The sequence below is a fragment of the Erpetoichthys calabaricus genome, chromosome 1 (genome assembly GCF_900747795.2).
Source record: "Erpetoichthys calabaricus chromosome 1, fErpCal1.3, whole genome shotgun sequence".
In the NCBI taxonomy this organism is placed as follows: Eukaryota; Metazoa; Chordata; class Cladistia; order Polypteriformes; family Polypteridae; genus Erpetoichthys; species Erpetoichthys calabaricus.
The window spans coordinates 239,640,373-239,712,461 of record NC_041394.2 but is presented as its reverse complement, the minus strand read 5'-3'; the positions used below and the strand labels follow the sequence as shown (position 1 = coordinate 239,712,461).

General features: G+C 37.5%; 2 protein-coding genes across 10 annotated transcripts in view; both read right to left on the bottom strand.

The window, feature by feature from the left end:
* LOC114660381 (chloride anion exchanger-like) overlaps nucleotides 1–63 on the bottom strand; it is a 147,365-nt gene extending 147,302 nt beyond the window's left edge. For 3 of the 9 annotated variants that reach the window (XR_007933628.1, XM_051919772.1, XM_051919768.1), the window contains exon 1: nucleotides 1–59. This exon is cut by the window's left edge and continues 405 nt beyond it. The gene's annotated coding sequence lies outside the window, so the exon portion shown is untranslated. The other 6 variants (XM_051919785.1, XM_051919781.1, XM_051919776.1 and 3 more) reach the window with 3 other exon arrangements.
* Nucleotides 64–19,572: 19,509 nt separating this feature from the next.
* slc26a4 (solute carrier family 26 member 4) lies at nucleotides 19,573–67,183 on the bottom strand. Its single transcript, XM_028813042.2, has 21 exons — nucleotides 67,133–67,183; nucleotides 66,742–66,891; nucleotides 64,656–64,795; nucleotides 61,221–61,331; nucleotides 55,914–56,113; nucleotides 54,067–54,231; nucleotides 50,477–50,629; nucleotides 46,591–46,673; nucleotides 44,375–44,522; nucleotides 42,714–42,827; nucleotides 36,987–37,064; nucleotides 36,786–36,881; nucleotides 34,548–34,654; nucleotides 31,844–31,913; nucleotides 30,581–30,673; nucleotides 30,396–30,491; nucleotides 28,413–28,643; nucleotides 24,763–24,817; nucleotides 22,222–22,367; nucleotides 20,451–20,531; nucleotides 19,573–19,615 (listed from the first exon to the last, which is right to left on the bottom strand). Exons 2-21 carry the CDS (start codon nucleotides 66,873–66,875, stop codon nucleotides 19,592–19,594), a joined length of 2,325 nt encoding a protein of 774 aa, XP_028668875.1. The 5' UTR covers nucleotides 66,876–66,891; nucleotides 67,133–67,183; the 3' UTR covers nucleotides 19,573–19,591.
* Nucleotides 67,184–72,089: the final 4,906 nt, after the last annotated feature.

The window sequence follows — 72,089 nt, the reverse complement described above, 5'->3', positions numbered from 1 at the left end:
ATAAAAATGGAAGTCACTATTATACTCATTAAATTCCTGCTCCCAAACATACCAGCGTTCATGTTTGCTACTGAAGGTAAGGAGCAGAGAGACATTCTCTCTTCACAGGAGTAGCTTTAACATTCCCCCTGGGCATTTTGCCAGGACTCATCCATGCAAGTCGAAAGCCTTGCTATGACATTTCTGACCATCTTTTCTTTTACAAACTCAACTGCAACTCCTTTGTTAAGTACTTTAAACCCATGCGATTAATGGAATTTGATTTGAAGAGCTTAGGATGAAGCATTTTTCTGGTAGATTTTTCTAGAGCTTGTGTAGCATATGCAGTCTCAAAACAAAGGACATCCTCTGACCTTTAAAGTTTTGAAAGCTCTGTTGGTAAACCTGTTGAATCTGAAGTTTTTTCCAAAATCTGTTTGTTTGCTTGGGTAAGTTTAGTGGCAATCAATTTATTGATGTTGTAGAAGTAAATCAGAGTATTTCAGGTTCAGTTTCTGTCCAAATCACTGTTATCTTTAAACAGGTTACTTAATTATGTCTGTATTCTAGTTGCAATAAAATAAATGAAAACAAAATGTTAGATTTGGTTGTCTATTACTTTATACAAGTTTCTTTACCTGTGTGCTTTCTAACTGTAAATAAATATATATGTATACAATTGTATTGTAGTCTAACACTTGTAGGGTGCTTTGATACAGAATAATCACACTATAAATAAAGATTGTTGTTGACCCTCAGGAAGTCCTTAAAAATGATTGCACAGTTGTATAAAATAAAAAAAAACTTTACAAACAGAATGGTGTTCACTATAGAAATGCCCAATATGAAATAAACATTGGCAGTTATTTCCCTAAGTAAATCACTTGACCTTCCTGTACTGTAATTGCAAAGGGTATATGTGAAAAATAATATGAGAGTCCTGTATTGGGAATGGATTTTTGATTTGAGAGGCAGAGTAGCATAGTGGCAGTAGCAATGGACATAGTTTACATGGCTGTTGGTTCAGTCACCTCCATTGCCTCATTGTATTACTCTGCGCTCTTTCTGAAAAAAAAGGTGTGCTAATTGTGATCAGTATTAAAAGGTGCTATATCAAAATGGTAAACAGAAAAAAGTACAGCTGGCATTGTGGTAACCGCCTCAAAAAGTGTGAACATGAAATAATGTATATATTTATGTGCAAAGCTAAATACTAGTCAGTTGGAGACTCATGGAGGCTCAGTGCAGCTCCTCTTTATCCCTGGCTAATCACCGGTGCCATTGGACTAATTAGTATTAACTTTTATTTTGACCTACAGCAGAGTTCTCCCAGACCACTGGCTGTTTACTAGGAGTGTAACTGTTGGACACATTGAGGATTTTAGTGTAGTAAAAACCCATGCCACTAAAGATAATGAGGTTAAGTTAATTGGCAATTGAAAATGTGGATTTATGGATAGAAATTGAGAAAAAGAACAATTGCACTGGACATGAATTCTGTTCAAAAAGGTAGCTCCAACATTTTCCCTTCCAAACAGATGAATTCCATTAAAATTAAAGTTATACTTGTGTGGTATTTTGTATGCATGAGAGATGAAGCTTCCCCCCAATGTCATGCGTTTGAGGGATGAAAGGTCCTACTATCAGATTGTGGAGTCATTGATCCTTATTCATACTGCAAGATTCAATAAACATCTACTGTTTGGGAGCAGCTATATCTAACACTGTGTATATCCTGCCACCTACAGAAGATAGGAAAAGTAGTAGAGCAATATCTCATTGAGGAAGACTTCTGCAACTGCAAGATTTTATTGCACAGCACACCTTAATCAGACATTTCCCTCACCTTTCAGTACAAACCATCATGTCTTATTTAGAATTTGAAGCAACATAGCCCGATAACTACATAAAGGTGTTTGAAACTTTAAGATAGGTTCTTGATAGTTCAATATTAATGAGTACTATAAAAACAGGCCATATAGAACTAGAATTTTTCAAATGTTTCTTTAAAATTTTGGGATAAAGGTAAAGATGGAGAAATGACCATCCTTTCAGGGTGGAGTAACATGTTAAATGCTGGCATCATCACTAATTCTGTTTTGTTTTTGTGAATCTCAGTAACTTAATTTTCACTTGGAGGGAACATTCCTGCCAAAATATAAAAAACTGAAATCTTTTATTAGCACAGAATGTTTCTGTATTTTTTGCTTCAAATCAAATCGCTTTAATTGAGGGAACACTTAGGAGAATTATTGTTTTCTCTCCTGCATTTTGAAAGTCCAGTGTGTTATGTTTCTGTTGACTTGTTCATTTAGTAATTTGTGCTTTCTAATGGGCTGATGAGTAGTCGGTTAAAGCAGTTTCTGGCATTGACAGTGTCTTTCAGTTTTTGGATATACAGACCGTAATTTCCTGTAATAGTAAGCTATTAAGCAGTTTTAAAAATAAATGGATGACATTTTGTTTAGTTTTAAATATTTTGGCTTCAAATGAATTGGAAAAGATCATGATGCGTTTTTAGTTTTGACCAGACTAATTGGTCCATCTTAAACTCCATATTATTCAGCTATACAGCTAGCAGGATACACAAACCATTGCAGTGATCACAACAAAGAGCTGTGGAGACAGATTATGCATTTATGTAAATAAACGCTAGTGGACTGGTGTACAAATACTACAAATACTACTTTAGGCAAGCACTGCTCACCTGACCTGGAGTTGACAATATTGATATGCAGACCATTTTACCGCCTGCAGGAGTTTTCTGTTGTGATTGTGACTGCTATATATATTCTACCAGACGCCAACGCTAATGCAGCGTTCAGCTGCATGTTAATGGCTATAAACAAACAACAGAGAGCCTACCCCAATACGGTCCTTATTTTGTCAGGAGATTTTAACCATGTTGATTTGAAGGCTGTGATTCCTAAATTTGACCAACACATTAAATGTGCAACCCAAGGGAAAATTTGATTGGACTGTGTCCATTCAAATATTAGGAAATAATACAGAGCCTCGCCCCTCTCAACTGTGGGACAATCAGATCATTTATCACTATTCTTAACTCCAGCCTACAGACCCCTTATTCAGAGAGTAAAAGCTGGTACAAAAACTGTTAAAATGTAGCCTGAAGGAGCATCTCTGTAATTGTAGGACTACTTTCAATGTACTAACTGGGAGTTGTTCTTTGATCAGGATGTTGACATTTACACTTCAACCGTTCTCTGCTACATTCATAGAAAACCATGGATGACAAAAGCTTTTTAAAACCTACTAAAGGAATGGAATGCAGGCTTCAGATCTGGGGATAAAGTACGGTATATTGCTACCAGAAGAATACTGAAAAAAGGAATTAAAGTTTGCAAAGACTGCATATAGGAAAATGATTGAGGATCCCTTTACCAATGGGGTATGACAGGGCATTGGGCATCTCACAAATTACATAATTTTTCTTCAGTCCTGATCCTCAGTACCTGTGTGCCACAAGGCTTCCATATACCTTGTATACATATGATGTTGTCTGCATACATTCTACAAATACAATCATCAGATTTGCAGATGATACAACAGTGGATGGTCTGATTTCAGGCTGAGACGAGATGGCATAAAGAGATAAAGTTGCTAAATTGATAGAGTGGTGTTCAGTAAATAACTTATCATTGAACACCAAAAAAAATAAAAAAAAATAATTCTCAATTTTCTGAGACAATGTGAGGATCACCCTCCTTTAAAATATCATAGGAGAAGAAGCAGAAAGGGCTTCCAGTTTCAAGTTTTTGGGGGCCTGTATAACAGATGACGTCAAATGGACAATCAACTCCACTGATCTAGTTAAAAAGGCTCAGCAACAGCTGTGTTATTTAAAGATAATTAAGAAGATCAACTTGGTTGCAGAGCTGCTCGTGTCCTTTTACCACTGTTCTGTTGACAATGTTTTGACAAACTGTGTATGCCAACTGCTCAGCAGCAGACAGGAGGGATTTACAGTGAGTTATTAATATAGCTCAAAAGATTATTAGACTTCCTCTACCCACACTGGGGAATATCTTGAAGACTCGCTGTCTCTGCAGAGCTAGCAACATCTTGTGGGATACAACTCACCTCTTGCAATCACCTCTTTTCCTTGCTACTATCAGGTAGGTAGGACCCTAAAGACCTGCACTAAAAGGCTCAAAACCATCTTTTTTTAATCCTGTTCAGATCAGAATCATATGTCTTGTATGTCTTAGTGTAAATTTTTAACTTTTACCTTGTGTAAATGTATTCTGGCGTAAATTGTAATGGATCTTTGGATGACTAAATATATGTACATCCTAGGGACTGCACTGGAAATTTAATTGTTGAAATGTGCAATGACAATAAAGGTATTCATATTCATATTATTCAAAGTAATCAACTTCAATACCGCAGTTCAACAACATCCTTTTTATTTAATCCTGTTTCCTTCATGGTCCAGCAGTAACAGCCATACAGTGTTCTTGTGAAAGGTATTGCTATAACTGTAGTCATTGATATCAAAAACAACAAGATCTGTTTTGCAGCAACCAGACAATATTTTATGTGAACCCATGAAAGATAATCAGTGAAGTTATACAAAGCTTTCAAAATGTTTTTTTTTTTACTAAGCTTTTATGTCAAAGGGTAGATAGTAGCAGGACAAGGAAAAGGAGTGCTTGATATCAAGTCTTCATTTAAAACAAAGAACTAAAGCATTAACATCCCATTTATAAATAACTCTAGATCATTCCAAGTAATTTCCTGATATAGCAATTCTAATTGTATGTAATGCTGTTTAGCTCCTGTTCACACTGCCATTGGAAAACAGCTGTTGTGGGCTTGCCATTTGTTTTCTGAATGTTAATAAATTTGTGCATAAATAAGAAACTGGAAGGTACTCAAAGACCCAAGTTCTGATCTTATTTTTTGCAGACATTGAAAAAGAAACGTCAGTTTTAAGCATATGGCTGGAAGACACAGAATGAAGGTACAGATTACTTTAATGTTTTCATTAAGTTATTTAAATCATGACAAAGGATGACAGAAGCTATGACAGGCATGATCACTCACAGAGAGTAAATACATACATTCTGTTTGCAAAACATAATTCATGCATTTTGCTTATAATGTACTGGTTTCTATGTTCAAACTATTAGTTTCTGTGCATTTACTACTGGATGGCATGCAGCATACACTGTTGGTTGTGTGTAGGTGATAAATCTTTTTGCATAGGGATATGGGTGTACAAGTGCACATTCACGATGGTACAAAGTGCATTTTGAACTTCCAGAACTAGGCAGACTTACATTGAAACAATGGGGAAACGACACATGTTATTATGGGATAGAAAGGGCCCTGGAGACAGGGAGGCCAAGATGTACAACATTAGGACACATGTGGTGGAAATAAAGTGGCAGGCAGCCTTTGTGAAAACATCAGTGTTCTCATAGGATGCTAGCAGGCAGATAACCAAAAGGTGACTGAATCTGACTTTTGACAGAAGACAACTAAAGATCTCCTGGCTGACAGAAGGCAGCATAAGGGTGCTAGCTGTGGGAGCAATGACCAGAGGACACATTAAGAAAAAGTTAAGGGTAGGTTAAGAGTAGGCCAAGAGTAGGTCCTTTCTAACTCTTTACTTAAAGGAGAAGGAGCAAATGGCCCCTTTGGGAATTGACAGGCTGCCTTTAAGGGATGCGGAACTCTTTCACAAGGACAGACACCAGGACCTGCTAGCAGAAGTTTTAACCTAGTGTCACTGTAGGCAAATTAGGGAAGCATTTGACCCTAGAAATATTTCTGATGCTTGACCATAAATGTCTATGAGAGGGGCTAAAAGGTGCCACATGACAGAAGAGATGTTGAATCAGGAAAAGATTTTAGGACAGATGTTTACTGAAGGAAGGAAGAAGTCAGGGTCATAACAGATAGACAAGGGTAAGTGTCTCTTGGTGTTTTGAAATTTTGCAAATGGGAGACCCCCTGCTTAAACCTGCCCCCCAAAACTGTGAACAGGGAACAGGGAAGTTCAAGCTTCAGATCAAACTTCTGTCAAGTTTAATGTTCAAACTCTGGAATGTTCAAAGTTAGAATCATTTGAAATATGAGGCACCAATGTATGTTTATATAATAAAAGGTGTATTGTGTTGACAAGTATTCTGGAGCTTTAGAACAAAGAACCTTATTAGTGTGCAGCAAAGTTTTAAGACTATTCAATATTGGATGAGAAACCAGTGTTGATAAGATGACTGAGGGATCAGTTGTTCAGAGCATTTGGTTTGAGTCAAAACTTGCCAAATTTGGTGTAACAAGTAAACTATTAAAAGAGAATTGCAGTATGCAAACAAAGAAGCAATAAAGTAATGGGAGAATTTCATTATGCAGTTTGGAGATGAAATCGGGCAATGATTTGTATGTAATATAATGAATAATTCAATAATGAATAATGAATAATTCAAGAATGAGATCAGAAAGAGACAATCTAATTAAGTAAGGAGGTTAATTAAAAGTAGAAATGGAACACTGCTTATGAAATGGAAAAGAACATGGAATCAGTGTAAACAAAGGATAGAAAAACAAGTAATGGTCATTTTGGAGCTCAGTGCTTGTTGCTTGCTACAGGCAGCATTATGGCTCAGTGGTTATTCCCTTCTTCCTCCATAGTGAAATTATGGGACATATTATTAGAGATATGTAATTTCCCTTCACATACAAAACTTGCGTTGGAATCAAATAAAATAGTGTGATAAATACACATGGAGGAAAAAATAATAATGATATAATTTTATTTATTTGAAGGTTTTTGTTTTCCTTTCTTTTATCATTATGTACCCTTAGACTCATACTTAGTAATACTATTTAATTATATCACCAATAACAGGAACCTGAGGAAACTAATTTAATAAACATACTGCATCTTCATAATTTACTGAACTGGAAATCCCACTTTACAGTCCAGGAATATGATGGCCCTGGGTCTGCCATCACTGGTGCAAATGAGAAACAGCTCCAGCAAAAGTTCCAGTCCATTGCAGAGCCCACTCACACAAGCATGCACACCTACAGTGCATCCGGAAAGTATTCACAGCGCATCACTTTTTCCACATTTTGTTATGTTACAGCCTTATTCGAAACTGGATTAAATTCATTTTTTTTCCTCAGAATTCTACACACAACACCCCATAATGACAACGTGAAAAAGGTTTATTTGAGGTTTTTGCAAATGTATTAAAAATAAAAAAATTGAGAAAGCACATGTACATACTGTAAGTATTCACAGCCTTTGCCATGAAGCTCAAAATTGAGCTCAGGTGCATCCTGTTTCCCTTGATCATTCTTGAGATGTTTCTGCAGCTTAATTGGAGTCCACCTGTGGTAAATTCAGTTGATTGGACATGATTTGGAAAGGCACACACCTGTCTATATAAGGTCCCACAGTTGACAGTTCATGTCAGAGCACAAACCAAGCATGAAGTCAAAGAAATTGTCTGTAGACCTCTGAGACAGGATTGTCTCGAGGCACAAATCTGGGGAAGGTTACAGAAAAACCAGGACTCTTCCTAGAGCTGGCCGGCCATCTAAACTGAGCGATCGGGGGAGAAGGGTCTTAGTCAGGGAGGTGACCAAGAACCCAATGGTCACTCTGTCAGAACTCCAGAGGTCCTCTGTGGAGAGAGGAGAACTTTCCAGAAGGACAACCATCTCTGCAGCAATCTACCAATCAGGCCTGTATGGTAGAGTGGCCAGACGGAAGCCACTCCTTAGTAAAAGGCACATGGCAGCCCGCCTGGAGTTTGCCAAAAGGCACCTGAAGGACTCTCAGACCATGAGAAAGAAAAGATTGAACTCTTTGGTGTGAATGCCAGGCGTCACATTTGGAGGAAGCCAGGCACTGCTCATCACCAGGCCAATACCATCCTTACAGTGAAGCATGGTGGTGGCAGCATCATGCTGTGGGATGTTTTTCAGCGGCAGGAACTGGGAGACTAGTCAGGATAAAGGGAAATATGACTGCGGCAATGTACAGAGACATCCTGGATGAATACCTGCTCCAAAGCGCTCTTGACCTCAGACTGGGGCGACGGTTCATCTTTCAGCAGGACAACGACCCTAAGCACACAGCCAAGATATCAAAGGAGTGGCTTCAGGACAACTCTGTGAATGTCCTTGAGTGGCCCAGCCAGAGCCCAGACTTGAATCCGATTGAACATCTCTGGAGAGATCTTAAAATGGCTGTGTACCGACACTTCCCATCCAGCCTGATGGAGTCTGAGAGGTGCTGCAAAGAGGAAAGGGCGAAACTGGCCAAGGATAGGTGTGCCAAGCTTGTGGCATCGTATTCAAAAAGACTTGAGGCTGTAATTGCTGCCAAAGGTGCATCGACAAAGTATTGAGCAAAGGCTGTGAATACTTATGTACATGGGATTTCAGTTTTTTTATTTTTACTAAATTTGCAAAAACCTCAAGTAAACTTTTTTCATGTTGTCATTATGGGGTGTTGTTTGTAGAATTCTGAGGAAAAAAATGAATTTAATTCATTTTGGAATAAGGCTGTAACATAACAAAATGTGGAAAAAAGTGATGCGCTGTGAATACTTTCCGGATGCACTGTATATTCACACTGGATTTGATTGAATTTCAAGTTTTAAGTTAATTTTCAATATAGTGTGTGTTAAGAACTCTGGAGTTCTTATTCATGTTTGGTCTCTCAGTAACAGTGAAAATATAGCAGCCTTAACACACAAAAATACATTAGAACAAAAACTGTATATCATAAAATGCATTATAAAATATTGTGAAAAATGTGTGTTGTTGATATATCTCCATGGAAAAGCATTCTTTTATGCAGTCTCAGTGTCAAGGCTAGGTCATGGAGTAGTAAGTTCAGTTTATAGGGTATATACTCTGTTTGATCATTCATAACACATAAAATGACATTTCATAAACATGCTTTATCCAGTTCAGTGTTGTGGAGGTTATTCAACATATCTTGGCAACATCGAGCACAAAGCATATCACAGGACCCACTCACACATTACTGCATACACCCATTGGTGCAATATAGAATGACCAATTAACCTAACTGGCACATCTATGTGGATGTGTTTTTAAAACCAGAGTACCCAGAGTAATGTGTATATACAGTACAGTATATATAAATTATTAACATTATTTAACATCCACAAGCATAAATGTTTGTAATTTTTAAGATACTGTACAACTGGTTTTCATATAGCTTGTTAAAAATAATTGCTCATAAACACCCCGCAAATCCAGCATGATTATGATAAAAATTATATTAGCCATGTTTATAATGAGTTATACAGTGTATTTTGACAGCATTCCTTCATAATGCAAGTCCGTTAGCAATATTAAATAAAGAGTCAAGACAAAACTACCAGACAAATTATTTTTCTCTGAAAAAATGGACCTGAGTAACTGAGGTCTTAAGTGAGCACCAAAGAGTTAATACAGCTTTCATAGTTAAGCGTGCAGTAATGATAAATCCCGTGAACGTCTGAATGCAGAAATATTTAAACAATAAGATTGATTAATATCAGAGTTTTCCAGAATGGTTATTTGTGAAGCCATTATCTAGAACATTTTAAATTGAGGTTAAATTGTGAAGGTTTATTCACAACCAAAAATGACATGATATATATTTTTTGTATCTACTACAGTGAAAAGCCTCATCTCTTCATCTTGGATGCGAACTGAATTAATTACATTGACAGATTGCCGGCTCCTTTTGAAGTAAAATGAAGAGGGTGGTCCCTTATTTTTTGTATGTAGAGTACTTAAAAATGCCAAATTATTAAAAGCGGTCATTTTTTAATCTTCAGGGCTTGATGCGCCAAGCAGTGATATGCATTGGATCTTTGAAAGAGGAGAAAATGAGTGTTTCCAGAGAGAAATACTGTACTTAAACAGCAGGATGGGCAAGCATATGTGCATGATGACATAGTTTCAAATAAAATAGCTGAAAGCCTCTGCAATGTTATGCTCACAAATTCTTATCAGACATTTATCTTCATAACTGCTGAGTTCTTTTTTATTTAACAGTGTTTATGACTTCAGAAGAACTTTACACACTGCTGGCTTTTATTGCAGGTTTAAGCAAGGGTAATAACTAGTATATGGAATGCCATCATGTCCAGTATAAAATATATGTCATAGTAGGACCTCATTGCTTTGCATGGTTGCAATGTTCACTGCATTCCTTTTCACCAGATGACAGTGTAAGTGATCATAATTTATCAGTCAGTCTTTTCATTATACAGCTTCTCCTAATGCAACATTACTAGTTGCTTCCCAAGAAGAATGCTGGACAAATAAGGTTTGTCTCAAATAGCACCTTGCATATTAGCTCAACCAGTGAATCAAGTGACTTACTTCATGCTTTACCACCAGAGTCACATTCCCAACCTCACCCAGTCAAGAGCTCTTTGAACAAAATGATGAGATTGCAGACGCAAGTTGTCTACACAGAGTTGCAAGGCCTCTAGGGCAGAGTAGAACTGTTGCTACTTCAGTTTGTAAGAAACTAATTGACATAGTTGTAAACTATAGTAAGGCTGCATCCTTGGCACCTCCCACATGAAAACTGCCCACTGGGAGGGAGGCACAACCAAGACACCCTGAAGGAATTATAGCTCTCAGCTAAACTGGGAGTTCCAGACAGTTCTTTGTGATTTGCTGAACACTGTTACTTGAATAAGGTAACCTGGAACATTCAGTTCTGTATGTGGCCACAGTGATCCTCATCAGAATTGAGAGTGAAGTGAAGCTTTCCATAGTAAACACCTTTCCAAAGCACTGGTATTTATCTTGCAATCCATCCATCCATTATCCAACCCGCTATATCCCAACACAGGGTCACTGGGGTCTGCTGGAGCCAATCCCAGCCAACACAGGGCGCAAGGCAGGAACAAATCCCGGACAGGGCGCCAGCCCACTGTAGGAAGCAAACACATAACACACCCACACACCAAGCACACACTAGGGACAATTTAGGATCGTCAATGCACCTAACCTGCATGTCTTTGGACTGTGGGAGGAAACCAGGGCACCCGGAGGAAACCCATATTCTCAAATCCCATGTTCAATTCCAGGGCTGAATATTACACCCATGCATGGAAGAGCACACTCACACCATTGGCATTTACAATTTCCACTGTTTCCAGTTAACCTTACTTGAATGTATTTGGTATATGGAAGGGCACCAATATACCCAAATAAACACCACACAGACATGAACAGAATAGACATGCACCTCAGAAACAAAAACTAGGGTAAAATTTGAAGTCAGGTTTTTGGATCTTTGGATCAGCTACACAAATCACCTCGCCACCAAGCCAACCTTCCTCACAGAAATGGGGGCATGGGCATGTAAAGCACATGTAACTTTTGTAAAAATGAATGAGTGGTACCAAATGCATTTAACTTGCAGATTATTGTTGTGCAATCGAATAGTGTAGTCCATTAGGTCACATTGACTGTGTTGATTTATTGTATATGGAGCTTTACATTTACAATTGACAGGCTGAACAGGGAAAATGGAGTGCAAAGGCTTACAAGTTTTCAGACAGACCCCTTGGTGACTCTGCCACTCTACCACTGTAGGATGAATTATTATCTGGTGAAAATGAAATGAACTTCTTATTTTTCCTGCATTACAAATCTGTAACAAACCCTCATATTTTTAACCTTAAACTAAATGGTATTAGTCTTAATGTATAAGTGAGGTTTTATTACTTTTTTGCATTTTTTGCTCTGCACGTACATACTTTATGGAAGCTCTTAACAAATGTCACGAAATACTTAGATTCCCTTTAGACTGGCCCTCCCGGAAGCTGGCAAATCAAGCTACAAAACAACTTTCCACAAATGTCAAATGTAAGGGGTCCATACCAAGCTTTTGTGACCAGTAGGGGGTGTTACAGAACCCCAAAGCTCAGATACCACCACATAAACACAAGTCCCGTGAACAAATAAGTAATTTATTAACAATAATACTTTAACAAGGCATCTTCCAACATGCACATTTCCTCTTTGTTTCTGTTTTTCCTTTCCTTCACACCTCCAGGCAAGCTTTGTCCTCCATCCATCCAACTCCAACTCACCTGGATGAAGTTAAGTAGCTCCTTCTATCTTGGACCCGGAAGTACTTCCAGTGGCAGGGCATAGCCCAATGGAAGTGCTTCTGGGTCAATCAGAAGTTCCAAAAACTAAGGAGCATATCTTCTCATAGCAGCCCCTGGCAGTACCCAGAAACCCCAAAAAGTGCTGCTTTATGGCACTACAACTCCCAGCATGCCCTTCACATGTCCCCTGGTGTACCTGACTCCAGGGTTGCTGCTGACTAGCAGTTCGGGGAAGCATGTAGCTTGAACATTTCACCTCCCCCTGTCCTTCCTTCAAGCTGGCCTCCTGAACAGGTAATGTTCCTACATTTAATCCTGCCAGGATGTCAACATACCCATTCATCCTCCTATGCCTAGATCCTTGTGTAGGCAGGGAACCTGCTGTTTCTTTTCATACTTATTTGTTACCTGGGCCTCCCGGCTTGGCACGGGAAGGGAGTACATACTGGCACTGATGCCAGTCCCTGCCTGCCATACTGTACATTACACTTTATTGTTTGTGCTGAAACTCAATTAGCAGCTCCTGTTGTTGATGAATATTGTAGTCCTTGTTGCATCAGAGAAGCTTGAAGTCTGATACAATAATTCTTAAGAGCCATCAAGTCGGTAAAAAGGTCCTTATTAATAAGACAGATTAGTAAGGAAAGACAAAATCAAATGATTTATTTCAAAATTAAAGAATTAAACATGTAATCTTGTTTCATGTTTAAATAAATTAAAATGTAATGGATTTTTCTCAGAATTTTTATTATACTTTGCTTAATGTTTCATTAAAGTTAGGAGTTCTGAGGATGTTTTGAGAATTTAAATGATTATCCTTATGTGAGCTGCTTTGTTTTTCTCAAGTATTCACCCACATTTAACAGCCACAAAAAAGGAACAGTATTTTCACAACTTAAATCAACTTACAAAAGTATAGATCAATAACCTTTCACTTCTATTACTGTGATTAATCACAAATGTGTTTTTGTGTTTTAACATAAGTAGATAAGATAAATAGGGTAGATAAGATAAATTGTTTAATACAATTTTTGGTTTGCGTCATGGCTGGCCATAGCCAGATTAAGACCCTCAGGCCCCTGGGTGACTTAGTGAATAAAAGCTGTTATCAGTGAGTTAATATTACTTATTCCAATTCATTTCTGGTCATAGTTGTTTCAGGGTAGGGAAAGGGTGGTGACCCATTGGTGAATTTTGGGTGAGTGGACACTCGACCAGTGTGTTGAGTTGGGGTTTGACTTGATTACAAGATGAAAAAGCCCATTGCCACCAAGGAACATGTTGGACTGGGCGTACACCCATAATGCCCTGATGGTAAATCCTCCCCTGTGGCTGGTGCATATCCTGTTATTAAGGCAGCAACCAACCCTGGACAGGAAACCAGTCCATCCCATGGCACATTCATTCATACCAGGCCATCACAGAGTCACCAATTAACCAACCTCTGTAAATTTTTGGGATATGGAAGGAAAGTTAAGAGTACCTGGTGAAAACCCCACAGAGACACAGGCAGGGGCTGGGCTAGGTAACTTACCCAGCCTCCTGGACCTGTGATGCAGTGGTGCTAAGTACTGGGACACTCAAATGTACCATTATTTTATGTACATACATTTAAAATTAAATTGTAAAATCTTTATGGAAAAAAATAAAACCGTTAGTATGAGTTTATTGTGATAGGGAAGGAGAAGTGGTTATGGGCATTCCTCACATTTATAAAATTGGGATTAGTAAATAGATCTGGTTCCTACAAATCTGTGTTGGTTTGATCCAGTTTAACCTTCAGCAAGTATGGTGTTCCCATCTCTCTTGCCAAGTTAGAAAATCATGTTCAGAATTTACAGAAGAAAGTACAAAATCATATTAACTTAAAGGGAAGAAAACTAAGAACTAAGCATTTGCAGTAAAGGCTATGCTATGCACTTCAGCCTTTGCATCCTAAAATTAAAGATGCTTCAGGTTAAAAATTGCACTATTTTGAAAAAATTAAGCAAGACTTGCATAGATGGTCTACTCTTCCTCTCACTTTAGCTGGAAGAATTAACACTATCAAGATGAATATCCTTCCTAAGCTTCTTTTACTATTTCAAAACATTCAACCTGCGAACATGGCAATCAAGCTCAGGCTTCACTGGGTCACATGTTTTGGGTGTGTACAAAATTATCATCATTTTAGACCAAAATCTTTAAATGCTTTTCAGACAGCCTTGGTGTCACAATCCCTCCTAATCCAATAACAGCTGTGTTTAAGTTGGGCTTAAAGTGGAGAAGGACAAACAAACTGTAATTGCCTTTACCTCACTATTAGCATGTAGACTTATCTTGCTTAACTGGAAGAATCCATTTTTAAGTCAGTGGGTAACTGATGTTACTGTATATACTATTTGAAATTGGAAAAAATCTAATTCTCACTTTGAGGATCTTTACAAAACTTTTTTAAAACCTGGCAGGATCTCATCATTAATATTTTAGAATAAGCATTTAAATCGAGGAAGCAGATTCTCTTCCCGTTTTTATTCTATTTATATTTATTTATTTATTTTTCCTACTATTAAAGTTTTACTTTTTTGGCCTAGTTCTCTTTCTTATATTTGGGGGTTGATTTGATTTGAACCTAGTTTAGTAAAACGTGACTTGCTTGTATGGAATGTTTTTTGATTTTAAATAAATTCAATAAAATGTTACAAAAAACTGCACTATATTTCATGAGAGCACATAATCATATTAATGTACAATAAATGTTTATAATGTACCCCCGGCTTTTTTTAAGAAAAGTACTCTATAATAATACATTTCAGTTGAATAGTTTCTTTAGGTTACTCCCATCATGCTCAAACAGCATGCACGTCCAGTTTAATACTTTAGTCTCTAAGGTGCTCTATTAAAGCAGACAACATAGCAAATAATTTAAGACATGGTGAATGAAGACTGGGCCCATTTATTTCTACCCATCACTCAACAAAAGGTGACTGTGGAAATGAAAACCGTAGTAACTCACTCATGTAAAGCCAGATTCTTCCCCAGCCTGGTCCTAAAAGACATCTCTTAACTTGTTCAGAGCAAACATGTAAGGAGTTATGTCATCAAATTATTTTATGCCACTTAAAATGTATCAGTATCAGCAGCAGAGCACTTGAGGACTTGGTTAGTCCAAATCAAAAGCAGAATGGGAAGGTATAAAATAATACATGTTTGAGAAATGTGTACAAGAAGTAAGGATACAGGGTTATCAAGAGCCATTAGAGTATTTTACCTTGGTGTCCCTGGTACATACTGTAAGTAGGACTATACTTGAATCTTTATGATTTAGAAAGTGGTTTAAAGAGGCATATTGAGTTTTTGAGTCTGGGGGAGAGTTTAGGGCAGAGGACCAACTGGCAGCAGAAAGATGTTATAGTCAGGAGAGAAGGAAAATGATAAAAATAACTACTTTCTGGTAGTTTTGAAGTAGGCCATTGGGTTAGTGTTAAAGGTCTGTATAGCAAGGTGGAAGGCCTGGAGTGGTAGCAGGATTTATTATCTGCTTATTTAGTACTTTGTGTCCACACTGCATTCATTCTTCCCTTGTATTTATTTTGTCAAAAAAAGTAGAAGTTGTGTACATCAGGCCTGTTTAGGCTTATTGCAGATGCAGGTGTCTACTACAAAGGCCTCCTCCTATTACAACATTAGTTTTTGACTTTTCATACACATTGCCAAAAGTATTACTTTGGGAAGTGTGATTCTCTGTACTTGAAAATAACTTAAACTAACCAATGGCTCTCCTTGATACTGTGGACAGGATTTGTAGTAGACATTGTAAGTGGTCTGGATAATAGTTTGTGCTCTGCCTCAAAGAGACAGTAAGGATTTTAAGGACAGGATCCAGAGAGAAGGCATTGACAAAGCCAAGACATTATCTTACTGTAAATGAAGAGTTAAGTCTATCTTTCATCAAAATAAAAGGGTGAACCAAAATTCTTACTCAGAAAGGACGAAGATAAAAGTCTTAAACCTGAAGCACATCAAAAAAACATTACTAGAAAATTTGCAGTTTTTATCCCATCTTAGATACCAGGAAGTGGCTATAGCTGACCTTTATAGACTTGATGCCTTAATGACATGCACAGCGTGACCCTGGATGTCATCCATATGCCATAATAATGGCTACAACAGAAGACAAAAAATGTCAGTGCTTATGAAAAAAAATGGCATTACAGCAGGGGTGTTTTGAAATAAAAAGCAAGCTCCAAAATTAGATTCCTTAAGTCTATAATTCTCTAAGAATAGACACCAAAAACATTGAGCCTATGTTTTCATATTGTATATTTGTATTGTTTTATTGTGCCATTTTTGTAATTTTATGGGAAGATTATTTTTTTTGGAGGAGTTGCACATTGAATTTCATTATACTGTGTACAATGACAATAAAGGAATTCAATTCAAAGAGGACAAAAAAATAATCCTTCATTAGATTACAATACTTCATTTCATTAAATTGAGTCCTTGTTAGTAGATAAATGTGCTGACAAATTGCAAAAAATAAGATATACAAATTTGTATTTAGAAGAATATATTATTTTTAGGTACATAGTTTAACATTTTACATAAAAGCAGTAATAAAAATGCATTATTTTCCAAGTAAAACAAAGCAACAATAATGAATTTCAATACATGTTAAACTGACTGTCAGGTTAATAAATACAGTACTGTATATTATAATAAAGTATATTTTTGCAGAATTTCCTAATCATCTGTATTATTTCTACCAATGAAAAGTAAATGCAAAGTATTTTTTATTGTGAAAATCAAACAGTGTTGATCCGTACGTCACAATAAAGCATACCAGACACCTTTCATAGTTTTTCTTGGCAATACATCTCTATTTAGATTAAGATTGCAAAAATACATGTGAAGGAGTGAAAAACCACATTAGACCTTGAGTCTAGTAGAATGTAGTTATGTGGACAAATGTACCATGAGCTAGTCATGTTCTGTACAAAGAAATTGTATTAATACAGGGTAATTGCATAAACTAGCAGGCACATATAAATGGTGGCATTTCAACACTCCACCTAATATCATTTCTGTGTTCAAATCTGGACGGAGCTGTGCAATAAGAGGGGTAATGCCAAATGAGAAGACTGAAAAAGTTAAAAAATAGGCGGCTGGCAACCATGACTTCTAAAATGTTTTGAAATAGGGGAGAGAGAGCCAAAGTGTGTGTGGAGGGGGAGTATGGTACAAATATGAAACTTTTCCAATAATGTCAAAACTCCTTTTTAAAAATAATGTGAAATTGCTGTAGGTATTGACTTGCTATGATAAGTCGACTCTCCATTTTACATTAATAAGTGGGTTAAGGAAACAGTCAGTCAGTCATTACCCTACCCGCTATATCCTAACACAGGGTCACAGGGGTCTGCTGGAGCCAATCCCAGCCAACACAGGGCGCAAGGCTTAAGGAAACAGATGTGAAACAATTAAATTTACAAAGTAAAAAGCTCATTCGTTATGTAACTGTAGTGGTTCATTTATTGTTTAAAGTGGCCATATATTGCTATCCAGGTGGTAATTTGAATGCTTGTCTTTACACCTGGTATTAACATGCGTTTTGAATCTGCATCATATCTGGATATAATTTAGGCAGATTACCCTTGCCCTTAAAATGTTTCTCCATTGTCCGTATCCTGTTTAGATAGACAGATAGATAGATACTTTATTAATCCCAGGGGGAAATTCACATACTCCAGCAGCAAAAAATATTAAATTAAAGAGTAATAAAAAATGCAGGTAAAAAACAGACAATAACTTGAATAATGTTCAACGTTTACCCTCTCTGGTGGAATTGAAGAGTCGCATAGTTTGGGGGAGGAATGATCTTCTCAGTCTGTCAGTGGAGCAGGACAGTGACAGCAGTCTGTCGCTGAAACTGCTCCTCTGTCTGGAGATGACACTGTTTAATGGATGTAGTGGATTCTCCATAATTGATAGGAGCCTGCTGAGTGCCCGTTGCTCTGCTACGGATGTCAAACCGTCCAGCTCTATGCCAACAATAGAGCCTGCCTTCCTCACCAGTTTACAAGTGCCTAATGTCACCTTCTCCACACAAAATTCAAATCAGATTCTGCTTATGTTTTATGCAGATAGGAAATGTATTTATGTTTACATTTGTGGTTGCTGCCCATTCCTCATCATCTCAAAATCTGGCTTGAGTGATCTAATCACACGTGCATTTATACCTGGATTTTAATGTGATAAAGTGTTATATGATCGAGATTGGTTCACTAAAAATGTTTCTTATTACCAGGTGTGAAGAACACCAGTGAGTCTTTAAAAGAAGATCATGCATTCATCCATTATTTGAGCCAAATTTTTTCCAACACAGGGTCCCTGTCACAACAACATTGATTTTAAGGGAGAAGCATTTTCCCAAATGGGACTAAGTAGTGACCAACTTACTGGAGTCAAAAAGTGTTGATAAAAAGTGTGAGGAAAGCCAAAAGAGCAAGAGGATATGAAAATGTATTCGAAATCACTTTATTTTCAGAAGGCATAGTGTTTTAGCCAGTTGAGCCACTTTGATAAGTTTTCTATTGAAAATATATTGCAGTCTTTTATAAGAAGAACCCAAGATCGATAATGATTCCTTTCTTTTAAATCTAACAGCGCACTTTCCATATCTGTCTGCTTTTCCTAAAATCTCTTCTTCAGCTCAGTCACAGTCTCTAGCATATCTGCCTTTTTGGCACTATGTGTGAGGGCTTGTGAGTGTTTGATAGTTTTCACCATCAACCAGGATATCTCCCACAGCTCCATTCTAAATAGTATAAACACTCCATCTACATTCAATCTTGGTTTGATCAAACATATGACTGTCCAATTGATGTAAGTTGAAAATCTCTTACAGTAAATACAAATAAGAGTGTTTAATAATTGTTAGATTGCCCTCTTTGCTTTCACTAGTATTAATTAAGGACATATTAAATATTTGTTATATACCACAAAAATGCTAGTATAATGTTAAGAGCTATAAACTGGAAAAGAATTTATGACAAAAAAATTACAAGAACACTTAAATATGATTTCAAACACCCGTATAAAGTACTTTGCCTTTCCAGTCCAAATCCCATGATCTTTTCAAGGCCTTGGTTTGCACTTATTATGGTAAATGTTTCATCAGGATGTTATCTGAGCTAGAAGACTCACTGAACAAAGCAAATCCTTTGACAAATTTGGATACATAACAGCTGGATTACCTTGGACATCCTGTGGGATCCCTATCAGATTCTGGTAAATTGAAAGGGAAAAAAATGTAACAAAGACGCTTTGTGGAATTCAAACCAAAACAGCTTCCTGGGAGGTGGGGGAGCTTGCAGTTTCTGAGCTTCTCTGCAAAAGCTGCCTTATCAAGACAATAGGGCAGTTTTGAGGGTGAGAATAATTAGTTATCTTTTTATGCAAAAAAAAAACCAAAAAAACAATGATTTTCTTGCTTAGAAGGCTAGTCCATGTATCGCCTGTAAGTAAAAAAATAAATTGTTTGAATCAAAAAGGAATTACCCATTTATCTTTGTTATCAATAGATACATAGTGATCATTTATATTAATGTAACTTTAAGTATGGCTATCTGTACTTGTACTAAATAGATGCTAATATTATTATGTCAAAGCATTATAATCTTACTAAGTAATCACTACGCTATTTATCAAAGCAAAAGCCCCGATGGAAATACTGGTCAATTTGTTTTGTAAGAAAGATATGTTATCTATTGAAATAAAGCAAGACTTTGAAAGTGCAGTTATCAAGATGTGATAACACCTCCCTGTACTCCTGAATCAGCCCTCACATTTATTGTCAAAGTGATTACGTTGTCTAGTTTTGTTACTTTATTGAGATACAGAAATAGCTGATAACTAGTCTTTTTTTATACAGCTGAATATACAACAAAACACACTGATGTGACAACACAAAGTGCTCTTAGTCATTAACAGTATATTTTACCAGATATTTGATCAATTCCCATAAATTACAGCATATGTAAATGAAAAAGAAAAATTCTTTCTTTCTTTCTTATTTGAGTACTGTAGTGCAAAAATGTGATCTTTATTCATTTTGCGATATGACACTTTAAGTGCATTATACAAGCTGCTATAGAAATGATATTTGACACTGCCTTCACATTTTCACATATTTAATAAAAATTAATTAAAAACATTTCACATTTCTGTCAGATACTTAATTGTTTTCATTTTGTTCCTGTGTATAGAGAGTTATAACTTCCTGTTGCAGTTTCCAATAAAAATTGATTTGCAAGAAGAAAAAAAGTTCTTAAGATGAAAAGTATTACTTACCCGATACTGATTGTCATAGGTTTCTTCTGGTTCTTCAGGTTCAGTGTACATAGGCTCTTTAGAATCCTGCATTAATGAAATCTGAAAGCACAGATATCGTTATCAGTCTTTAGAATTAATTAATTAATTTTCAGTCTATAAAAATTGAGTCATAGGATAATGGAGTGGTAAAAACGGGCATGCCCGCATGAGTACTGAGAAAAGCGCTATATAAATGTAATGAAATGAATTATATACTTCTTATGCTTTCAAAATCATGCTGAAAAACATTAGGCAACTAGGATTTTTATAATGCCATGGAATACATGTAATCCTAAAATGTAATTAAAATTTAGTCATTCTATAATTAAAAGAACTTTTTAAAACTGTTATAGCAAATAAAGAGCTGCTTTTCACTCACAAGAATTATAATGAATTTACCGCAGAATTATATGTACTTTTATTTTTAATGGTCAGACCATAAATATATATTATCAAAATAATACAAAACAGAAGGCAAGACTCTAAACAATGGGCCCTTTTATGGGGAATTAGCTAAAGAGTACACAATGCAAGTTCACTAAGCAGTCCTGTGATTAACAGCTGTGACAGGGCGGGGCATAAAGTTATTCCTGAAGGACATGTGAGTAACACTGTCTCATAAGGTCAGCATAACAAAAAACTGACCATACACCTAAAGTGGGTCAGCCTTTTATACACATTAATGGAGTTGATGTGGAAAGACTGGTAGCTAGAATTCTTTTGGGCTCCACATCCCTGATTATCTCTCATGGTTCCTTAATTACCCTTTTCCTGTTAAAAAGGATCCACAACATTTTCACTTTTACAGGAGCATTATCAATTTCATTCTTTTACTTTAGATCACTAACTTCAGCAGAACCACAGAGGAGAGCATACTGATAAGCAGTCTGACATGGTCTGACATGGGATCTGTGCTCTGACAGGCTGCAAAGCCTTGTGGTGGTTGGTTAAAATAGCTCAGTTCTCAACTAATGCAGAAAGAAAGTACTTAACATCCTCCTAGACCCACCAACAAACTATTTGTCCCTCATCCCTCCAGAAGTCAATATTTTAACATTTAGTGCCATGCCATCAGAATTTCATCATGACAATTAAGTTACTAGCTTGCAGTCATTTGCTTGACTTATGACCAGCAATACACTGTGCAAGTACCTGCACTACCAACCTGTTGACACCAGTGTTACTGTCCATTCTGAAGCTCAGTTATTATATTGTCTGTCTTTTATTTGTTTTGTTTGGTGCATATAATATATTTATGTCTCAGATTTATATTTTTAATTTGATATAGTTGTATGGGTTTCCCCAAATGCTCTGGTTTCCTCCCACAGTACACAGGTAAGCAGGTTAGGTGCACTGGCATTGCTAAACTGGCACCTGATGTGTGTGTATTCACCCTGCATTGAACTGATGCCCTGTCCAGGGACTATTTCTGCCTTACATTATTTGCTTGCTGGGGTAGGCTCCAGCTTCCCCACGACCCTGCCCTGGGATAGTGGTTAGGGTTAAATATTTATTGCTGTTGTTTAGTGCCAGTGCTTTGATTTGTGATCTGTGTCCTTTGTACTGTGGGCCTCTGCCATGTACTAAATTGCCTCTGCATATTGATATGTTTGGGCCAGGTGCAACAGCAACAATACTTCTCATGGCATTGTAACCTGTAACAACAGTAAACTGAATAGAAGTTAATTTAACAAGTTTTCAAAATCTCTATTATAATACATTCGCATTTGTTGACCGCTGGTACGCTTACCTTTTCAAATATTGGATCCTGAGTGTTGCCATATGCTACTTGCATCTTTACAAAGAGGACGGCATCATGCACAGTCATGAAGACAATATCTTTCTTAACAGACTCATCAAAGAAGCCACATGTTTCCATCTTATGAATAACTTCATCTGAAACAAGAAACAAATTAATGCCAATTTATTAAAAGTAAATTCCACAGAGCTGCTGATCTGTTCATTACAATAGTGACCCTGTAAACCTATAAACAATAAAAATGTCCTCCTCTCAATGCCACACAGGTACATTTAATTAACTTATGTACAACACTATTCATTGAGGAAGGCTCAGAGTGTTTACAGTATATACAGTATGTAATATACAATACAATCTATACATATATATGGCAAAGTTGACTAATACTGACTAAGTGACAGACCCACTCATTCATCACCAAAAACACTATTTACAGTTTAGTTTAAAAGCTGAAATTTGGCCAGATGGTCTATCTAGGGCTTTAGGTGTCTGCTAAGAAATGTCATTTCAACACATTAATAGTTAGGGCTAAAAACACACTACCAACAACATAAAAATGAAATACTCCAAAATCTCAAAAACAATTGATTTTAATCTGACTAAACTGAAACTTGTTGATGTTATAGAAAAAAGAACATTAGCCGATACATGTTTCTATATTTGTCGAAACGTATCTGTAATAATGTTGTAGTGAGTGGGCTTTTCCTAGGCACCATATTCTTTCTCCATCTCAGTGCAGAGAAATGGGGTTTGCAGTTCATAAAAATGAATGCCACCAGCAGGCTGAGGTTGTAATTACACAGAGAAATGGAGCTGCTGCTTTATGCAAATGAATGCCACTACCAGAAGTGGAAGAAAGATCAGTCAAGTTCTTAGAAGACATGCTTAACAAGTTGCATCATTGGGTACATACAGTATTTCCTTTTCTGTTGGTGTTATCTTACTTTTTATGAAGAAGTATAAAAATACATACAAATTCATGGTGGAATGGATTGTTCAGCATGCTTATATACATATGCTTCAAATAACGGGGTGGGGCACAACAGGCCCTTGGTTGTGAAATACATGCCATATTGTGGAGAACTAGGGTGTCCCCTTGGAGGTCAGACCATAATGTGTCACTACACTCCAGTTGACAAAAGCAGAAACAGTGAATTGCTAGTATGCCTACCAGCCTACTTCAAGCCAGAAGTGCGGGCATGTCTTCTTAAGCGTAAATGGTTGGAAACTTAGTAAAGGAGTCCCACACACACAGAGCAGAGATGAGGAGGATATTGATTATAGTTCACAATATTATTTCTTTTCACCCGGTCTTTTCTGTACAATGCCTCAGTTCATTCCATTGGCCAGATAAATGTGCAGGCTGTAAACATCAATTCTGTATGTAATAATGAGTTAAATTAAACCATGATTCAGTGTATATTGCTTTTTATCTAAACCCACCAAACCTTTGTAATGGTACAATATAAAAGATCAAGGCATTGCATTCAAATCTGTTACCATCTTTACAGGATGTACTACAGGGTGAAATTATAGTTATACCCCAAATTCCCATTAATTCTACTAATCAACTGCTTCAATTAGAATACAGTAAAATTGTTTTTTCCAGTTAGTCAGTAAGAAAAGCACAAATTGATTTACGGCACAAATGTTTTATTGATGGGCAATTATATGTAGCATGTTCAAGAGTAAGATACTCTAGTGAAGTAATAATAATAGCCCCTGGTATAAAAAAAAAATCATGCACAGTTACATATTATTTCTGATGGCATGAAACTCAAAGTACCATTCTCTTAGGAAATTTTCCGAGTGAAACCGGGTAACACGGGTAGTACATAATGTAATACGATAAAAGTAAAGTACCTGTATAAAAATTTACATACATTACTTGCACATTTAACCACACATAGTAATGGTGTTAATATAATAAAGAGTTTCAACAAGCAGATGACAAATGAGAGAAAAACAAAAGCTAGAGTTAACAGCATTCCAGGAGAAAATAAACCTGGGTGGTTTGAGATTGGTTATAAAAGACAGTCACAATTCTGATGACCAATGCCATTGGTCACCCTCCACCTCCTGGGCATGCTGAAATTCAATATTTTAAAAACTGAAGTAAAATAAGGTCTGGTCAAAATGCACTAAAGTGCCTTATGGAGCCAGTTTTAAATTTACAAAACCCTCACAAATGGTGCAGAGCTCTTTACACATTTATTAGTCCTCTTTGCTTCTTTCTTGTCTTCTCCTGCCTGTAAATTCCACAATTCTGTTTGTATAGAGTATATATTTTGCAGAAGAAAGGTGTTGAGATAACACAGTCATTGGGCACTCCAAAGCCTAGATTTTAATTATTTTAATTTCACTTAAAATTAAAAAATTTTAAGTTGGAATTTCTGATCAGCTGTATGAAGAAAATCTGCTTTTTGCTTATGAAATTCTTTTTTTTCTGATGTGCACAGTCATTAAAATAAAACATTTATGCAGGTACATCACATCCAAAGTAACCTTGGGTATTAAACAGTGGACACTTACCGTCACATCCAGCAATATAAACACTGACACTAATTCTCTGGAATTCCTTAAGGATCTGAAATAAAAATGACACAGTTATAATCAAAATTTAGAAGTGTATCCTACACACAGCACAGAATAGCAGCTTTGTTGTCTTTTCCAGCTTAAATGTCAAAGGTACTGTATTAATTCAATAATGCTCTCTACAAAAGACTCACTATAAAAACAACATTGTTGCTTTCAAGATAGTGGGAAAGTCACAACATCAGGGATGAGAGTTTTGGAATAGATAATAAAAGCAGAATATGTCAGACAAGGCCATCTGCCATTTTTAAGAGTTATTGTCCAAATCCATTATAGACCAGCCAAATGTGCATCTAAAGGTAATGAAGACTACATAAAAAGTCTGAAAAATGCTAAGAAAAAATGATCAAGTATAGATAATCTATTGATATACAGACTATGATGAGTTGTAGAGGTCATTACAATTGAACCTACAAGTTTACTGCTTCAGTCCATTCCCGAGCAAAAGAAATAACTTGCCTTTGCTCAAAGCATCAACTATATTTGGAAACTTTGACTAATAGGTACCAAGCCAAGTCAGAAAGTAGTAGAAGGATTAACATCAAGAATGCAACCAGACATAAAACAAGTATTAAAACCAAATAGGATAAGTCATCAAAAGAAGGTGGATCAAGATAGGATTAAAGTGTCGCCTAGAAGTAATGTTTAATGGGAACCCCCTGTTCTTGTCACAACTATGAAAGGTATTACTTAAAGCATTTGATAAGTGATGCTATATAAGCTAGCTTAAACCAGAAATAAGATGAAATGATGACATAGAACATCAGATCAATGGCAGGTTGTAAAAGGGAGTTAGAAAATATTTTGATGAGGAAAGGATAACAAGTGGCATGTGTATGTTCATCAGACCAAGTGAAAAGGCAATAAGTGCAAGGACAGTGGAGAAAGATATCAACTCTATTAGTATGGGACAGAAGGAAAGAGAAATGGTATAAGACATAAGGAACTACTGGACAAGGTTGTGGGGTGTGGAAAAATAAAGTGACAGGATGATGAAAGTTAGCATCAGTATTAGTAGTAGTAGTGGTATTGCCATTGTGTACATACAGTGAAATTCTTACAGTCATTCTCCAGATGTTAGTGCTTGATGACAAATTGGTAAATGTTGTGAGTGCTTATGCCCTCCGATGTGGGTACACAGTGAATGAGAAGGGCTAGTTTTAGGAAGAGGTGTAACTAGAGATCCAGCATAGAACAAACAAGAATAGTGGTAATTGGTGGTAATTTTAATGAGCATGTTGGAAACATGGGTAGTAGAGACACATATGGTAGATATGGATGAGGGACTTTATTAAAGAAAGGTGAACATATTATTGATTTTGAAAGGGTTTTCAACTTGATTATTCCGTACAAATCTGGTGGAAGAGCAAACCAGATTGACTACTTCTTAATGAAAAGAAGTGATGAAAGCATAGTGAAAAATGTAAAGAACTGTAACTCCCCATCCAAAAGAGACCAGATAATAGAAGTGTAGTGACAAGGAGAAGTGGTGTTGCAAAAGCAATGTACAGGATAAAATTAGTTGAAAATTCAAACAGTAGGAAAAGTCAAGAAAAAAGCAAAGCATCCTGTGGCCAAGGCCAAGCATGTGGCATTTGAAAACCTCTACAAGGAGATGAAGATCTAGAAGATGAGAGCACCTTTAGTCTAGTTCACAAACTGAGCAAGTAATCAAAAGACATGACAATAGTTAAGTTTATGAAGACAAGAATAGTGAGGTTTTGACCAGAAATATAGACATCAACTAAACAAACAAAAGAAACACAGGGAACTGCCCAAGAGTAAACCCCAACACACACAGATACACTGACTCTGTGTTGCTGAGACCAAATATGTGCTGTAAGCTATGAATTAGTGCAAAGCACTGGGACTGGATGGAATATGGATTAAGATATGGAAGGCACTTGGTAAAAAGTTAATAACACTCATGAAAGTAGAGAACATCCTAGAATTATGGAGAACTGTTTTACGTTCAATGTATAAGAAGAAGAAATGAGATACAACTCATGTGTCATATTGTGAAGATTTAGAATAGACTCATAGAAAACTGGTTAAGACCATAGGTATGGGTGAATGAGCTGCAACTTGGGTATACACCCAGAAAATCTACTATCAATCTTATCTTTGCAGTAAGAAAACTAATGGAAAGTTATAGAGAGAAGAGAAAAAACATGTACATAATATTCATTGATTTTGAAAAGTTTAGAATAAGGTACTTCTTTGGTGCCCTAGAAAATGACAAGTGTCTGAGATATATGTGAGAGTGATGCACAAGGTATAAAAACAACAGTGAGAAATATATGTGAAGAAACAGATTAGTTCAGCATCAGAGTGGCAGCGCACCGGGGATCAGCACTAAGCTCCTTTTTGTCTGCAGTGGTTTTCAACACTATCATCATACAAGTTGGAGAAAAATCTCTTTATATCCAAGAGTATGTGGATGATGTTATAAATAAGCAATAAATGAAGATGAGCACAACAAAAACAGAACTGATGTGTTGCATTTCTTCTTCATGGAACGAAAAGGAAACTCGAGTAAACGTGTGTAGACATCAACTTACACCCTTATCATCTTTCGCCTACTTGAGTTCCGTATTGCTACACAACAGAGAAGCAAGCAGTGAAATGAGTAAAAGAATCAGGAAAGCACGAGGGAATTAGAAGGAAGTAAGTGGAGTTATGTGAGACAGAAAGATGAATCTTAAACTGAAATCAACAATCTACAGTGCTGTTGTCAGAACTGTTTTGATGTTCAGAATTGAATGTTGTGTTATAAAGAAGGTAGAAGTCCATCAGTTGTGTGTGGATGAGATGCAAATGAATGTATGGGGTCAGTGGTAAAGATAAAGAAAGAAGATGTAAGAAGTAGAGTTAAAGTTAAATTGATTGAAAAGAATATGTGAAAAGTACTTCTTAGAATTCTTTGGCAATGTTCAGAGAATAGAGGATAAATACACTATGAAGGGAATTATGATAATTAAAAATTCTGATGTTTTTTGGTAGCTAGATACTGGTATACATATTTCAATATATATTTTTCTCAATGAACATGTTTTTGATGGTGCACACAAGCACCTTTTCTATCTGTTAAAATGCTTGCTATTGCTCTGCTACTCATATTCAGCAGTAGGTATTCACCTCTCCAGCTTGAACCTATGAAAGTGCATTTTTTGATGACAATTTTGTCTAGTCCATCTCCTGCTCCTTTATCAATTTATTTTTCTCTCATTTACTAGCTAGGCTTAACTATAATAATAGCTTAGCCTGATTTTCCTTACTGCTGAACTTGTCAGTCAGCTGTTCAGGATAATAACCATAAAGTTGCTTTACCCCACAGCTTACAATTAAATAGCAATACTCAAATCTGAACCTAAATTTAAGTCTTTTTTGTATCATGATCCCTCTTTTAGTAGTAGATACTTCATCTAATGTAAATCTCACAAAATATAAATCAGTGGTATGATGTGAAACCTGAGGCCCCTGTAAAGATTTACTGTTTTACTGCCACAAAGTGACAAAAAGTAAATTATATTCTGTTGACATTCTTGCTTAATCATTAGTACATACAAAAGAGGAGTGATGCATACCAATTTCAAGGATTTCACTGATACAACATCTAAGAATGATATGGCTCCAAAATCAAAGATGACGCTGTGGATGTTAACTTTTGGTACTCCAACTTTTACTGGGAGCTCTTTACTCCAGTCCACTTGGATATCAACTTCTTTCGTAGGTATATCGATTTCTTCTGGCTGCTCAGGGTCTTCCTCCATTTCAAATGCATCATTGTCAACACCACCTCCATTCACAACTCCATTCTGTGCATTGAAATATGTAAGGACAGTGTCAAAGAAAGAAAATATACAGTCTCATTTTTTAACTACTATATAAGATGGGTTTATATCATGCACATTGTAAGGTGAATCACTAAGACAAGCAAATTAGGGTTTCCCTACTAAATGCTACATAAGACATGTCATGCAAAAAAAAAAAATCTTTCCATTAAAGGCTTGCAGATTCCATGATTCATTACTCTATTAATTTAGAGTATTTGCAACATACACAAATACATGTATACTCTAGATATTTGCATAACTATTCATTCAATTTTAGGTGACAGGTTTAAAAAAATATCAGTATCGCTTGATCTTTGGCCTTTTTTTATTTATCTTGCACTGTCAATCTTTTGGCTACCAACATACGTTGGTTAGGTGGGTATGTTAAAACAGTGCCAATGCACACAGTTTGTAACAAATAATAGTATCACAGCAGAACCAGGCACAATGCAAACTACTACTATCCACACTCCGACATTTATTCATATAGAGTCCATTCAGAGTTACATACTGTACACCACCAGTTTTGAGAATTGAGGGTAAAAGAGAATGTGTTTTTCAGATCTTCAAATATAGAATTGGAAATATATACTGTATATATTTTGTCTTTAAAAAAGAATAATAAGACATACTGTAGATATAAAGAAAAAGAAATATTTGTTTAATTTTGAGAAAATCTTTTGAGGTTTAACAGAGGACTAAAAATCTGAGCAGTAGTCACAAATTGGATCCTTGGTTTAATTTTACTTTAGTTGTTTTGTTTTGAGTCTGCTGACTCAAGAGGACAGCATCTATCCCATCTGCCATTAGTGAGACAGCTTTCTAAAATGTCCAGGCAGCTGACCTAATAAGACATAAATAAAAATGTGTAACACTGATAGAAATTTACCTAAGGAGATTGACAACTATATATAGTGTCAAAGGTTGACCTAATTTAGAATTAAGTCTAGATTTTGTTTCATTTTTACATTAACTTTGTATTGATGTGTGGTAGTAAATCTCAGTTAAATACATCATGGTTCTAAGCTGTAACACATTAAAATGTGAAGAAGTTCAGGTGGGTGTATATTTTTATATCCATTTTGTTTCCAAAGGTTTTTTAATTTAAACTTTTAAAATGTGGTTGCTATCATTTTGTTTAAACAACTGCTCATCAGTGCAGCGTTAATACGGCCCACTGTGAGTTCTATTTTCTGTGCCTCTTCGTATAGTCATTAGGGGAATATATAAAGTAGATGAATATTATTTATTTGCTGCAAAAGTTGATGTAACATATCCATTTTTACTATAGGAAAATGTTTATGCCTTTGAAGTTCTGCAATAACTACTGTAGATGCTTTCATATAATGTAATGTGAAATTGCATATCCCAGGTTACAATTTATGTAAAAAGCTAGTGTGACATTGGTCTTTGGAGTTCATTATTGGCTGTGTGGATCCATGTAGAACAATGGCTTATAAAAATCAAAATCAAAATACAGTAAAACAAAAATGCAAATACAGACTCCATGTTTTCAATCCAGTATCATTTTTTTATTATTTTAATAAGCTGAAAATCTAAAGCTCTGCAGAATCAGCCATCTTTAAGTATCTCAAAACAAATGTATCAGAGAAGTTGACAGGGTAACTTCTAAGCCTAAACTAGTGAGGATGGTTCCTAGGTGTCCAAATTTTAAAAATTAGTGTGGAGGTGACACAAAGTATTTTCAAAAGATGAAAATGTTTTTTTCATTACCTTTGTGGGTTTTAGCTGTCCCTTTTTAATAAGATTGTGGATTTGCCTCAGGGCTTTATTTCTCTTGTTGAATACTCGGACAGGATCAAATCCCACCTAAGGAAATTATTTTACAGAATGAGACGCTGGTTGCCAAAGTTTCTTAAAGAACACTAATAATTGGCCAGTTAGCAATTAAAACATACCACTGCCATCAGTCTGTCCTTGAAATAATCCATGTTGGCAAAATAAAGAGGTGAACTGCATCTGAAAATCTTTATTCCTGGTACTTCTGGAATCTGGAAATCACAAATTTCAAATGTAAATGTACTTCAAAGCAACAAATGTAACATGTTGTCTACATAATACATTTATACTTAGATAAACAGGATCCCTGTCTGGTTAATTATCTTCCTTGCTCTTGATGCTGTTTGGATTACATATGGCCCTCTGTGACTGTATATTGGATTTGAGAATGTTATTTATGTTATAGAACATATTATAAATTATATTTGTCCTTCATTTACTAAATGACTTATACAGTTCAGAATCATTTTTATGTGAGACTACTGATGCCTAAATTAGGCTTTAGTTTTCCTACATACTCTAACCAGGATGAATATGGTAACAAAAAGATCTATAATATCATATTATGCATCCGTTTTGTGCTCGCTTTTTCTATTACTTGGTCACATAGAGTCTGTCATGACATGAACCAACCCTGGCTGGAATTTCTGTCCATTATAAGGCATGACATTCACGTATAACTGGTCAATTTACATTTTCCATTTAGCCTAACATACACATCTTTGGGATGGGGAAAAAAACCAGAATAAATTACTTGGACGAGACTGATAAAGAAAGAGAGAATTGGGGGGAAAATATTAGATTTTATTGTATTATAGAAATGGGCTGCTTAATGACGCACTTGTTAGCCCTGCTGCCTCACATCTTCCAAGAGGTTTGGGTTGAAGCCTGGTGAAGTAAGTTTGTCAGGTTGATTTTTGGATTGTATGTAATGCTTCTGGGATAAGCTCTGGCTTTTGACAACACTGAATACAGTCAAGTCATTATCCAACCCACCTGAATTGGATCTTGGGGCACTCATGATCACTGACTTTTATTTTAAGACAATTTCTGGATATTGAAACAATTTACAGCTACAAGAGTATGACCGAACCTGCATACAGTTAGAAATTGATAGTCTCACACATGCTTTTGTTGTCGAAGAGTCCTGTTGCTTTTGGGAACTGTTATGTATGATGTGGCCATGAAAGACAAGAGCAAAATCATTTAGCATTGAACAGCCTGGGTGGCACAGCTTACAAAACTTATAGGACAATCAAAAAGATTTTACAAATGTTTACATTATGCTGATCAGTGCATCATAGAAATATGGCTGTGGATCCTCAGTTAATATTATAATAAATTACAGGAAAATGAAAAAGAATAAATAATACTTGTCTTACATTCTTGTAGTCCTTTATGTTCTTGTATAATTCTGTGCCTGGTAGGTTTCCAAGAGCTTCACAAGTTGGGCTAAAGAACAGAGAGAAAAATCTTTAACACTGATATAAATAAGAAATTAAGACATTAGCATACTGATAAACTGCTAACACAGAGTAACATAATTTATAAGAGATGAATGGCTTTTTCTCCTTAATCAGAATGCATTCTGTCATATTTCCGTAATATTTACCCAGTAGGAGTTTGAGTACAGTCATTCAAGTAGAACTGACAAAGGAGGACTGATGCGCATAGATGGAGAAAGGGCAGAGGCTATTAAATCCAGAGCTATTCAAGTATGAATACACTTATTGTTACACAAAGTTTTGATCTATAAATGACAGTCAGCAAGAACCTTTAAAGCCTGTGTTATTGCTACAGGCACATATTTTCAACTAAAGTTGTCATTAGACTGCCTGAACTGGACCATGGCAGATGGAGGTCAGCACTGTATTATGCTTACAGCTTCAACAGACACTCATTAGCTTGTTGGCAGGACGTATCTTTAGTGCAATAATGTACTTTATGTTTTCATGACTATCGCCTCAGTGCAGTGTTTGTAGTTTCACATGAATTAAACTGTTCCTGCATGCTCTTTGCTTAGAAAAGCACAATAGCTAAATAATGCAATCTTTCAGTTTTAGTTTTAAAATTTTTTATCATATAATGGGTAATACTCTTTTTTTGAGTTCTGGTGTATTAATCTTCATCTTTTTTTGGTTTAAGAGTTCACATAATACAAAATATTTATACTGTGTATAGGGTTTGTAAACATGTGTTCAGGTTTTAAAAAAATAAAGCTAACTCATAATTTGCGTTACTTTTTGGTGTTTAAGGAAGCAAATCATTTTGACAGGTATCAAAATTATCAAAGTGATTCCTGTTAACATCCAGAGTGTTGGTGGCAGTGAATAAATTGTAGCCAAAATTCATCAAGGTCATGTTACTTACAAAAACACAGCCAAGTTGGAACTGTTTTTAATTGACACTAATCCATTTTTACAGGTCACTATCAATTGTTTTTCCACTAAAATATATGTATAGCTCTTTTTTCCAGGCCTATGTTTGTATTACAGCATCATCAGCCTAGAGTATAAGGCAGAAACAAACTCTGGACAGGTAAGTTCTCCGTCATGGGGCACATTCACACACATTTCTCCCACTCATATAAAGTTAGTTTTGATTCAATTTTTCAGTCTACCTGCATATACTGTATTTTAGGCATGTCAGACAGATGGAATGTCAGGATTCAGGACAAAACCCACACAGAGACTGGGAGAGGTTACAAAGATCACGCAGAGTGTGACCACGCTAGTAGCCTATTGTCTTGAGCTGTGAGGCAGTGGCCTTAACTACAGTGTCACATACCGCTGTCATGAATTTCTCATTCAGTTTTTTATTACTGTATGTATCTGTTGTTAAGACTGCTGTGTTCAGCTTTACTTAATTAATAAAAAAATAAAATGTGTAAAGAATGGCAATGAAAAAGCATCAAAGTACTTTTCACCACTTATCTATGTTAACCCACTTGCAGAACTGAGTCACTTACAACCTGGGATGTCTTCAAACCCATTTCAGCATTTTCAGTTCCATACTCTTTTAATTGACAACCATGAATTAAACTAAATGGATTTGAGAATGTTTTGTTATTTTTTCTTTTATAATGCCCTTCTTAGAAGACAGAATCCAACGAGAATGCAGAGATTTGAAACATAAACAAAGGAAATGCCACCCAAAGCTTGTATGTTTGTATATATGAAACTATCATTACCACTTAATTCAGTTCAAGGTCAAATAAGACTTGAGCCTGTCCCAGCAGCACTGGGTGTAAGGCAAGAACCAAAGTTGGACAGGTTGCCAGACAGTGAAGGGATTACTTCCTCACACACCCACATTTACTCACTCAGGGCCAGTTTAGAGTCATTCATCCATCTAGCTAACCTGCTTGTATTTGGGATAAGGGAGAAAAAGCATAGCACCTAGGGAAAAGATCACATGGATATCAAGAGAATATGTAAACTCTACATAGACAATAGCCAGACATGAGAGTCAAACCCAGTATCCAAGATAGACAGATAGATAGATAGATAGATAGATAGATAGATAGATAGATAGATAGATAGATAGATAGATAGATAGATAGATAGATAGATAGATAGATAGATAGATAGATAGATAGATAGATAGATAGATAGATAGATAGATAGATAGATAGATACTTTATTAATCCCAAGGGGAAAAGAGGTATGAGTTAACAGGACTAACCACTCTGGCACCATGTTAAAAGTGTTCCTATTTAATTTATCCAAAGTAGGGGAGAAAGTAAGCTGACAAAGTAAGCTGACAAAAGATGACTTATTGCTTAGAATTAGACAAAATAAACAGGACAAAATAACAGAAAAGCACATAATCACACACCCTCCTGCATCCTTCCCATGAAAGAGTGTTAATAGATAACATCCTTCCCATGAAAGAGTGTTAATAGATAACAATAAAAATAGACACAAAATACAAAACATGTTAAATTAGTGTTATTAAAAGTGAGAATGCATTCTTTGGTATTTACTATGAAAATATCCATACATTTTAAGCCTGTTGTTATCAGACATATTTTGACAGAAACCACGACAAAACCTTTATTTATTTATTAGGTAAATATGTACTTACAACTGTGTTCGCACAACAACGGTGGCCAGTTCAAACACAACGCCTGTAAGAAGACCAATATCTAGGCCCAGGATAATACATGCAATGCATGTAAAAACCCAGATGACCTAGAGGCAAACATATTAAGTCTATTAATGTTACATTCCTATGGAGAGATTTTAAAAAGGCCATAAGCAAACATTTTATATAATGTGTGTTTTGTAGTGAAAAAATGGTGTTGTATACTAAATCACTTAAAGAAGGAGACTTATTTAAAAACACATGAGTCCAATTATCTTAAATTTTAACATAATTATTTTCTAAAAGTTCCTACAAGCAATTTCTGAAATGTGTGTACACTTGAATAAACATCCCTAAATCATTCCCACTCATGGCCCGTTTATACTGTAAATTCAAAATCATCATAAATTTGTGAGCACGTTATTGAGCAGCAAGTTATCTCTATCCAAAGAATGCACCATATGGTTTGATATAATACTATATTAATGGTAAGTTTAACTGTTTGTTCATTCATTGAAGGTGCTCGAATGGCAACATGAGTACAATCTATTGCATAGATCATGGGAATTCCATCTTCTGCTTAAATCCCATCTTAATAGAACTTGAGGGGAAACGCAAATGATAACCTTCAGAACAGCAGGCAAGTCTTAACTAAGATACTCCTGATCTGTGTGCAGGTTTTCTCTGGATGGTCACTGTTGCATTGAACCCAAGCAGAAATAGTACTTGCACCTTTGCTAGAATAGTGTGAATCATGTAGTGGAGCTCTCAAGGGTGAACTGCAGCTGTTGGAAAGGTTTAATAACGATAGCTCTTAATTGACAATAACTGCCCATGAGCTACTCATTATCATGAACAAAAGTCTAACCTATCACCGAAAATGTTGTCTAAGTATAACTTACCATTGGGAAGGTCCTCAAGTTAAGCAAGTGCATTCACGGCTCCCTACTCTGCCACATACACAGAGTATCCTAATATTTGAAATCATGAGACAGAAACAGCTGGTGTTTCACTATAGTCCACAGCAAAAGCAACTCAAACGCATTTTAGTATTGCATTGCTTTTATTTGAATAGAATTAGACAGTCCATCTTTTGTTTGCTGCCTATAGTTATTCATGTCACCATTCTGTATATATATAGTAAATCAATCTGTTCATGTGATTAGCATTTTCATTGTGCCATTTTGGTTGTTTGGTTTGTCCTTACATTTTATCATACTTGGTGTCAGCTGAACATTGTGTACTTGTGGAAGAGAGGTGAAAAAGAGAGTGCAGCCAGGGTGGAATGGGTGGAGAAGAGTGTCAGGAGTGATTTGTGACAGATGGATATCAGCTATGTTATATGGGTTGGAGACGGTGGCACTGACCAGAAAGCAGGAGACAGATCTGCTGGGTGTGATGAGGATGGACAGGATTAGAAATGAGCACATTAGAGGGTCAGCTCAAGTTGGACGGTTGGGAGACAAAGTCAGAGAGGCGAGATTGCGTTGGTTTGGACATGTGCAGAGGAGAGATGCTGAGTATATTGGGAGAAGGATGCTAAGGCTAGAACTGTTAGGCAAGAGAAAAAGAGGAAGGCCTAAGAGAAGGTTTATGGATGTGGTGAGAGAGGACATGCAGGTGATGGGTGTAACAGAGCAAGATGCAGAGGACAGAAAGATATGGAAGAAGATGATCTGCTGTGGCAACCCCTAACGGGAGCAGCCGAAAGAAGAAGAAGAAGAACGTGTCAGCTGAAAATTATGTATTTTTTGTTTGTTATTGCCTTTGTATACATCTCGCACAGTCTGGAGTAAGTCTGCCAAATGGCAAAACAAAGTGAGCAAGCTGTAGTTTATCAGTGCACATACTGTATAGGAACATTTTAGTGTCAATTTTAGTTTTAGAAATTCCACTTTGTATGTAAATTTTCACTTAAGAATGAGGCCCCAGCTTAATAATTTCTGTTTATATGAACAGGTACAGTTAGTACAACACATTTTCTGACTTGGTCTCTTGTCATAAAGGGCATTATATATTATTTACTCTTTCCTGCAGTGTTGTCACAGCCAAGGTTCCTATTTCAAAGCAGTGTTACGTTCTTTTGTTTTTTATCACTTTCGCAAAACAAAAAAAAATTAAATAATTTCCTGTTAGAGCTAGCCAAACATTGACTGTAGAGTGGCCTAAAATTAATAACCAGGTTTTAAAATGTCACAGTGTAATATAAGTTAATAATTGTGTCTTGTCTTGACTTACTGAGTCAATTTTATTCTGCCGCCAAAGAACAGGGATATCAAAGACCTGCATGAACATTCCTTTCAGGTTGGCAATGACGATGGCTGCCAGAACAGACTGCAAAATAGTTTGTAAAAAATGTCAAAGAGAAGGTTGCAGTAAGATTTTATTTTCTGCTGAACAAGTAATTAGCTGATAAAGAGACCATAAAAACAACAGTACCTTCTGTAATGGCTGCAGCAAAGGACCCAAAGCAAAAATGACAATCATCACTATAAATGCAGAGATAATTCCTGCAACCTACAAAAGAACAGTAGATTTGTACAATGAAATCTCAAGGTCATAAGCAAACATTTTACATGCGTAATGGGTCTTTTGTAGTAACGAAGTTGAAAAATGGTATCACATATTAATTTGTTGAAGCAGGAAAGATACAGGAGTCTAATTGTTCTAAATTTGAATAGTTATTTTCTAAAAGTTTCTATAAACAATTTATAAAATGTCTGTACACTTGAATACACATTCAATTATTCTTCCCACTTATGGCCTGTTTATAAATTCAAACTTATTGTAAATTTATGAGCATGTCAATGAGCAGCATGTTATCTCTGTCCAAAGAATGCCTCATATAGTAGTACATAAAAAGTTCCCAAAGCAAAAATTAAATCATCACTATAAATGCTAACATGAATCACTATGAATAAGATAATTCCTGCAATCTACAAAAGAACAGATTTGTACAATGAAATCTAAAATTGTGTTCATAAGAATTACTTATAAACAATTTGAAATCACATGAGTTTTTTTTGTCAGCCACCTCCTAAATCACTTGTATGAGAAAAGCCTCACATATGATACACTTTTCGACTCTTCCTGATGTCTAGTAATACAAGATGTCAAGCTTTTTGGGGTTCACTTCTATTTTGGCCTTCTAGACCCAACAAAGCCATTTTGAACTCTATTTTTGTATAGGATATTACACCTTATGATAAAGAGTAAACCAATAGGTGTCTTTCAGCAAAAATAATCATTAGGACCTTTAACTTGTGCCACAGGGGATTCACCCCTTAATGCAGGGGTGTCAAACTCCAGTCCTGGAGGGCCACAGTGGCTGCAGGTTTTCATTCTAACCCTTTTCCTAATCAGTGACCAGTTTTCACTGCTAATTAACTCCTTTTCCCTTCCTTTTAACAGCCCTGCTTTTAAGGATTCAGTCCTCTGATTTGATTTTTTTCTTTATTAAATGGCAGTCAAACAGAAATAAGATGTGAAACAAGCGAACAGCTGCTAATTAAGGAAAAAAAGAAAACTAAGGGGTCTGAGTCAAGTTAATTGAAACTAAGGCAAAAGAAGTAAATTAGCAGCAAAATCAGGTCACTAATGACGAAGATGGTTAGAGTGAAAACCTGCAGCCACTGCAGCCCTCCAGGACTGGAGTTCGACATCCATGCCTTAATGGGATACGAAGGGTCAAAATTTCAGAAAACTTCAAAAAAATGGGGATTGGTATTATAAGCACATGGAGTGTTGTTTAATGCTATTTCGAGATTGCTGATAATATAGAAGGTGTGTGATATCATTTTAGACTGTTTCAAGGTCAGTGATTATGAATATGATGTTATTTGTGATCCTTTACTGGAAATATAGCCCTCTATGGACCTCGGTTGGGGGTGAAAAATGACAAATTCCTATTACAGCTGAAAGTATTGAGACTTTAAACATTTAAATGGAAGCACACATTTTAGTTTTTCAGATACTTCTACCTCATGATGTACTGTAAATTAGTGGTTTTCAACATTTTTGCACTTGGGAACCATTGAAAATAGGAGAATTTTTTGTGGACCACTAAGGCAGAAATAAAAAACATTATTTATATAGTATTTTGTGTATATTAGTTTTTAAATATAATTAAATGAATATTCTCTAAAATAACCAGAAACTGAGCAGTAAAAAAAGAAAAGAATTGAAAATTGAAATTGAATATAATAGAATATTTTTAGAGAGCAATATTTAATTCAAATAAAGCTAGTGTGAAATCTGTTGTTGCTTCTTTGCAAGACTATAGTACTTGGTAAGTGTGGCAGCAGTACTGCTTCGGAGAAGTGAAGCGCTGCATTGACATCCATTCGGTTTCTCTGTTTGGTTTTTATCAGTGATAGGGCTGAAAACATCTTATCACACAAATAGCTAGTAGAGAATATGACTAACAATTTTTTTTTTTTTTTTTTTTTTTTTTTATACAAACAGATCCATTTATAACCCAACAAATTTGAAAACAAATCAAACCCCATCCCTGAGAAGGAGAGCTTAGCTAAAGGAAAATTTCTTTAAGCTTTTTAATAAGGCAACATTAGACAAAAGAAGGGGAGAAGTAAATATCTATATAAATAAGAGATGGAGAAGGGAGTTAAATACAATAATAGTTAATTCTCTTATTCTAAAATAATATTGATTAAATCCTGCCAAGTTTTGAAAAAATTTTGTACAGATCCTCTAACTGAAAATTTGATTTTTTCCAATTTCAAATAATATAAAACATCAGTTTCCCACTGACTTATAAGAGGAGAATTAGGATTCTTCCAATTTAACAAAATAAGTCTGCGTGCCAAGAGTGTAGTGAATGCAATCACCGTTTGTTTGTCCTTCTCCAATTCAAGTCCATCTGGAAGGACACCAAACACAGCTGTTAGTGGGTTAGGAGGGATTGTGATACTAAGGCTGTCTGAGAGGCACTTAAAAATTTTTGTCCAAAATGATGTTAGTTTGGTGCAGGCCCAGAACATGTGACCCAGTGAGGCAGGAGCTTGGTTGCAGCGCTCGCAGGTTGGATCCTGGCCTGGAAACATTTTGGACAGTTTTAAGCGAGACAGATGAGCTCGATATATAATTTTTAGTTGAATAATTCTATGCTTTGCGCATATAGAACTCGAGTGAATTCTCTGCTTTGCTACCTTCCACTCCTTTTCTGATATATTGATTAAGAGATCTTCTTCCCAATGTCCTCTTGGATCTTTGAAAGGTAGGGACTCTAATAAGATTTTATATATTGCGGAAATAGTGTTTGTTTCCTCGGAATTGAGCAGTATTTTTTCCAGCATTGTGGAGGGTGCAAGGTGGGGGAAATCGGGCAATTTCTGTTTAACAAAATTTCTAATTTGAAGATAGTAAAAGAAATGTGTAGCTGGGAGGTTAAATTTTGAACGTAATTGTTCAAAAGATGTAAATATGTTGTCTATATAAAGATCTCTGAGCATTTTAATCCCAAAACTTTTCCAGGTATTAAAAACTGGATATACTTGCGAAGGTTGAAAGAGGTGGTTCCCTTGCAAAGGTGCCACTGATAAAAGATTTTCCATCTTAAAATGCTTCCTAATTTGGTTCCATATTCTGAGTGAGTAAAGCACAATTGGGTTATTAGTATATTTGCGATAACTTTCATTTATTGGAGAGCAAAGCAGGGAATATAAAGAAGTACTACAGGATTTTACTTCTATTGCAGACCAAGCCTGTGTATGTGCATTTATTTGTGTCCAGGTTTTTATGGCTTGTATGTTTGCTGCCCAGTAATAAAACTGAAAATTAGGTAAAGCCATGCCACCTTCTGCCTGAGGTCTTTGTAGGGTCGCTCTTCGGATACGTGGGTGTTTTGAGTTCCAAATGAATGAGGTTATTATTGAATCTAACTGTTTAAAAAACGATTTATTGATATATATTGAAATGACTAACAATTTAATAGACGTGGCAATAGTTCACTGCCAGGGGCTACTGTGAAACTAAGCTTTAAGTACTTCTTAACGAAAAGCCTAACAAGGTTTCCTTTCCTTTTTTTGTTTTTTGTCGCACATTCCAAGGTATCAACACATTTCATTTTCACAGTTTTTAAACTTTAAGCACTTGTACTTGGCTTAATTTCTGTTTCATCACTATTTTTCTTCTGACTATTGTTTTCACTTTTAAAGAAGGTTTAAAGGTTGTGTTATTTTTTCTTTCTATTTTGTAGGGTTTAAAATTTTATAGCACAATGACACTCCACTACATGATCCAGGCATATAAGCAGCAATAACTCTTTCACAGACTGGCAGGAAATTTCTGCTGGAATGGTCCTGGTGGTTGAAAAATCCTGAGGTAAATCGTTAAATTTCTTATAAACACCACAAATCAGGATAGCTTATGTTAATTCATGTTTTATCTTTGAAAAATAAAGTACCTTCATTTTAAGGAATTGTCTGGAGACTAGGTACAGTGGTTAGTGCCACTGCATCACAGATGCAACATCCAGGGTTTAAGTATCACATCCAGTTCTCTTTGTGTCTGCAGTGGTTTTCCTCCAAATTCTCCATTTTGATATCCATATTGCCAAAGAAGGGGCAGGTTAGATTGATTCGTGACTCAGATTTGGCACAAATGTGGATGCATACATTTGTGTTGCCTGTGACAAACTAACACCCCATTCAGGGTAGTTTCTTTCCTTGTAGCCAATGCAGTTGGGATAAGCCCTACAACTCTACAACAAGGATGTATTTATTTATGATTGAAGCCTGGATTGCATGATGGATTACTGATTAGCAGTACTTCGTTAGAGATCCAGGTCCCTGGGTTTGAATCTTAGACCAAGTAACATGTGGGGAAAAAAAAACTGAAAACATATTAAAGATTTATTTTGTCAACAGTAAACACTGGTGCAAAGTTGGCAGAGGCTGGGATGTTTGTTCTCATCAACAGAAGTGCAACAAAAAAGGATAATACAAATAGGATAGGTCGTTGATTTGAAGGTGATGACAAAATGAGAGAAGCAGTACATAACTGGCTTCAGAATCAATGAAACAATGCATTCAGAAATAAAAACTCTGTAACTTGAAAAAGTTAGAAAAACATCTTGTGGAAGCTAAGAAAACTCATAATAAATAACCCATGAATAACGATGAGTGTTGAACTGTTAAAGGTGCAGATCTGGTAGTACAGGATGATCTCTCTGGTAAAAAGCTAATAATCACTTTCTCTGTAGATATAACACGTTTGTTTTCTCTCATTTCCAAGCTTTAAGCCAATCCAGACATTTTGAACAAAATACATGCAAAATACAGAGTGCTTGCAATACTGTGTGTTGTTTCCTTTCTAGCTAGTGATTCTCAATAAGATGATGCCTTTTAACCACATTGTGTCCACAGATAGTTCACACACTAGCAGCAGTATCTAAGCCAACGTTTCATTCTACTTACCTTTGCTAAAACATTGTATTACACATACGTTCCCAGTGTCTCTTTTAGCATCCTGTGCTAATGACCATTTAGCTGATTTTTGGTGACAGTTTGCCTCATGATTTTGATATTCATGTGCCAACCTCAGCCTTTTCTTTACTACACTCATGAACTAATGGCATTTTCCATTTTTGCTCTGTTTTTATACAAAAGCAGATATTGTTTTACCATTTCATATTCAGTGACACAAGTAAGCCATTAAACCTTACTATATATACTGTACATCATACACACAATCTTATACCTATTCTTAAGATTCGAAAGGCTTTTGGAGCGGCACAATGTTACTATACCCAAATGCTTATTTACATCTTTCAAAGTGTCATAACATTAGTGTGGCAACATCATTAAATTGTAAACCATGTTCAGTGTATGACCTTGAGCAAACCTTTTAACCCACATGCAGAAACACAATTATTCTGCCGTGCAGTTTTTATTCATCTTTTTGTCTACTAAATACATAAATTAATAATTTAATGACACAGATTCTTACTACAAATTTCACTATAACGTTTTAAGTAGTTTACGCCAGTATAAAACAAATATGAGGATGGGCCAGTGAAGAGAGCTATAGCAAAATGAAAAGATTTTGAAAGTTTCTGGAACCCAATGTCTACTGGGAACTTCAAAACATCTAAGAAAGAATAGTAAAGTTAGGTTTATTTTTGATGGTCCATTGAAATAAACTCACTTGAGTCTTTCCACCTGTGCTCTCCTGGACAGCAGTCCGTGATAGTGATGTTGTGGCAATAAAACAAGAGAACGCACCAGAAAATATATTGCTGATCCCAAATGCAATAAGTTCCTGTTAAAAAATAAATTAAAAATTAAAAACCATACAATCACTTGGACATAGTAGTGATAAACACATTAAGCTTCTTTGTATCCTTTTAACCAATCTAAGTTATCCACTGCCCATGTCAAGAAAATTATGTGAATTTTGTTTTTTTTGTTTTTATGTTATCTCTATAAATGTTGTTGATCCTTTTCCACCCTGTAACAGGAGGTAACAGTCAGTGGCAAACTAATGCCTATAGCTAACAATGCTCTGCAACTATGAAACAATATAATGCTGAATTTGTGCAGTACCTCACCCAAATGTGAAATTCAGTAAGAGAGAAGTTATACTTTGCCTGCTATCTGTCGAGAATGTGTATGGACATTCCAGTCCTGTAGATGGTACTAAGCATCAAAAGCATCAACATCAACAACAGTGTTTTTTTTGTAATGCCCAAAATCACACAAGAAATCCATCAAAGGGCTTTAACAGGCTCTCTTTTATAGCCCTCCAGCCTTGACTCTCTAAGAAGACAAGAAAAAAACTCCCAAAAAATCTGGAAGAAATCTTGGGAAATGTAATTTAGAGAGAGACCCAATTCGAAGGTAGATTAGGCATGCAATGGGTTTAAAAAGTTGGGATAAATACGTCACAATAAGTGGTGATGCTCTTGAACATGAACCACTGATTATTACAATAGCAACAATCATACTGTATGTCCATATTAATTAAAGTGGGAATCATAAAAAAGAACTTGCATTTTTACTTCATCCAGACAAAAAAATCATTAAAAAAACAGCTAAAATGACAATTTCAAAATCTAAAAAAAATACATTTACGTCAATTGTAGTCAGTCAAGAAGTTAGGTAAGGCTTTCTGCCTGTTGCTTATGAATCGTAAATGGATTTTTATGGGTTCACTCACTCACTGATTTATTGACCAATAAAGTCTTATCTTTTGTACAGTTCTTATATACACAATATTGCAAAAGGACACAATGCATATGCAGTACTTCATGCTTACACACTTCTAAGCAGATCTTAATTCTCACAAAATAAGAGATGTTTATTACAGATGTAAACATTTGTCTCAATCAGCGTTAGTTTCACTTCCTTGGAAAAGAAAGGATAATTACAGACCTGATCACCTGTTTACAGTATTCATTATGTAATTTCCTTTGCCTTTCTCACCTGTCTACATCAGCATCCTGACATCCTGCCTTTAATACCTGTATACCCAAATTTCTTGTCTTCCTGGATGAAAAATATGCAAGGCTCCAAGAATGCTTTGATGGGCATCTTTGCTGTTGTCCTGAAAAGGTACAGGAGCCTTTCAAATAGGATTCAATGGACATGTGCCTACATTTGCTCTTTGGCTGGCGGATATTACAAGCTCTTGCCCAATATACAGAGGATGAACACCCTGCCTCCCTCTCTCTGTCTTTGGTCATGAGCCTCCATGATTGGCAAAATGTATATTGTGGTGATAGAGTATGTAAATATGCTGGACTTCTTTATTTTTAATTACCTTTTATGAAATATTCTTTTAAATTTCTGTAGTTAAACAGCACTCACCTGATTGCCATTGATTTTATAGCCATGTTTTGCTGCATACACTTTGGCCACTGAAACAGAAACGGCATACCCCACGATACCAATTGAAAAGGCAGAGGTTGCAACCTGTGACATCATGCTAGTATTGGGAGGTTTAGGAGGCACAAACCTATAATAAAGAAATAATTTCATTAAACATAATACATAATATAACCCAGTGTTTAGGGCTTGCTGTTTTGGTTCACTTACAGGCCTTTTCAACTGTCGGTAGGTTTTCTCCAGACACTCTATGCACAGCAACTTTCTGTAGCCTAATTCTTCAGCAAGCTTCAGTTTCTCAATACCTCATTAGATCTTATAAGCTCCTTAGATTTGTTTAGTTGTGCAGAGTAAGTTATTATTATGGATTAAATTGTTAAGAAAATCATGTTTAAGTTTACACAGAACAGTGAAAATGTATAATGTGGGGATAACAAGTATTAAATAAAAAAGATTGTACATTGGTAGTGTTACAATAAATCTGAAAATCTTACTGTATGTGCCTATATTCATATTGCTTACAAGAAACAAGCTTGATCCTGAACCAATTAAATTTGTGCATTCCATCGTGGCAGCATCAGGAACAAAAGCAACAAACCTCAAATTGGCTGCAATCATTTCACATAGCCATACCCGCAAATACTTGTTCAGTCAGCTTCACATAAGCGTTTTTGGATTGTGGGAGGAATCCTGAGTAGCCATGGAAAAATCTGTGTGTACATGGGAAGAGCATGTACACTGCACACCACCGTCACCAGGCCAGAACTGACTCTGGAGTTCTGTCTGCTGTAAGAAACTGTTCTTGATATTTACTTGTCCTTTTTGATATTCTACAAAACATAAAATCTTGTACTGAATTAAAAATTGACTAGCAGTTTCTGTGGATCACTTAATATAGATAAGTAAAGTAAAGTAATTATCTTTAATACCTGTACTTGAAAAGTCATTAAAATGACAACTTTTTTGCAGATACAATACATTCCCAGAAGATGGTGCTACAGCTGTAGAAAAGCCCAGACAACACAGAGGTACGAATTAGAATATGCTTAGCATGGGGAACAGATGTAACGTGATTTTTGTACTCGTATATCTTTGGTCATTAAAAACAGTGTGGTGCATACTCATTTTTATCTTAGTATGAATCTCTAATCTCTTTCATGTCACATAAATTGTCAATTCTAAATTGATCTTTTGTGAGGATGACGGTGTGTACATGTGTAAGTGTAGTGGACTTGCAACACATTCAAGGTTGGTTCCTACCACATGCCCAGTGCTAAAAATATAAAATTCAGCTACCTGGTGAGCTGGTGAAATTGTTATTTTATGCAGGTAATCTGCTGTCCTTTCCTCTCATACATTTATTCGACCACACTTTTTTTGAACTAGCTATATTTACTTGAAATGGAAGTAGATCTTTCTCTAGCTGATCCCTAACAGCTAAAGCATTTTAATATGGCAATCTTCTTATTATTATAGTACATACCTAAGAGCTGAGTGGTTAACCTGGGTAACTCCTGATAATGTATGTTAAATCAATTATTATGAGTGGATGAAGGGCAACACAAGTAAAAAAAATATAAAATTGGATAACTGACTAGACAAATCACACATTACAAACGTATAGGACACTGTGAATGGTGACAGTGAAAATACTGTAAGACAACTAAAGCTTGCATATGAACTGAACACCGTAGACAAACAAATCCCTGTCCTTAAGTAAAAATAAGCAATCAAAAAAAACTTTGTGGTCACTCTAAGAAAGCACAGATAATACAAATGGTGTCACACTTTCCTCTGAATACCGCAATGGCTTCACACAGAACTTGTGCATGAAGTTAACAGCATCAGCCCAGTCTCAAACATGAATCTCATCCACATTTAATTTAGGTTCTCCTGTGCAGCAGTGTGCTAGCTTACTAAGTTAACAGCAGGTAGAGTGGCCTAGTGATCGAATTCTTTGGCGTGCAATGCTCAAGGCTGCTGTTTCATTCTTTAACTTAGTGAGTCCCTTAATCTGCCTTTGGTGCCAGTATAGAAAAATGTATGAAGACAATGAAATAGACCTCTCTTCATGAGATGGTATTCACTATAGAAGTGCACTATATAAAATAAAAGGTGGTTGTTTGTTGTTGGAAGTCTGCTAGTGAGGCAACCGAGTTTGCTTGATTAGCTTGTAAAAAAACAAACATTTTACATACCCTCCAGGAATAGTCTTCATTATGTTAGCATTGTATTTTGCATTAAGATTTGCTCCATATGATACTCCTGTGGCTATAATGGCCTGAAAAAATGAAACATTATTTTAGTACAACAACAAGATGAATATTCGATTTACAAATATAGTTACTCTAAAAACATCCCAATGTGAACTATAAAACACTGTCCATCTGTTTTCTGTACTTTTTTCCTCTGTGCTAGAGATGGAACTAGAGTGAGACAAGGAAATGAGACATAGGCAGAAATGAGAAACGGTGTCAAAACCAAAAAGATAAAGGTTTGTTGTCAAAACAGAAATGTCAACCAAATTAATTTTTAGATTTCATTTGGTAGTTTAGTTGCTTGGTTTTTTCAAGTCTTTTTCAGATATTTGACCTCTGTCCTATCACCATTCTTTGCCTCTCAACCTTTTAGAAGTATTTCCATTTCCCAGTCATTCTTCCACTGATTTGAGTGTCCAGTTAAATATCATAACATATCCAAAAAGCGCCTCTTTAAACGAAAAGAGTCTGGAAACTGGTTCATGTAATGATTACAGAGAAAAAGATCAGAAAGTAACATGATTTGGAAAAAAGACAAAGCTATTAAAAATACTAAAATGGGGAAAACAATGATGTTGTCAAGAAACAGATCGGGGGTTATTGAAGAAAGAGGTCAAAAAGACATCAATTACAAAAGCAAAAAACGCTAATGGAAAGTCAAATTCAAAATAACTCAGCCAAAAGTTCAAAAAATAGAAAATAATCTTGTTTCTAGAAATTGCTAAGCAACACTTGGACACAAAATCTACCACACTGCCATTTTAAACAAGTGAATAGCCATGATATCATTGCAATGCAATAACCTATCTTGTGACTGGTTAAAGTCCTGGAAACTGTAAATAAGATGCTCAGCCCCATATTCCAAACGATGCAAAATGGAATCACCCTCAAGTTCCAAAATGGATGGCAAGGTGACGTCAGAAGCATGATGGTAATTTTTTTTAATTACCAGAAATATAAAGAAGGAAAATCAAAACAGTTCCATAGAATATATATTCCGAATCTCATTCTCCAGTAAAGAACTAGGGAGATCTGCATTGTTTTACAACTCAGGTAGTGAAAGGCTGTGTCATCATGTACCTGCAAATGTGAAGTCTACACCAATAAAACATTGTGTCTCTAACATTCTTTACTTTTTTAACACTGGAATAACCTGTGCCTTTTCAAGTTATAGCTCAGTCAGACGTAAAATTCTACATTGTATTGCATGAGATATCCGGTGCCCTACACTTGTAGAGAGAAAATATGGAGTAATTAATCAAAGATAGTGAAATATCCAAATATCCAAAAGGTTACTAATGGCTAAATATGATCAATTAAGGATAGCAGTAGTAAATGCATTTCTGGTTCTAAAGAAACTTTTGCCAGTTCCCCATAATGCAACTTCAATTTTTTCTAATTTCAAATGAAACAGGGTGTCCTTTCCCTTTGTGTTATGATATTTGGGTCAGATTTCTTGAAGCCATTCAAAACAAGATGACATGCTAACACTGTAACATAAGTTATCATTAATAGATTGTTCACTTACTAGATAGAGCTACTAGAGGATTAAGCATTATTGTGAGCCTATGACTGCCTGATAAATTAGAGATTTTATTCTAATATTGTATGAACATTGGACATTACCTAAGCATGTGAAACAGTGAAGTAGGTGCATGACAACCTAGTTCAAAAGAAGGGTATTGACCCAGGTACATTTTAAATAGTCCAAGTCAGGAGAGATGTATGCAATGCATTATTTTGAAGTTAATTAGATTGGAATCTGTTTTGTACCTGTTACCTGAAAACCAAAGTAACCAAATCACATGTTTTACCTAATGAGAGTTAATTGTTTCTAAATTTTTAAATTGAGACTGAGGATTCTTAAATGTTTCAACAGTTCAGGTTTTGCCTTTCTGCAATATTATGTAACCTGGAGTTCTATACAACAATTTTACTTCACATAATTGCATTCTGTGTCTTTGATGTACCTGTTATGTTCTCTGCCTAAACAAGTTTAAAATGTGGAGTTCCATTCCAATAAATGAAACTGGTGGCATGTACTAAGCTTGGTAAAGGAGGCACACTTGAGTCTGTGCAGTGTCTAAAAGGTTTGAAAAGAATTACAGGACACTAGTAATGAACCTTCTAGGAAGTATACTGTATATTCACCTGTGTAGATTATTTTGTCATAAGGTCAGTGCACTTCTTTGCAGAGTTTATTACCACTGGTCAATGCTGAATGAATAGGTAGAGTGCTGAAACAGGAGAGCAAGAAATCATGCCAAGAGTGTGTTATATTTCAGCCAGGGTCCCTTCACTGGCTGGAGTTCAAATCTTTGTTATATGTCTTGCTTGTTCATGTTTGATTTTTTTTGTTTGTTATTATTGTGAATTATGTTATAGATTTGAAATAACTTATGTACTGTTTTTTATTAATTTGGGGTATTATTTGGTTTCTTTAACTATAAGCTGCCTTTGTTATGTGCCTTGTGTTTTGTGGGTGGTTACCCAAGAGGTAGGGGCAACTACCAATCACGGTCAGCAAATGCCCTCTGCCCAGTATTTCTAGAGGGTCTCAGTTCCTGCCAGTTCACTGTGAATGTGCTCTGGGGTTGGTTAGTTTACTTTCTGAAATTTATTTATTTTGAAATTTTGACCCTCTTGCTCTGTTTTTCTAACCGCTCTATTTGGATTCTATATTGGGATTTTGTTCACTTTAAGTTGCCTTTTCTGGCAAATCCTTTATGCCTTTTGTGCTTTTTGGAGCTTTACTGTATAACAGAGCACTTTATGAGAATAAAACTGTTTATTTTGTAAAGATTCTGTTTTTGCCCCATTATCTAGCTGGGGTTTGAAGTGATATCCCCCCAGTGGACACTTATGGAAGTGCTTTTTAGGACTTATGTCTTTAGGGTCTGCTAGTTTATAATAGAGTGGAGGCAAATTACAACAACAATTGCTACTGATAGGTTACAGTGAACACCCTGTAGCAATTACAGTCCTAGATAGACTAAACTGAGTAAACCGGTGCAACACAGCTCAGCCTCCTTGTTGACATTTACCATATATTCAATTGAAATGTGGACAAAGATTAATGTCTTTGTTTCCAACATAATCTTTTAATATTTTTTTCATTAAATGATGGAAACTGGTTGTTTCACATGGTGGGTAGAATCTATACAAAATAAAAGAGTATTAATTAAGCAAGTGCACATAGAAATTAGACAATAGAATAATGCTACTGTAGATAATAGAAGATAATCTAATTTACAGATTTAGGCCTGGTGATAACTTATGAAGTGTCATGTTGACATCTTCCCTTGTGTTCCTCCTCCAAGATAATCTATGCAGCTTGCCCTGATCACAGCCATTGGTCCAGAACAAAAACTAGAAGACACTGGAGCTTTGTTCCTTATAGAGGACTGACCTTATCACTTTTGTTTAAAATCGTAAGTAACATGTTCCATGTGTCTCTAATGAAAAAACTTGTTTGTGTTTAAATCATTCCTTTATTTTTCCTAGTACTGTACTGGCCATATTCAATAATATTGTAATACTGGAATTACAATTTAGAGAAAAATAAAATAATTTACAACATATCACAGATCAATGGTTGCTGTTGATTGTTACTTAACTCAAGGCTCATGAGTTAATCTGCAGTACATCCCAAAGGACACTACTGCACATCACAGATTTTAATGTCCTCTCACCAAGTTTATTTAACAAATTGTCATCTTCCCAAATAAAAAAAAAATCAAAGTGGCAATTTTAGCAATAGCTAAATACATTAGTTTGTGTAAAACCCTGAAGATATGTTTTAAGTCTAGTGTAGGAAGTTACTTACCACTATGACTTCTATAGGAATGGGCACAGGAATCTTGCGCTTGTATCGGTCATTGAGTTCCTTTACCACTGTCACAACAACTAGTGTTATTAGACCAGCAATTAGATCTGCTATGTTGGTTTGGCCAATGTTTTTAAAAATGTCAATGATCGTCTGCAAAACACAAAAATAGGTATTTGTTTTTCTACAAGAAAAATATTATTTCATAACTCAAGTAAGAATTTTGGGTGTCTCCTAATACATCCTTATATGTAAAGTTTTTTTCTTATTTGCATCATGCTGTTTGCTATTAAATTGAAATACACATCTGAATTTCACATTCAGGAATAATAAGGTTCACCTTAACCTTAACATAGATCAACTACAGCATAGAACAATACACACTGGTAACTTAGAGTAAGTTGTTTTTTTCTCTCTTTAACAATAAGAAATGATGATTGGTTTAAAATGGGTGGTTGGAACTATAAAAAATTCTGGCTAAACTTGACAGAGATGAACAGAGTATCAGCTCCCACCCTAACATCTATTGTCATACACTCCTCCCTCAGCATGGGCTAGATCTTACTGTACCTGTATAAGCTTGATCACTATAAAAAGTTAATAATTAGGGTCTGTAGATGATATTTTCAATTTATTTAGTGGACAAGTGAGGACTCACTTATATTATCTTAGGTACCTAAGAACAAAAAATGATAACAAGTCTTGTCAGTCAGGTTCAGTGTTTGTCTGTGACAGTAGCTTACCAGTTTTCCTACTGAACACTCCAAACAACTGGAATATTATAAAATAATCCATATGCACACCATAAGGGTTCAGTTTACCCTATTAGCCTTGTGCTTTATGTGCATTCAGGGGCCAGAGGTTTATCCACTAGGTATGAGACATTTTATTTAGAATGACAGACTTCTAAGAGCCTAAAATATCTACTTATGTGTGAATGGTACACAGCAATTAGACTCCCCAAAGCACTCTCCCAATACTTTACATCTATTATGTGTTGTCTCTTGAGGTTTTCAAGGAATGTAATTGGAAATCTCCTAAATAAATGTCATTTGCCTACTGACCTTTAGTGTGGCAACATTTCCTACACAATGTACTAGTGTGACTCACACCTCACTTATATAAAGGAAATGTGATATTCAGTATGACCATGTTGACCTCTACAGCTACCACTGTCCCTAAAATTGCCTCTTTTCACTTGAATGATGCTATATAATAGAAGGCACTGATATCTATAGAGAATGACAGAGGGGCACCCCCATCTACTAAATATAACAGCTTAGTGGATTGTGGGCACTCTGCAGTAATTTAAGACACATACTGATTCAGTTATTATTGTATATTTGCCTGACACCCTGTTTCCTATTAGGCAAGTTATCAGGTCAGAATACTGTCCAGAGTCAGAAGTTGAACCAGTAACCTTGTGGTTTAATGTCTAATGCCTTATCTGTTCACCTGCTGCAATGCTACCTTCACCACCATTGTACCACTTTGAATACAAAGAACAAAGGTACACGTAATTATTATAGACATCCCTTTTCTGAAATAACCCTAGACAGAAAGAGTATGGTTTTCTTACTTTACCCTTCTTTGCTGTCTAGGAGAGTGGTTTACATGTACAGTAGGTAGTGACCACTGTCTTTGTGTGCTTCTATTTTATTTAATTATATTTAAAAGTATGGGAGAAAAGTATACTTTATTGAAAAGTATACCCTGTGGATGTTAAGCTACTTCTGTATGTTTCACCAAGAAAACACACAGTGGCTTCATTTTTTACTTTTGTTCTTAATTTGTACAATCATAGTGAGCATTCTAATGCAGTAAAAGTAATAATAGTAGTATTGTTATGTGCACCAACTACATTAGTAGTAGGTACCGTGTTAACTATTTATGGATGCAATGAGAAATGAATCAAAATGACACCTTTTATTGGCTAACTGAGTCGATTACAATATACAGTGAAATGTTTATTTGCATGTCCAATCAGTATATGACATTTTGTAAAGTGAATCTGGGTAGCAATACCCTCATTGATCAACATGAGATGCTACTAAAACTAATTATTATGTCTGAAATATCTCAGACTGCTAGAGGGAGACACAAGCATACTGAGGAGTGCAGCCAAATTGGTCTTTTTGTGTTCAATTAGGCCCTGGTTGCTTAGTTTTTAAGCATCTTTGGTCCTGGTTGTGGTTGTTCCTTTGTTTTTGAATAAAGTCCTTATTTTTTGCTGTTACATTTGGATTCTCTGGTCATTACTTGGGTCGGGGGAAGGCTTTTGAGCATCCGGTAAAATCCACAATATTTACAGCATTATATAAATTTGCTGTCTGCCAAGTCTGGGAAGAGTTGTGGCTGTGTGGCTAAATATCTGTGCTTGTACAGTATCTAGAAGGTTGATAGTTCAATTCCTGTTACTGCCTTAAGGAACCCCACTCTGTTGGGCCCTTTAGCAACATTGCTCAAGGGGTGCTGTACAATGGCTGACCGCAAAAGGTCACGTGGAAAGACAATTTTCCCTCGGGGATTAATAGCGTATCATCAGTTATTTCTGTTCATTTTCTGCTGCCACTTGGACAATGTAATAATAACACCCACAATGTTAGTAGTGTAGCACAGAGTCCCAAATTCAGATTCTGGCACAGTCACTGTGTGTATGGAGTTTGAATGTTCTCTCCGCGTTTGCACTTGTTTCATTTTGGTACTTTCATATCATTTTCCAAAAATGTTCACTTTACATTATCTGGTCACACTAAACTGTCTCAAAATAAGTGAGTGTGTGCCCAATGATAGACTGGTGTCATGTGGAGGAAGGCTCCTGCCTTGCTCCCATTGGTGCCTGGATGACATAACAAGAATCACTCAGTTTTTTCAGAAAGTTAGAAAATGGAAAGAAACTGGAGTGAACTGAGGACACAAAAGATTTGTTGATACGGTTACTGTTATATGTTAGTTTGATAGTATTTGCATTAAGAATGAAAACTGTCATATGTTCTGCTGAAGTCCACTCTTACTGAACTGTACTACATGTAGTTTTAACATAAGGCCAACCCCATTCTGTCAGACAGCAACCATCTTCGGTTTCCAAAGTGTCAGATGTTGCCATCAAGTTTCAAATTTAGATTCTCAAGAATAAAAGCATCTATTTAACATCTATTGTATTCTCTGTCCTGTAAGGATTTAGAATGATATTATTCAGTGGCCAAGTGGATCCTGATGAACACTAAGTTATTACGATGTTAACATTCAATATTCTTATCTGAAGAATCTGAAGAAATTGTCTGTTTTGATTTTAAAAATTGATGTAATCTCAACATATTTTATTTTATCTGTGCAACAGTGTTTTATGCTTATACTTTTCTGTCGCTAACAAATTTCCTTTTGTGATAATAAAGTCTACATATTTTAACATAATTCATAGTCCAATGACTGGACTGTGACTCAAAGCCACTTCCCAGAAGTTATAAAGCAGTAGCATTGGCCACCCCTAAAATACCAAATTCTGCATGATATTTGAAAGATGAATAGAATTTTCATATGAAGTTGCATAACTGAGTACTTATAAAGCACACAAATGTAGCTATACTCACAAATATGATTGAGAGAACTCCATTATAGTTGTTTGCTGGTACAGAAAGCAATGCTTTGAACTGGGTAACAAATACTTGAAATGCTGCTGCTGTTGTAAATCCACCCACTAATGGGTCTGAAAGGTATCTCACCAAAAATCCAATCTGAAGTATACCCATTCCAAGCTGAAAAAAATGATGACCCAAAAAAGTTAATATATATACATATATAAGAAACAACATGAAGAAGTGATTTATACAAATACTGTAGTCATTTTGCAGGAGGTTTCAAAAATTAATAATATGGCAAATGTTAATATGAGAAATTGTACAAATAATGGAGGAACTATTAAAGACAGTGCTTAAGGGAATACTCACCCTAGGCACGTTTGTTCTGTACTGTGCCCAAGCGTGATTGTCCCCTTACCCCACTCCCCCCGCTGACCTGCACTGACATTGCGCTTAATGTTCTGGGCCGGGGCATGCTTTCGTCATGACCATGCGACTTTGTGTAAAGCCAAAATAAGATCCGAACGTGGAGTGACAGCATGCATGTCAAAATAATTTTTTTGTTGTTGTTTTGGAGACTTGCAGGGCAGGATAACACTCTACCCTCTTAGAGATTTATTGAGTGTGCAGCACAGTATTTTGCTGTTAATCATGCTGCATGTACAAGAAGATTTTTACTGTTTGCAAAAGATGTTAACGGAGAAATTTGTAGATTTTTTTGCCAACTGCAATTCAAGTTCATGTGTAAGGTGAGAATAAAGACCTGTTTTTAACTCAAAAGATATTGAATAAAATGAGAATTGCACTATCTGACTTGTTGCATCATTGACATCATGACTGTTTTCCATGCTCTGGCATGTTTAGCGATCACCCTGTTCCTGAATGCTACTGAATTGTATTTGGGCCCACCTCTTCCAAGCGGGCCAGGTCATGGTACGGTTGGCCTGGCACTGAGCGATTACACTAGTTAAACGAACTAGACTTTGTTGGAGTTACATGTGAACAAATGTACTTGGGCACGGAACAAATTACCAGTGTGAGTACACCCTTAAATAAATGACCAGGACATGGTTTCCTTGGCTTAGCAAGAAACTGCCAAACGCTCTTAGTATCAGCTCAAGAATTACACCTTTTATTAACAGGGCTCTTCTTCGGAATGTAGCCTCTGCACCTTATCTAATCAATCACTGACCAAATAACACTCAGAAACAGCTTGTCGAGGCACCATCTGGACTATATGTATACAGTATATATATATATATATATATATATATATATATATATATATATATACTGTTATCTTTATAAATAAATTGAATTATTTTGTTTATTACAACAAGCATGTTTAGGTTATTTAGGTTATTTGTTGAAAAATAGCCTATCACCATGTCTGCACCACAACAAAGATAGTGAAAGTGTTTAACATTATTAATCTTATTCATAAATTGTACAGATCTCTTCATTTTCCTGGTGTCTCAGCTGGAAAGTGAAACAGAGATTTTAATTAATTGCCAACATTCCCAAAGGATGGATGGATTAATTAATTAATTAATTAATTAATTAATTAATTAATTAATTAATTAATTAATTAATACAACCCCTTTCCTACAGCTAGGGTAGCAGGGAGTCACAGCATAGCAGAAGTGTAAGAAAAATTAATCGAAGGCCTACAACCTTTGACAAGTGTTCCCATATGAATTATGCTACATGCTGTCAGGTGTTTTACATGAACACCACAAGCTGTCAAAACTCTAATCTGTTTTGTCTCATATTTGTAGAAAAAAAACTCACATTATGGCCACATCTGAAAGATCATCTGAAAAAGCTTTAAGTTCCGACAAAAATAAAAATAACTGTACCTGGTAAAATCCAATGAGGTATGTCATGGTGTAGGACAGCATCACTCTGTAAGCATCCCTTGCAGTGGTATTGACTACTAAACTTGTGGTATTCGAAGAAGAACTGTTAGATGAGGCTGCTGATGGGATCATGTAATTAGAGTCCGGAGCAAGGGAGAGAATTGCTAAACCAACCATCAAAGAAGTAACAGGAAATGGACCTGGAAAAGTAAATGGCAATCCATATACTGTATACTTGTGTGGCTATAAAATAAAAAATATACTTTTGAAAGTGGCTAAACTTCCTAAAAATAATCACATTCATGAGCTTGACAGTAAAAAACTCTTTGATGGACTCTGCTGAGGCATTTGTTCTCTTCTGCTAGCATTTGATACCTTCATCTTAGCTAGTGCATTGCCCTCATTTCTTAAAGTCAGTTTGCAAAAGGTTTAGAATATAAGTTTAGAAAAAAGTACTATTTTTTTATTTTCTGCTGTCACCATTTCTCAGATTCACTAACGTAATACTATGAAAATCTTTTATTTGTGCCTATAAGTAACATCAGTGACACCATTCCTTTGTAACAGTAAAGTGGTAACACACTGACATAGTGAATTAAATTATACATGTTGATTGAGTGATTCACTTACTTGAGGAGAAAAAAAAAGAAACAGAATGTGAAGACATTACTAGGTGCTGGGAAATTTTTTTTATCCGATTTCTAATATTTAGAAACACTAGGCTCTGCCCTCTGCTCGCTTCACTCGCCCACCCCCGGGTTTGGTTTACAGGAATATACAATTTAAAGAGATTGCTATTTTCTTGGGAATTGTTACATATGCCCCTCCTTTAACCGCCACCTTATCGTGATGGAGGGGTTTGCGTGTCCCAATGATCCTAGGAGCTCTGTTGTCCGGGGCTTTATGCCCCTGGTAAGGCCACCCAAGGCAAACTGGTCCTAGGTGAGGGATGAGACAAAGAGCGGTTAAACAAAACCTCCTATGATGGAAAACAATTTTGAACGGCGTTTTCCCTTGCCTGGACGCAGGTCACCGGGGCCCCACTCTGGAGCCAGGCCTGGAGGTGGGGCTCAATGGCGAGCGCCTGGTGGCCGGGCCTGCACCCATGGGGTTCGGCCAGGCACAGCCCGAAGAGGCAACGTGGGTCCCCCTTCCCATGGGCTCACCACCTATGGGAGGGGCCAAGGAGGTCGGGTGCAGTGTGAGTTGGGTGGTGGCCGAAGGCGGGGACCTTGGCGGTCCGATCCTCGGCTACAGAAGCTGGCTCTTGGGACGTGGAATGCCACCTCTCTGAAGGGGAAGGAGCCTGAGCTAGTGCGCAAAGTTGAGAGGTTCCGGCTAGATATAGTCGGACTCACCTCGACGCACAGCTTGGACTCTGGAACCAATCTCCTTGAGAGGGGCTGGACTCTCTACCACTCTGGAGTTGCCCCCGGTGAGAGGCGCCGAGCGGGTGTGGGCATACTTATTGCCCCCAGACTTGGAGCCTGTACATTGGGGTTTACCCCGGTGGATGAGAGGGTAGCCTCCCTTCGCCTTCGGGTGGGGGGACGGGTCCTAACTGTTGTTTGTGCGTATGCACCGAACAGCAGTTCGGAGTACCCACCCTTTTTGGAGTCCCTGGACTCCAAAGTCCCCTCGTTCTGCTGGGAGACTTCAATGCTCACGTGGGCAATGACAGTGAGACCTGGAAGGGCGTGATTGGGAGGAATGGCCCCCCCGATCTGAACCCGAGCGGTGTTTTGTTATTGGACTTCTGTGCTCATCACGGATTGTCCATAACGAACACCATGTTCAAGCATAGGGGTGTTCATATGTGCACTTGGCACCAGGACACCCTAGGCCTCAGTTCGATGATCGACTTTGTAGTCGTGTCGTCGGACTTGCGGTCACATGTCTTGGACACTCGGGTGAAGAGAGGGGCGGAGCTGTCAACTGATCACCACCTGGTGGTGAGTTGGCTTCGATGGTGGGTGAGGATGCCGGTCAGGCGTGGTAGGCCCAAACGTGTTGTGAGGGTCTGCTGGGAACGTCTGGCAGAGCCCCCTGTCAGAAGTAGCTTCAACTCCCACCTCCGGCAGAACTTCGACCACATCCCGAGGGAGGTGGGGGACATTGAGTCCGAATGGGCCATGTTCCGTGCCTCTATTGTTGAGGCAGCTGACCGGAGCTGTGGCCGTAAGGTGGTCGGTGCATGTCGTGGCGGCAATCCCCGAACCCGTTGGTGGACACCGGCGGTGAAGGATGCCGTCAAGCTGAAGAAGGAGTCCTACAGGACCCTTTTGTCCTGTGGGACCCTGGAGGCAGCTGATAGGTACCGGCAGGCCAAGCGGAATGTGGCTTTGGTGGTTGCTGAGGCAAAAACTCGGGCGTGGGAGGAGTTTGGGGAGGCCATGGAGAACGACTTTTGGACGGCTTTGAGGAGATTCTGGTCCACCATCCGGCGTCTCAGGAAGGGGAAGCAGTGCAGTGTCAACACTGTATATGGTGGGGATGGTGCGCTGCTGACCTCAACTCGGGACGTTGTGGGTCGGTGGGGGGAGTACTTCGAAGACCTCCTCAATCCCATTAACATGCCTTCCAATGAGGAAGCAGAGCCTGGGGACTCAGAGGTGGGCTCCCCCATCTCTGGGACTGAGGTCACCGAGGTGGTCAAAAAACTCCTTGGTGGCAGGGCCCTGGGGGTCGATGAGATACGCCCGGAGTTCCTCAAGGCTCTGGATGTTGTAGGACTGTCTTGGTTGACACGCCTCTGCAACATCGCATGGACATCAGGGACAGTGCCTCTGGATTGGCAGTCCCCCTCTTTAAGAAGGGGGATTGGAGGGTGTATTCCAACTACAGAGAGATCACACTCCTCAGCCTCCCTGGAAAAGTCTATTCGGGGGTCCTGGAGAGGAGGGTCCGTCGGATAGTCGAGCCTCGGATTCAGGAGGAACAGTGTGGTTTTTGTCCTGATCGCGGAACAGTGGACCAGCTCTACACCCTTAGCAGGGTCCTGGAGGGTGCATGGGAGTTTGCCCAACCAGTCTACATGTGTTTTGTGGACTTGGAAAAGGCATTCGACCGTGTCCCTCGGGGAATCCTGTGGGGGGTACTCCGAGAGTATGGGGTACCGGCCCCCCTGATAAGGGCTGTTTGGTCCCTGTACGATCGGTGCCAGAGCCTGGTCCGCATTGCCGGCAGTAAGTCGAACCCGTTTCCAGTGAGAGTTGGACTCCGCCAGGGCTGCCCTTTGTCACCGATTCTGTTCATAACTTTTATGGACAGAATTTCTAGGCGCAGCCAGGGCGTTGAGGGGGTCCAGTTTGGTGGGCTCAGGATTGGGTCACTGCTTTTTGCAGATGATGTTGTCTTGTTTGCTTCATCAGGCCGTGATCTTCAGCTCTCTCTGGATCGGTTCGCAGCCGAGTGTGAAGCGGCTGGGATGAGAATCAGCACCTCCAAATCCGAGACCATGGTCCTCAGCCGGAAAAGGGTGGAGTGCCCTCTCAGGGTTGGTAGCGAGATCCTGCCCCAAGTGGAGGAGTTCAAGTATCTCGGAGTCTTGTTCACGAGTGAGGGAAGAATGGAGCGTGAGATCGACAGGCGGATCGGTGCGGCATCCGCAGTAATGCGGGCTCTGCATGGGTCTGTCGTGGTGAAAAAGGAGCTGAGCCGCAAGGCGAAGCTCTCAATTTACCAGTCGATCTATGTTCCTACCCTCACCTATGGTCATGAACTATGGGTAGTCACCGAAAGAACGAGATCGCGAATACAAGCGGCTGAAATGAGTTTCCTCCGCAGGGTGTCTGGGCTTTCCCTTAAAGATAGGGTGAGAAGCTCAGTCATCCGGGAGGGGCTCAGAGTAGAGCCGCTGCTCCTCCGCATCGAGAGGAGTCAGATGAGGTGGCTCGGGCATCTGATCAGGATGCCTCCTGGACGCCTCCCTGGTGAGGTGTTCCGGGCACGTCTAACCGGGAGGAGGCCCCGGGGAAGACCCAGAACACGTTGGAGGGACTATGTCTCTCGACTGGCCTGGGAACACCTTGGGATTCTCCCGGAAGAGCTAGAAGAAGTGGCCGGGGAGAGGGAAGTCTGGGCATCTCTGCTCAAGCTGCTGCCCCCGCGACCCGACCTCGGATAAGCGGGAGACAATGGATGGATGGATGGATTGTTACATATGCATTAATTCACTTTTACTTTAAAACTTTTATAAACACAATACTTGTCCTTTATTTCCAGCCCCGGGCCCTGGTTAAATCTTTCTCGCAGGATGTATAACGCTGCTTGTGTTGTGAAGGGGGGGCGGCTGAACACACGCTAAGGAGATGCCGTCGGATCAGCTGCTGTCTTTCTGCTGTTGCTGCTGGTGAGCTGCGTTTTCTGCTTGACGCTCTGAACATCGATCATTTAAAAGCCTGTACAGTAGCTGTCCTTTTGCCACTTTGTGTTTCTGCCTCTCGCGGTGTGAAATGGTGGGGGTGGGGGAGGGCTGAACGTACACTAAGCAGAAGCAGTCGGATAATCTGCTGGCTTTCTGCTGCTGGCAAGCTGCGTGTGCTGCTTCTCGCTTGTCATTGTTTAAAGAGCTGAAAGCACATGATGTCTGTCTGCCAAAAGCATTCCAACAACTGCTTGGTTAGATGTCTGTGAACTTGTTTTAAATGTCGTCTCACTGCCTTGTCTCGTGTGACGTTAAAGTGTCTCTCACGGGACGTCAAATTGTCTTCTGAGAAGATCACGTCTCGTCTCCCTAATCTCCCTCCCAAGATTTTTTTTATAATAGATAATAGAAAGTAGTCAGACTAAGTATAGGGTAGAGTCCTGAAACATGTCAGCCTGATGGACAGTGGTGTGAATATTAATTGACTGAAGTTAAAACTCTAGATGCTATGGCTATATGACCCTCTGGACTTTGTTACTTAAACATTAAGGATTGTTTGTTGCCTGACCTGCCTATATTTTGAAAATGTTTAGCATGTTGGAAGTATGTTTGCTCAAGTAAAGATTTTTTTTGAAGTGGACGTAAGGTATTTGTGAACCTGTAGTACTTAATGTGAACAAAAAATAAAAAACAAAACAATTAGATAAATGACCATGCTTTCTTTAGTTTGTATTTGTATTTAGTATCCATAAGTATAATGGAGATTCACTTGTAGGTGATATATCTCCTTAATGTCTTTGTGCTCTCAACAGTAATATTGTAGTACAAAGGTCCTTCAAACTAGTTATTACATAAAATGTATAGTAATTAAGTGTATTAACATTTTTCTATCGCTATCGTTTAAAATGTTTCTGTGGTAACAAACCTATGAATAAACCTACCGACAGAAATATGTCTTGAGGTTCCAAGGAAGAAATATGTCAAAATAGGAAAGAATGAAGAATAAAGCCCGTAGACAGGTGGAACTGAAGCAAGCAGGGCAAATGCCAGACCTGAACAAAAAAAAAATTTAAGTGACAGTTATAAGGGTCAGTTCATAAAATGACACTGAATGTACAGTACATTTCTGGAAAAAAACATTGACATAGAGGTGAACATTATCACTTCAATTTAATTGATTATCTTTGTACCTTACAGTACAATGAAATACATTAGCTGCTTCTACTGGCGCAGACAAATCGGCATCAGTACAGTACTTGGTACAACAGAATAGCTGACACAAATTACTTAACAATTCAAGTGACAGTCAGAAATAAAGGCAGCCATGTCCAAAATTGAGAATTCAGTAAATATAAGAAAATTAGCACACATCAGATATAAACATACCATATGTATTAGACAGACCAAGTAACACCAAAACAGTAACTTTAAATGTTTTTCTATTAAAATATTAATAATAAATAGTTCTTGTGGTTCACCTTTTGGAGTCCCTGGAGGGGGTGCTAGAGGGCATACCTTCTGGGGACACCCTCGTACTGCTTGGAAACTTCAATGCTCACGTGGGCAATGACAGTGAGACCTGGAAGGGCGTGATTTGGAGGACTGGCCCCCCCGATCTGAACCCGAGTGGTGTTTTGTTATTGGACTTCTGTGCTTGTCATGGATTGTCCATAACAAACACCATGATCAAGCACAGGGGTGTTCATATGTGCACTTGTACATGCACATATGTACACCCTAGGCCTCAGTTCAATGATCAACTTTGTGGTCGTGTCGTCGGACTTGCGGCCACATGTCTTTGACACTCGGGTGAAGAGAGGGGCAGAGCTGTCAACTGATCACCACCTGGTGGTGAGTTGGCTTCGATGGTGGGGGAGGATGCCGGTCAGGCCTGGTAGGCCCAAATGTGTTGTGAGGGTCTGCTGGGAACGTCTGGCAGAGACCCCTGTCAGAAGTAGCTTCAACTCCCACCTCCGGCAGATCTTCGACCATGTCCCGAGGGAGGTGGGGGACATTGAGTCCAAATGGGCCATGTTCCATGCCTCTATTGTTGAGGTGGCTGACCGGAGCTGTGGCCGTAAGGTGGTCGGTGCCTGTCGTGGCGGCAATCCCCGAACCCGTTGGTGGACACCGGCAGTGAGGGATGCTGTCAAGCTGAAGAAGGAGTCCTACCGGTCCCTTTTGTCCTGTGGGACTCTGGAGGCAGCTAATAGGTACTGGCAGGCCAAGCGGAATGCAGCTTCGGTGGTTGCTGAGGCAAAAACTCGGGCATGGGAGGAGTTTTGGGAGGCCATGAAGAATGACTTTCGGACGGCTTCGAGGAGATTCTGGTCCACCGTCCGGCGTCTCAGGAGGGGGAAGCAGTTCAGTGTCAACACTGTATATGGTGGGGATGGTGCGCTGCTGACCTTGACTCGGGACGTTGTGGGTCGGTGGGGGGAGTACTTCGAAGACCTCCTCAATCCCACTAACATGCCTTCCAATGAGGAAGCAGAGCCTGGGGACTCGGAGGTGAGCCTCCCCCATCTCTGGAACTGAGGTCACCGAGGTGGTCAAAAAACTCCTTGGTGGCAGGGCCCCGGGGGTCGATGAGATACGCCCGGAGTTCCTCAAGGCTCTGGATGTTGTAGGGCTTTCTTGGTTGACACGTCTCTGCAACATCGCATGGACATCAGGGACAGTGCCTCTGGATTGGCAGACCAGGGTGGTGGGGGACTAGAGGGTGTGTTCCAACTGCAGAGGGATCACACTCCTCAGCCTCCCTGGAAAAGTCTATTCGGGGGTTCTGAAGAGGAGGGTCCATTGGATAGTTGAACCTCGGATTCAGGAGGAACAGTGTGGTTTTCGTCCTGGTCGCGGAACAGTGGACCAGCTCTACACCCTTAGCAGAGTCCTGGAGGGTGCATGGGAGTTCGCCGAACCAGTCTACATGTGTTTTGTGGACTTGGCAAAGGCGTTTGACCGTGTCCCTCTGGGAATCCTGTGGGGGGGTGCTCTGGGAGTATGGGGTACCAGACCCCCTGATAAAGGCTGTTCGGTCCCTGTACAACCAATGTCAGAGCTTGGTCCGCATTGCCGGCAGTCAGTCGAACCCGTTTCCAGTGAGAGTTGGACTCCGCCAGGGCTGCCCTTTGTCACCGATTCTGTTCATAACTTTTAAGGACAGAATTTCTAGGCGCAGCCAGGGTGTTGAGGGGGTCCGGTTTGGTGGACTCAGGATTGGGTCACTGCTTTTTGCAGATGATGTTGTCCTGTTTGCTTCATCAGGCCGTGATCTTCAGCTCTCTCTGGATCGGTTCGCAGCTGAGTGTGAAGCGGCTGGGATGGGAATCAGCACCTCCAAATCCGAGACCATGGTCCTCAGCCGGAAAAGGGTGGAGTGCCCTCTCAGGGTTGGGAGCGAGATCCTGCCTCAAGTGGAGGAGTTCAAGTATCTCGGGGTCTTGTTCACGAGTGAGGGAAGAATGGAGCGTGAGATCGACAGGCGGATCGGTGCGGCGTCCGCAGTGATGCGGGCTCTGCATCGGTCTGCCGTGGTGAAAAAGGAGCTAAGCCTTAAGGCAAAGCTCTCAATTTACCAGTCGATCTATGCTCCTACCCTCACCTATGGTCATGAGCTATGGGTAGTGACCAAAAGAATGAGATCGCGAATACAAGAGGCGGAAATGAGTTTCCTCCACAGGGTGTCTGGGCTCTCCCTTAAAGATAGGGTGAGAAGCTCAGTCATCCGGGAGGGGCTCAGAGTAGAGCCGCTGCTCCTCCACATCGAGAGGAGTCAGATGAGGTGGCTCGTGCATCTGATCAGGATGCCTCCTGGACGCCCCCCTGGTGAGGTGTTCCAGGCACGTCCAACCGGGAGGAGGTCCTGGGGAAGATTCAGGACACGCTAGAGGGACTGTGTCTCCCGGCTGACCTGGGAACTCCTCGGGATTCTCCCGGAAGAGCTAGAAGAAGTGGCCGGGGAGAGGGAAGTCTGGCTATCTCTGCTCAAGCTGCTGCCCCCGCGACCCCACTTCGGATAAGCGAAAGAGGATGGATGGATGGATGGATGGGTTCACCTTAAGTACTGTCTATATGTGATATAAAATATATACATTAACTCCACATTATTAAAATTTATTACAAGTATGAAATATATACAGTTGCCAAGTAATTCTGAGCATGTGTTGTTGACTGTTATTGCTACATGGATAGAGAAGCACAGAAATTAGTCCAGTTGAGTGTCCTACTCAATAGATTTCTTAAGCTAATAATAATGACATTAAAGGCTGCATACTATGAACTTTTCTGGTTACATTGATAAAATAAAATTATTTTGGCTATAGCATTAAATGAATACCAGGTAAGCTAAAGATAAAACAATAAAAGTTACTCACCTTGTAAGCATGCTACAAGTCCTGTTGTGACCCCAGAGATGACGTCACCAATCAGCCATTCTTTTACTTTATAATTAGGTAACCAGTCACATATTGGGAAAATCGACTGAAATATCTGCTTGGCCCTTTTGGGTGAACAGCTTATTTCAAACATAAACATAATTTTAGTAATTCACTCTGAATATATCAAAAGAAAACTACTTGGGAAACAAAAAGCATTAAGGTAACAAATCTGTATGTTTCAGTGTGCTTATCCAGACAACCTGTTTTTCAACAGTATATTGTAATTGTAAAAAAAAAACACTCACCCACCCACTCACAGCTATACATAATATATGGAAACACACATTTATAGCATATGCATTTCATTGCTGCATACTTTATTTAAATGTACTACATATCTATAATCTTACAGAAGATCCCTATTTAAACCAAGTCCGACATATTGATAACATGTCAAATGTGGTGTATTTTTCTAAACTCTAAATGTAGTGTTTTTGATTTTATTTTAATGCTAATAGTAGGGGGTATATTTAAAAGTAGCTTGCACCTTTGCATTTAACTTTAGTATTTTTTTTGTTGTAATTTCAAAATACCTTGTGTTGTTTATGTGCAGATGACAGTGAAAATTACCTTCTCTAACTACACCTAGGTGCAAATTTTGACAAGATCACCTTGAAACCCGAATAAGCAGGAAAGTCATATACCGGTAAATTAATAAGGTAACCAATAATAAGGCCTCTTCCATATAACCCTAAACTGGATTAAGTAAGTTGAGGAATTGAGGAATGCAGTCATAAGTAAACTTGGGGCACATATTTCCTTTAAAGGTTTTGACTCTGTTCCACAAGTGATAAAAATGTGAGAGGGCTTTTTGGGGGGGCCTGATAATTGTATGCTCATGGGATGTATTACTTAATAAAAAGGTGCTCATATACAGGCTACTTTCAAGTTATCCACCCAGTAATTCATTGATATGACATCAATTGAAAAAAACAATATAACTTGATTTACTCAAACAAAAGTCAAAAGTGAATAATGAAGTAGGTTAAAGAGCAATAATATAAAATTCTCAAACCTGCTAATTCAATTCAGGGTTATGGTGCAAGGCAGAGACCAGCCCCAGACAGGCACGTGCATGGGCAAGCTTAGAATCACCAATAATCTTTATACTTTATACATGTCTTTGGGATTGTGAGAGTGGGAACAGATTTGAAAAAAATTTTAACCCAGGACCTTAGATCCATAATAGAAGACATAATCACTAAGCCACTTTTGCAAGACAAACTAAGTAAAAAGGAAAGTTAATTAACTAGCTTCTGGATGATTATTTAAATAACAGCTTCCTCAAATGTGTCTTAAGCTAATAAATCTGTAGTTATTTATTATTTAGTTTTCTGAGAAAAACAACTCTTTTTGGAAGACTGTTTCTAAAAATATAGTATTATATAGCTGCCAACAGTAAAGGACAGCTTTTATACGTTTTCAGCTCCAATCTGCACTGGCAAGAATGACAGCAAAGCAGGAACCAACCCTGAATGGGACAGCAGTGCATGTAGGGTGTACGCACTCACTCATACAAAGTTTAGAAACATCATTCCAACAAATAGGGCCATCTTGGTGTGTACCTCAAGAATAATAATACCTCAAGAAAATATCTCAAGAAAAATAACAGAGGTACACCAGAGCATTGCAGGACAAGGCAGGATACAGCCCTGGACAGGGTGCCAGTCCATTGTAAGTCCCAGTCACACTCACACTCACACTGGGTCAATTTCATATTACCAATTATTCTAACTAGCAATGCAAATGTAGGACTAAAACATAAGTACCTGGAGGAAAATCCACAAAAATGATTATTTTTTAAACAATTGGCATTTTCCAAAGTAAATCGTAGGAGGCAGTATGATCGGCTTGCTGAAGGCCATGGACCTGATTGTTTAAATTCCAAAGCCTGTATTTACATTGCCGCATGTAGATGCACATTATCTATTCATTGATCATGAAGATGCATGAAACACGAACACACTATTATTGCAAGTCTTCATTTCCTTTATGCTGTGTCAGATTAAAGTTTTCGGCTCACCTGCATAATTTCTGAAATCTTTCCTTCAAGGTTTTTGAAATCCTCAGTTTTCGCTCATTGTCAGTTTCAAACGAAGGTTTGGAATACACTGGCCGAGCAACAATGTACCCTTGTTCAGATGGGTTGTTCTCCATTTTGAAATGCAAGCACCTGAATTCAAAAAGACACATCAGCTTAAATAAATGATGGAGCCTTCCAAAAATTAATGATAACAGCTTCCAAGATGAAAAATATTGTAATAACATGAAGATATTTAAGATTGCAATTCTTTTTTCTGTTACTTTAAGGAAAATAAGAGTAATCCTACAAAAAAAATTCAACATTGTATGCTGCTATGCAAGTTTGATGCTGCTTGTCACAATGAGAAGAAAAAAGTGTAAGGTGTAATTACCTAGAAGGATAAAATGAAGCCAGCCTTTTGGCATAGAAAGGCACAGGCCTTTTATAAAGCACATCGCACACCTATGTTATGATCTAAACAAGAGCCAACAAGTACTAGATTTTTTGAGATTTGTTCCAGGTGTCCCCACCCCTCATGTGACACTAGTGTTCCTAACAATAGCATTAAGTACATTGCGAAAAAGCAAGATGAATTAAATCCATGCTGTTAATGGAACAAAGGTCAGGGTTGTGCATGTCCAGCCAAAAGCTGTAGAAAAACTCATCATCATATCATCTGTTGAAATGGTCGTTGGTATATTTTAGTTCCTATGCTTTCCATTTTGCCATTCAGGGATACTTCTCAAAGAAATGCTGACATGCTTTTAATTTTCTTAGCTAACACAATATTTAGGAGAGTATTTTTCAGACTAGTGGAGACCTTTCAGTCAACCAAGCTTACTTGGTTAGCCAACGGCTCATCCAGATACTTTTTGCAAGCTATATGACTCAATTAGTTTCCATATTCTCATGACACCTTGTGTAAAGATGTGCTTTCCGGCTTTATTCACTGATTAATTTCTTGATGATTTCCACTGGTGCCTTTGATTATTTAATTGAAAGAATTCTGCAGGATCATCATTTTAATGCCTCTGTGAATTTTGAAGGTCTAAGTTAGGTCTCCACACAGTCTTCTCTAAACAGGTTTAATTCTGTGAGCATGTTAGAGTTGAATTTGCCCTTTAGTCTTGAAATGAACTTAGTTATTCATTTCTGTTTATCTTCAAAGCTGTTGTGTCTGTGCAGAATAGTGACCAGAACTTCACACATGATTCCAGATGTGTTCTACACAGTACAGTACAGTGACTGAGCATAATGTTCCTTCACTTGTATTCAATAATAAGGGTGGGTGCATGCATGTGTGCTCTGTAACAGACTGGTACCCCGTCTTATGCAGGTTCTTGCCTTGTGCCCAATACAACTGGGGTGGGAGTCTCACCCTAAAATAGATTAAGTAGTATAGATAGTGGATAGACTCACCTTTTATTTTAGATCATTTTAGTTCCTTATTTGTGGATTACTTAAAAATGCGAATGTATATCTTTGTTAAGATTATTATTTATTTTTTCTATTCATTTACTTGTTTAGTTTTGAAATTATTGCTGTGTAAGCTTTCGTCACAAGCAGCATCATAAGACACTTTATAATGCACGCAATATTATAGCATAAAACAACACAATAGGCCAGTGTAGATCAAAGATAATTCAAACCATAAATAAACCACAAGGAAATATTCAAACAGAGGAAAGAGTCTGGAAATGTCCTGGCACCGAGTCAGAATATAAAACAGTGAATTGCATGTGTTAGGGTAATTAGTGATTTCAAATTAGCATTGTTTTAATATGTGTGTGGTTGTGTACATGGGTGGGGTGTGGGATGGAGTGGCACCCTGTCCAGGGCTATTATCTGCCTTGTACCCTGAGCTGCAAGGATCGGTTCCATCCTTTCTGTAACCCAGAATTGGAATAAGCAGCTTTGAGAATGGGTGTATTTATGTATAACAGTACATAGGAGCTAATGATGGGAAGACCAGAGCATCAGTACAATAACAAATAAGGTTTGGTTTTAGAGGTTGATAGACAGAGAGCAGATTTGATATATATGAGATAAAGGGTGAGATTTCTTGATATTTCAAAATCATGGGCCATTAAAAGCATAACTAAGAAAATAATGTGGAAGGAGTATTGAAGTTGTGGCTATGAGAATAACATAATTGAAGTGTGCCACTCCATCTGTCTGTATTCAACAGACAGGAAATGCAAAACCATCTTCAGAAGTTCTGCTGTGTTTAAATATGAGAGGCTTTTGCTGATTGATTGATTGATTGATTGATTGCCCTTCATCTTGAACCTCCCTTAAAATGAATCAGTAAATATTTTGAAATAAACTAATTCCAGCCATTCTGATACACCTAGCCATGTCTGATTTGAGGAACTCCCTTTCTTTTTGCAAGTTACTATTAAAGCAAATAAAATCCAGATTGTGTGAAGAAATGTCCACACTTTGATATTTCAGAAATCACTTTTTCAATTTTTGGGCTGTAGGAAATCAGAGTGCATCCTACACATCATCAGAGGACTCTTGCTTTCACTCATTGATGCAGGGCCCATTTAAAAGCCCTAGGGACATTTTCTGTTTCAATACTATGAAAAATCAATCATTATTTTATATAGCATGCTTCTCAGAGCACAACTTCACAAGGACTGTTACAGAAAAGGAAAAAAAAATTCCATACAGGAAATTAACATTTCAGAGGATCAATAGGAAACCATGACCTGTAGTAGACTCAAAGTAAGAGGAGACAATACAATAGAAAGAGAGGAAAGAAAGTGGAATTCAAGTCGCAGAAGTTTTGAAAAGCAGCACTCACTACAGCACCATCATTTTTTCCATGTGTACCACAAACATTTAAGTTTTCACTAACCTGGTCATGGCCTATCTTTTTTAAACATTATACAATATTGACATCACATAGCATAAAATTCACAAACCATCCTTATTTGCTTCAGTGTCAGGGTGTGCTGGAGCCTAACCAGTAGCATTGGGTGGTTAAAGCAGGAAACAGCTCTGGTTCTGCCAGTTACAGAGCCCAATAGTAAAATAAGACTAAACATAATTCATTCATCAACTTTATGTATCTGTCAAGTGCAAGCAGAGCCTATTCTAGTAACATGGTGTACACGGCATGAAACTGCCTATGGATGGAGCATTAAACAATCATGAGGCACATTCATGCACACATCAACACCTATTCCTGTTAGGCTAATTTAGAGTCACATCTTTGGATTATGAGAGGAAAACTGGAGTATCCACAGAAAACTAGCATAAAAAAGGAAGCACAATGACATACCACATGACGAGTGATAGTGATCGGAAACTGACCCACATCACTATGGTCACATCTCCTTTCATTTTAAATATTATTAATCAGGTTCCTCTATGTAAATAGGAAAGTGTTGAAATAATTTTAAGTAATTCATCCAGAACTGTATTTACTGTAGAATATTTGCCCATATTTTTTGTCTTGGTCATCTGAAATCTCTGAAAGATGACACTCCCTGCTGTAAAATCTGTATACTAAACATGAATTGTAACATGTAAAAGGTTCAAATGTTTTTCATGTTTCACTGTGACTACATGGTGTTTACTGTCAGCAGGACTTTGTTTTCTACAAGTCTTTTCCCCAAACAGCAGCTAGTGTAAGCTGGAGTGCATTATTGCTAAGGAAGGTTGAGCTTATTGAAATTATCCAATGCTAAGGTCAGCCTGTAACAGAGTGTTAAAATATTTTCATTTTGCATTTCCATGAAAACAGGCAATATATTTCTGAAAGTAATTTTCTGGAAAATATTTTAAATTAACAAATGTCATAATTAATAGATCCAGTCATTATGCAACAATTATGATAGAACTAATGTATGGTTAAAATTGAAACCTCTTTTATATCAAACAGTCCTTGACTCAGAATAATCACTAATCCTGTAGGAGTAGTTTTTGGGTTAACACTGGTTGGGACATTATTGCTTAATGAATTATCTACTGTGATACTGTACACAATACTGCGGATACATTGTTTTATGTTAGTCATCTGGAAGAATCCTACCCTGCCTACCATGACAGAAAAAGAAAATTATTTTCTTTTAGTTAAAAGATGAAAAAATGTTGCCTATAACTATTGACTCATCTCCCTAAACTATCACTCTCTGACATTTATTAATGGTGTCTTCAGTTAATTCAACATGTTGAACCATTGCTAAACCTTCACAGTCTATGAGTGACTACTACATAGAATAACTTAGTAGTCTCAAACCCGCTTAATTCAGTTCACAGTCATGGGGGCCAAAGCCTATCCCAGCAGCACTGGGTGCAATGCAGAAAACAACACTGGACTGGAAACTCACACTCACACAGGGGAAATGTGAACTGTTTAAAAATAACATAGAGTACTACTTTACTGAATTAATTTGCCCATTTAAATACAATCCTTAAAATCAATAAAATATATAATTGAAAAAGAATATAATGTATTTTAGTTTGCATTTAAAATAATGGTCAATCAGCCATCAGGTTCAGTAGTTGATCTACAAGGTTTTAGGTAATGGGAGCATAGATAGATAGATAGATAGATAGATAGATAGATAGATAGATAGATAGATAGATAGATAGATAGATAGATAGATAGATAGATAGATAGATAGATAGATAGATAGATTGATTATACTTTATTTGTCCCCAAGGGTCAATTTCATATTTTTGATAAGATCCTAAAAAAAATACAAATAAATAAATAAATAAATTTGATAAAAACAAACAACAGCCAACAACCAAAACCACATAAACCCTTCTGGTAAGACTAACAGAGAGATACTGCTATCAATAACCAGCTTGTAGGTGGCAGTAAGATGAGACCAGACCTGCTCAGATTATACTACAGTTTATATTTAAAATCATTAATATTTGGATAGAGCAGGTGGAGTTTATCTAGTAAGCTGAGTTATGTTTTCATTATTTATCATGGTGGCAGAGAGTGGTGACACGTTTCATGCTATGTGAAGTAAGAATTTCACTGTACATGTGACAATATTATTACTACTACTACTACTACTACTACTACTACTACTACTACTACTACTACTACTTCTACTACTTCTACTACTTCTACTACTAATTATATAAAATAAAATAATATTCCTAATCTGTTTAACAGAAATCCTGGGAGTACTGAGCACAAGGAAGCCATCAACTGTAGGAAGGGTGCAACTTATCTTAGCATAATATTATATATATACAGAACACAAATATTTCAGTGTGTAATTTTCTAACCTGCTTAGTCCTGAACAGGGTCATGGCAGGAATGTGCAGTCAGGCCTCACCGGTCATCATGAAAAGTAAAAAAAACGAATAATGAT

Coding starts and splice junctions, on each gene's coding strand:
- slc26a4 (XM_028813042.2), bottom strand. CDS start 66,875: ATGGAGAACAACCCATCTGAACAAGGGTACATTGTTGCTCGGCCAGTG. Junction 44,523..46,590: donor ATGAAGACTATTCCTGGAGG/GTATGTAAAATG, acceptor TCTTTATTATAG/GTTTGTGCCTCCTAAACCTC. Junction 19,616..20,450: donor CCTATGACAATCAGTATCGG/GTAAGTAATACT, acceptor TTTTACTTACAG/GCGATACATGGACTAGCCTT.